Source organism: Nicotiana sylvestris, chromosome 5, assembly GCF_000393655.2.
Source record: "Nicotiana sylvestris chromosome 5, ASM39365v2, whole genome shotgun sequence".
Classification (NCBI taxonomy): domain Eukaryota; kingdom Viridiplantae; phylum Streptophyta; class Magnoliopsida; order Solanales; family Solanaceae; genus Nicotiana; species Nicotiana sylvestris.
The window spans coordinates 175,959,011-176,031,099 of NC_091061.1; the positions used below are offsets into that span (position 1 = coordinate 175,959,011).

At 39.9% G+C, this 72,089-nt stretch overlaps 4 protein-coding genes across 4 annotated transcripts; 2 read left to right on the forward strand and 2 right to left on the reverse strand.

Moving 5' to 3' along the window:
- Window positions 1–12,180: 12,180 nt before the first annotated feature.
- LOC138869695 (uncharacterized mitochondrial protein AtMg00860-like) lies at window positions 12,181–12,546 on the forward strand. Its single transcript, XM_070147336.1, has one exon. It carries the CDS (start codon window positions 12,181–12,183, stop codon window positions 12,544–12,546), a length of 366 nt encoding a protein of 121 aa, XP_070003437.1.
- A 10,997-nt stretch (window positions 12,547–23,543) lies between these two features.
- Window positions 23,544–26,429, forward strand: LOC138869696 (protein PXR1-like). The gene is made up of 4 exons (XM_070147337.1): window positions 23,544–23,643; window positions 24,811–24,861; window positions 25,327–25,525; window positions 25,877–26,429. Exons 1-4 carry the CDS (start codon window positions 23,544–23,546, stop codon window positions 26,427–26,429), a joined length of 903 nt encoding a protein of 300 aa, XP_070003438.1.
- Window positions 26,430–31,758: 5,329 nt separating this feature from the next.
- LOC104214617 (8-hydroxygeraniol dehydrogenase-like) lies at window positions 31,759–33,722 on the reverse strand. Its single transcript, XM_009764315.2, has 3 exons — window positions 33,540–33,722; window positions 33,278–33,394; window positions 31,759–32,406 (listed from the first exon to the last, which is right to left on the reverse strand). The coding sequence occupies exons 1-3, from the start codon at window positions 33,635–33,637 to the stop codon at window positions 32,175–32,177; spliced, it is 447 nt and encodes a 148-aa protein (XP_009762617.1). The 5' UTR covers window positions 33,638–33,722; the 3' UTR covers window positions 31,759–32,174.
- Window positions 33,723–41,652: 7,930 nt separating this feature from the next.
- Window positions 41,653–43,313, reverse strand: LOC138869697 (uncharacterized). Its single transcript, XM_070147338.1, has 2 exons — window positions 42,863–43,313; window positions 41,653–42,281 (listed from the first exon to the last, which is right to left on the reverse strand). Exons 1-2 carry the CDS (start codon window positions 43,311–43,313, stop codon window positions 41,653–41,655), a joined length of 1,080 nt encoding a protein of 359 aa, XP_070003439.1.
- Window positions 43,314–72,089: the final 28,776 nt, after the last annotated feature.

The following is a 72,089-nucleotide window of genomic DNA, read 5'->3' on the forward strand; positions in this document are numbered from 1 at the left end:
GAAATTCCTGTCGTGCGAACTTGTTGATCGAGTACTAAACTTCTGTTATTCTATTCTCTCACAGATGGTGAGGACACGCGCTACCAGACTGGGTGGACTACCACCAGTGCCACCAGCTATGGCCACCAGAGGTCGAGGACGCGACCGTGGTTGTAGTAGGGGCAGAACAGCTAGAGTAGCACCTGCTGATCCACCAGTTGCCCTAGTTCAGGATCAGGTCCCAGTTACTGACACTTCTGCAGCACCAGCTCAGGCACCAGTTGTGCCCATCGTGATTCCAGGTCTTCAGGAGGCCTTGGCTTAGATATTATTAGTTTGCACTGGCCAAACTCAGGCGGTTTCAGCCACTATAGCCGAAACTACTTCTCAGGCCAGGGGAGGCAATCAGACTCCCGCCGCTTGGCGCACCTGAGCAGGTCGTGCAGGGACTTCAAATGCTGGGGGCGCATCTAGCTCAGCCGGTTACAGCTGATCAAGACTATGTAGTTCCTGCCATGCCGGAGGATGAGTAGCGTAGGTTGGAGAGATTTGGTAGGCTTCAGCCTCCAACCTTCAGTGGTGCAGAGGGCAAGGATGCCCAGGGCTTTTTGGAAAAGTGTTAGAGGATGCTTTGTACAACAGGTATTCTAGAGACCAGCGTGGTCACTTTCGCCACTTATCAGTTTTCAGGAGCTGCTTTCACCTAGTGGGAGGATTTCGAGAGGCGTAGGCCTGTTGGTGCAACACCCCTTACCTGGCAGCAGTTTTCTGTTCTTTTTCTGGAGAAGTATGTGCCACAGTCTTGCAAAGAGGAGCTACGTAGGCAGTTTGAGTGGTTGCATCAAGGGGAGATGACCGTGTCGCAGTATGAGATAAGGTTCTTTGAGTTGGCTCATCATGCCATCTGGTTGGTCCCGACAGATAGAGTGAAGATTAGGAGGTTTGTTGATGGTCTTACTTATCAGCTCTATATTCTCATGACCAGGGAGAGGGTGACTGGTGCTACTTTCGAGGAAGTTGTGGATATCGCCCGTGAGATTGAGTTTGTTGGTCGCCAGGAGCGAGAGGATAGAGAGGCCAAGAGGCCTCGAGGATCTGGCAGTTATAGTGGTGCTCCTTCGAGGGGTTAGTTTCAGCACGACAGAGGCCGTTCATTTAGGTCTGCGCAGCCAGCTCGCCCAGGTTATCGTGGGGCGTCTTCAGGTCATGGTTATCATGGTTCTCAGCAGGGCCAGTCATCACTTAGTGCCCTTCCAGCTCAAAGTTTGACCTGTGCTCCATTAGTTCAAGGCTCTTCTATGCCGAGTGCATCTGCTAGTCACTCCGGTGCGAGGGGTTCCCTTTAGTCCCCTTCTCCAGCACCTGGGAGTTGTTATGAGTGTGGTGAGATGGGCCACATGTGGAGGCAGTGTCCTCGTCATGTTGCTAGTTCGTCCCAGCAGAGGGGTCACTCATCGGCTTCAGCGCCAGTTTCTTCACCACTACCCATTCAGCCAGCTAGGGGTGGAGCTCAGTCAGCTAGGGGTCGCCCTAGAGGGGAAGGTTGATCAAGGGGCGGTCAGGCCCGTTTCTATGCACTTCCAAGTAGACCCGATGCTATTGCTTCAGATGCTGTTATTACAGGTATTGTTTTAGTCTGCCACAGAGATGCCTCTATATTATTTCATCCCGATTCCACCTTTTCTTATGTGTCATCATACTTTGCTCATTATTTGGGTACGCCTTGTGAGTTTCTTGCTTTGCCTGTTCATGTATCTACCCCGGTGGGCGATACTGTTGTTGTAAACCGTGTGTACCAGTTGTGTGTGGTGACTATTAGGGGTCTGGAGACCTGAGTGGATCTATTACTATTGAGAATGGTGGATTTTGATGTCATTTAGGGCATAAATTGGTTATCTCCATGTCATGCTATTCTGGACTATCACGCTAAGACAATCACATTGGCTATACCGAGAGTGCCACGGTGGCGAGGTGTGACTGATTATGTTCCTAGTAGAGTGATCTCATTCTTGAAAGCCCATCGTATGGTTGGGAAGGGTTATCTTTCAAATCTAGAATTTGTGAGGGATGTCAGAGCTGAGAATCCCAATATTGATTCTGTTCCAGTTGTGAGTGATTTTCCCGATGTGTTTCCTGCAGACCTAACGAGCATGCCACCGGACAAGGATATTGATTTTGGTATTGATCTAGTGTCGGGAACTCAGCCCATTTCTATTTCGCATTATCGTATGGCACCAACAGAGTTGAAGGAATTAAAAGAATAGCTTTAGAACTCCTAGATAAGGGGTTCATTCGGCCTAGTGTGTCACCTTGGGGTGCGTCGGTTATATTTGTGAAAAAGAAGGATGGCACTATGAGAATGTGCATTAATTATAGGCAATTGAACAAAGTAACAATTAAGAACAAGTATAATTTGCCTTGCATTGATGATTTATTCGACCAACTTTAGGGAGCGAGGGTGTTCTCCAAGATTGATCTCTGTTCAGGTTATCATCAGTTGAAGAACAGGGATTCGAATATTCTTAAAACAGCTTTCAGGATCCGATATGGTCACTATGAGTTCTTGGTGATGTGTTTTGGGTTGACCAATGCCCCAGAAGCATTCATTATTTGATGAACAGCGTGTCCCAGCCTTACCTCGATTCGTTTGTCATAGTCTTCATTGATGATATTCTGGTATATTCGCGTAGTCAGGAGGAGCACGCGGAGCATTTAAAAGTTGTGTTGCAGAGATTGAGGGAGGAGAAACTTTATGCAAAATTCTCCAAGTGTGAGTTTTGGCTCAGTTCAGTGGCTTTCTAGGGGCACATGGTGTCCAGGGAGGGTATTCAGGTTGATCCGAAGAAGATTGAGGCGGTTCATAGTTGGCCCAAACCGTCCTCAACCCCAGAGATTCGCAGCTTTCTTGGTTTGGCAGGTTATTATCGCCGTTTTGTTCAGGGATTCTTATCTATCGCATCGCCCTTGACCAAGTTGACTCAGAAGGGTGCTTCATTTGTATGGCCAGGCGAGTGTGAGGAGAGCTTTCAAAAGCTCAAGACAACTTTGACCACAGCTCTAGTGTTAGTTTTGCCATCAACTTCAGGTTCATATACCGTGTATTGTGATGATTCAAGAGTTGGTATTGGTTGTGTATTGATATAGGAGGGTAGAGTTATTGCTTATGCTTTTCGTCAGTTGAAACCCCATGAGAAGAACTACCCCGTTCATGATCTGGAGTTGGCTGCCATAGTTCACGCCTTGAAGATTTGGAGGCATTACTTGTATGGCGTATCTTGTGAGGTGTTCACTGATCATCGCAGTCTTCAGCATTTGTTCAAGTAAAAGAATCTTAATTTGAGGTAGCGGAGATGGTTGGAGTTGCTTAAGGATTATGATATCACTATATTGTACCATCCGGAAAAGGCCAATGTGGTGGCTGATGCCTTGAGCCGAAAGGTAGCGAGTATGGGGAGTTTGACATATATTCCAGTTGGGGAGAGACCTCTTGCGGTTGATGTTCAGGCTTTGGCCAATCGGTTCGTGAGGTTGGATATTTCGAAGCCCAGTTGGGTGTTGGCTTGTGTGGTTTCTCGGTCTTCTTTATATGATCGTATCAGAGAGCGCCAGTTTGATGATCCACATTTGCTTGTCCTTAGGGATAGAGTTTAGCACGATGATGCCAGAGATGTGACCATTGGTGATGATAGGGGTGTTGAGGATGCAGGGCCAGATTTGTGTGCCCAATGTGGATGGGCTTCGAGAGTTGATTCTGGAAGAGGCCCATAGCTCGCGGTATTCCATTCATCCGGGTGCCGCGAAGATGTATCAGCATCTTAGACAATATTATTGGTGGAGAAGAATGAAGAAAGACATTGTGTTATTTGTAGCTCAGTGTCTCAATTGTCAGCAAGTGAAATATGTACATCAGAGACCGGGTGGCTTGCTTTAGCATATGGATATTCCCGAGTGGAAGTGGGAGAGGATCACTATGGACTTTGTTGTTGGACTTCCACGAACTTTGAGGAAGTTCGATGCTATTTGGGTGATTGTGGATCGGCTGACCAAGTCCACACACTTTATTCCAGTGTGTATTACCTATTCTTCAGAGTGGTTGACAGAGATCTATATCCGGGAGATTGTTCGGTTGTATGGTGTCCTAGTTTCCATCATTTCAGATAGGGGAACTCAGTTTACATCGCAGTTCTGGAGGTCTGTGCAGTGAGAGTTGGGTACTCAGGTTGAGTTGAGCACAACTTTTCACCCTCAGACAGATGTGCAGTCCGAGCGCACTATTCAGATATTGGAGGACATGTTGCGCGCTTGCATCATTGTTTTCGGAGGTTCATGGTATCAATTTCTACCGCTTGTGGATTTTGCTTATAACAACAGTTACCAGTCGAGTATTCAGATGACTCCATATGAGGCTTTGCATGGGAGGCGGTGTAGATCTCTAGTTGGTTGGTTCGAGCCCGGTGAGGCTAGGCTATTGGGGACAGATTTGGTGTAGGATGCTTTAGAGAAGGTGAAGGTAATTCAGGAGAGGCTTCGTACAACATAATCGAGGCAAAAGAGTTATGCTGACAGGAAGGTTCGAGATATGTCCTACATGGTTGGCGAGAAGGTTCTATTGAAGGTTTCACCCATGAAAGGTGTTATGAGATTTGGGAAGAAAGGGAAATTGAGTCCTCGGTTCATTGGGCCTTTTGAGGTGTTTCGGAGGATTAGGGAGGTGGCTTATGAGCTTGATTTGCCACCCAGCTTGCCGAGTGTGCATCTGGTATTTCATGTTTCTATGTTCCGGAAGTATATTAGGGATCCGTCTCATATTTTGTATTTCAGCACGGTTCAGTTGGATGATGATTTGACTTATGATGTGACGACCCGGCCAGTCGTCTCATGAGTTACCACTCTGTTTTCCCTATTTCTGCTTCTTTATGCTTCGTCATCCGCATTTTATGGTATCGGGTTGGTCGGATCGAATCCGGAATGATTTTGGTAAGGTTTGAGACACTTAGTCTCTTTTAAGGAAGTTTAAGTTGCAAAAGTCAACTGGATGTTGACTTATGTGTTATAGGGCTCGGATGCGAGTTCCGATGGTTCGATTAGCTTCGGGAGGTGATTTGTTGCTTAGGAGCGCGATCAGAATGAATTTTGGAGGTCCATAGTAGATTTAGGCTTAAATTGGCGAAGTTGATATTTTGGCGATTTCCGGTTGATAGGCGAGCTTTTGATATAGGGGTTGGAATGGAACTCCGAGAGTTACAGTAGTTCGTTGTGTCATTTGGGATGTGTGTACAAAATTTCAGGTCATTAGGACGTGGTTTGGTTGGGTTTTTTATCAAAAGTGTAATTTAGAAGATTTTGGAAATTTTGGCTTGAATTCGATGTGTTTTGGGTGATTTAATGTTGTTGAGGTGTTTTGATGATTGGAACAAGTTTGAATAAGGTGTTGGGATATGTTTGTACTTTTTTTTGAGGTCCCGGGCGCCTCGGGGTGGTTTCGGATGGTACGAGGAGTTTGAAACCTTGTTGCAGTTGCTGAACTATGCTGCTTCTTGTATTTCCGCACCTGCGGATTGGGGACCGCATGTGCGACGCCACACGTGCGGGAGATAGCTCACAAAAGTGGAAAAGGGTTTGAAGAGCTGGAACCGCAGAAGCAGCTAAGAGGACCGCATCTGCGAAACCGCAGATGCGGATAATGAATCGCAGATGCAGAAATATGAGTTTAAGTGAGGAACCACAGAAGCGGTTATTTGGCTGCATATGCGGTACCGCAGAAGTGTTAATTTGGCCGCAGATGCGGAAAGGTCTGGACAGAACATATAAATTGTCTTCTTCGCGAATTTGAGTTATTTCACCATTTTTGACTTTGGCTTGGGAGCTTTTTGGGCAAATTGAAAGAGGGATTTCAAGAGAACTTCATTGAGGTAAGGAATTTGGACCTAAATCTCGTTCCTATGCTATTATTTCATGGATTAGAGCTAGAAATTATGGAAATTAATGGTGAAAATTGGGGAAACTAAGGCTTGAGAACTTAGGCCTTTAATTGTGGATTTGAAGGAACATTTAAGGTCGGATTTGAGAACTTTTGATATGTATGAACTCGTGGGAGGATAAGGATTCCGTTGATGCAAAAAATTATTGAATTCTGATTCGTGGGCCCGGGGGTCGGGTTTTGGTACTTTCGGGATTTGTGCCCTTTATTGATTGTTTTCACTTGAGCTTTGTTCCTTTGGCATATTTTGGCGTCTTCGTTCTAATTTTGGATAGATTCGACGCGCGTGGAGGCCGATTCGAGGGGCAAGGGCATCGTGAGCTAGAGTTTTAGCCGGTTCGAGGTGAGTAATGATTGTAAAGGATGTTTTGAGGGTTTGAAACCCCGAATTTGCGCATCCTAGTGCTATATTGAGGTGAGGCACACGCTCGATGACGAGCGTGGGGTCGTGCACTATTGGGGATTGTGACTTGGTCCGTCCCGATTGATGATTTTACCGAGTATTTGATTGAAAACTATTTGCAATCATCATTATTTGGGCTGAATGTCATATTTGGGCCTAGTACCAACTATTTGAACCCTTCGGGGATTTTATTTATATTTCCTCACTGTTTTGACTTTATACTTGAACTCAATCATGTTATTTTTCACTGTTTTACTACTCGGCCTTGTTTACTCAGTTTTAAGACTTAAATAATATTTTAAATGATGTTTGGGATGAGAAACACTGTTTTACTATTGCCCGAGGGGCTTGTGAGGGTTTTTGACTGAGTAAGGCCAAGGGCCTATATTGTGAGGAAACACTGATACTAATTTGAGGCCGAGGGCCTAAGATATGTACGCCACGAGGTGGCTTGATTGATATGAGGCCGAGGGCCCAATTTTGATGCCACGAGATAGCTAGTTATTGCGCTTGGGCTGTAAGGGGCCCCTCAAGGAGTCTACACAACCCCAGTGAGCGCAGATACTCATTGTGATGTGAGATTGAGCCTGAGGGGCTAGTATTGTTCTAAAATGTTGCCCGAGGGGCGGATTTGTTGATACTCTGCCCAAGGGGCGAACTTCTATTTGTTTACTTTACCTTAACTACCTGTCAATTACTTGTTTACTTGTGGAAAGAGGATTTTACTTGACGTTTACTGGTTTTACTATTGTTAAATGATTTTACTGCTTCATTATAGAATGCCTTGTGCTTTACGTGTTTTCTTACTTTCAGTTGTTATTTACATTTGTTACTCACTGAGTTGGAGTACTCAGTTTACTCCATGCACCCTGTGTGCAGATTCAGGCGTAGCTGGTCCCGCCTCCGAGTGTTGATTCATTCCAGCTTCAAGCGGATCTTCGAGGAGTCTTTAGGTAGCTATTGGCATTCGCAGCCTGGAGCTCCTCCCTATCTCTTTCCTTTATGTTCTTAGTTCAATATTTAAAACTCTGTAGTTACATTTGAGGATTCAGTATTGTTAGATGCTCGTGACTTGTGACACCCCAGTTAGGGCTATGTTGGGTTGTACTTCCGCACCTTATTGATATTATCCGCTACTTATTATCATTAAATCATGTTTTAGACTACTTTTGTGTTGATTAACTATTTTAAAAGTGAATTGGGTTTAATTGGCTGGCCTTGTCTTCATAAGAGGCGCCATCACGACCGGGTTCGGGTTTAGGGTCGTGACACTCCTAGGTGGTTAATTGACAGATTCTTGAGTCTAAGGCTAGATTGTCACATTTGGGGAGGATGATATAGCCATTGCACGATTCTACTCACTCTACACCACTCGGTGGTTTGAGTGATTTTGCCCGAATTGACTTTCTCAAGACCAATTGGGTATGAAAATTTGTGCAAGCAATTGAGGTTCAAGTCGGGTATTACTATCTCTAAGTTTAACCCTTTAATTGGGGCTATCAATCTCTTGAGTACGCCTCAATTCCTTATTGGACCAATTTCAGAGACTTAGGCTCTCTTTCTCAAGAAGATCCAAAGTCAACTAAACATAAACTAATGTTTGCAACCACCAATTCAACAATTAAACATGAAATTAGTCAAAATATCAAACATCCATAGTCAATCAAGCCCTAAAATACAAGACCCATCAATTACCCACAATAGGGTTGAGCCACAACCCTAGCTTATGGGTCTAGCTACTCATAATTATAGAAGAAAACAAAGAAATAGATGAAGAAAAGCTCATAATAATTAATTGCTAAATAAAAGTTGAAGATTCAATGTTTAATCTAAGCTAAAATGACTCAAAATGGTAAAACACTACTATTCACGAGAACATCTTTCGTCCAAAATCTATCTGATGACCTAAAAATGGGAAAAGAATCTATTTATGCTAGGCTGAAAATTCTGGACAAAAATACCCCAACGGGGCTAGTACGGACTGCATAAAATCGAGTGCGGCCGTACTAAGCTCTTGGCTTGAATATTCAGCTCTCTGAAGTTTGGCTTTGCGGACCGCACAAAGTCGAGTGCGGCTGCGGTGGCTTCTATTGCGGTCCGCAGAAAAAGGACCGCGGACCGCATTCACCAGTTCCTCCAAAATGCCATCTCTCTGAACCTTGGCTCTGCGGACTGCACGAAATTGAGTGCGGCCGCAATGAACCCAACGCGGACCGCTCAAAACCCTTTGCGACCGCATTGCCTTGTGTCCTGAAAAGCAACCTCTCTAAACTTCATCTTTGCGGACTGCACAAAATGGTGTGCGGCCGCACTAGCCCTATTTGACTGAGCTTGATCGTGTCTTGGTACTTGTGCAAGTTTCACTCCTTTTTGAGCTGGTTTTTGACACCTTGTCACCTTGTTGATCAAACCTGCAATCAAGCACAACTTGTGAGCTTTGGGACTATTTTGTACACATTTCTAATCAAAACTTCAGCAAGAAGGAGTTTAAAATGCATCATAATCCCTAGTTATCAGCGCTCCCCATCAGAATGCATATAAACATCTTAAAGGCTTTGTGGATACCTACTGGGGAAGCAAACAAACTAATGTGTCGGAGGATGTATCGAGATTGAGATTGTTCCCTTTCTCACTTAGAGGGAAATCTTTGGACTGGCTCATAAGACTCCCTAATCATTCCATCACTACGTAGGATGAGTTGGCTGATAAGTTCATAGCCAAGTTTTTCTCACTGGGACATATAGCTGCATTGAGGGATGAAATCTTAGCATTCAAATAGGAACTAAATGAGGCCCTTCATGAAATTTGGGATCGATATGGAACTATGGTCAAGGAATTCCCCAACAATGATATGACTGAAGAAATGATTCAACAGACATTTTATCGGGGTGTACACACGACCAATCAATGTGTGGTAAACTAGCTATCAGGGGGTAATTTCATGAAACTACCTTATGTTGAGGCTTGTGATATTCTTAATGAGAAGGCTGATACTTTCTCAGCTTGGAAAAGTCGAGCTAATGTGCCACAGGTGATCCCACTGTCATTCACCTGCACTAAGAGCTCCATGACCATGGCCAGGCAATAGCATAGTTGACTTCAACAGTGAACCAGTTGGCTAAAGCTCAATTGCAGCAAGTTCATGCGCCGAGACAAGTCAATACTATGTAAGGTGTAAACATGTTGGTCAACAAGAGGCGACAAATCAACAAAGTCAAGGAAATCCGGATCAATATGAACAAGGTAGCAGTGGTTTCAATCAGGATGATGGGTATGATGAGCAAAGTGAAGAAGTCTAGTACGTGAACAATTACCAAAGACAAAGGGGCAATGCTCCTAACCAACAATAACAGTAGAGATCCTAAGGAAACTGGGGGAATCAAAACCAACAGGGAAATAGCAAGTGGGGGAACAACAATCAGAATTGGGGCAGCAAGAACAACCAGGGCAACTGGAGTGGCAACAACAACAATTGGGGAGGAAACAACAACCAAGGGGGTTGGAATAATGGCAATCAAGGGAATCAGGGGCAAGGCTTTCAAAGACCTATGATGTATCAATAACCAAACAATCCGCCTCCATTTCCATCCCAAGGTCCTAGCTCGTCAAACTATGAGATGGGAATGATCGAGATGATGTTTGAACAAATGATGAAAAAGAATGCCGACTCTAATGCTTAGTTGGCATCCCATAATACTTCAATCCGAAACTTGGAGGTTCAACTTGGCCAGATTTCGCAATCTTTGAATACTCGCCCTAAAGGAGCTCTACCTAGTGATACGGTAGTAAACCCGAAGGGTGGGAACAATACTGGGCATGCAATGGTGGTGATCACAAGAAGCGGTAGAGGTGGTGAAGTGAAACAAAAGGAAGTTGTGAGTGATGAGGTTCAAGTAAAAGATGATGATGTTTCTATAGTTGATGAGCAAGTGAGCGAAGAGAATGTAAATGTAGAAGTGAGAATTGATATTCATGATAATGAGGTGGAGACCCAAAATGACATGAACCCGTCTAGGGAACACATTATAGACATGCCGGAAATGGTAGTCCCCAAGGTTAAGGCTCCCTTGCCAAGGCCTCCTCCACCTTACCCTTAAAGGCTTGCGAATCAAAAGAATGAAAACCAATTTAAGAAGTTTATTGAGATAATGAAAAGCTTGTCGATCAATGTTCCTTTGGTGTAAGCTCCTGAGAAAATGCCGGGTTACGCCAAGTTTATGAATGAATGGTGACTAAAAAGAGATCTATGGATTGTGAGGCCATCAAAATAACTCATCAAGTAAGTGCAATTGTGTACTCAATGGCTCCAAAGCTTGAAGGTCCTGGCGCTTTCACCATTCTATGTACCATTGGGAGTGCGGATTTTGCAAAGGTATTATGTGATTTGGGAGCAAGCATCAATTTGATGCCTTAATCCGTGTTCAAAACTTTGGGTATTGGTCAATCGAGACCTACTTCAATGAGGTTGCAAATGGCGAATGAAGAGGCCACTTGGTATTATCGATGATGTTCTTGTCTGGGTGGACAAGTTTATTTTGCCAATTGATTTTGTGATTCTTGATTACGAAGTCGACTATGAGGTGCCTATAATATTGGGAAGGCCTTTCCTAGCAACTGGGAAGGCATTGGTTGATGTGGAAGAAGGGGAACTCACCTTCCGGGTGGGTGACAAAAAAGTTGTCTTTCACGTGAGCAAATCAATGAGGCAGCCGAATAATATTGAAGTTTTCTCTTTTGTGGATCTTGTTACATGATAGTTGATGATACTAGTGCCATGGTCAATGTGGAGGATCCTTTAGAAGGGTATTGTTGAACCTTGATGTCGATGACGATGAAGGTCGGGTGGAGTGTGTCAATGCTTTGCACGAAATGGGTTCTTATTCTTATAAGCCCCGTAAGCTTTCTTTGGATCTTGAGAACAGAAAGTCTCTGCCAACAATGCCCTCAATCTAGGAACCTCCCATTTTGGAGTTTAAGTCTTTGCCTTCATACCTCAGGTATGAATTATTAGGCCCTAGTTCAACTTTAGCTGTTATTCGTACTTCTTGTTTTACTAACGTGCAGGTAGATGCCACACTGGAGGTGCTACAAAGAAGAAAGAAGGCAATTGGATGGACTCTAGCTGATATTCGGGGAATAGGCCCTGCATTTTGCATGCACAAGATTATACTTGAGGATGATGCCAAGCCCTCCATGGAACATCAAAAGAGGTTGAACGAGGCTGTGCAAGAGGTTGTCAAAAAGGAGGTGATCAAGTGGCTTGATGCAGGGGTTGTGTACCCCATCTAGGATAGTTCTTGGACTTCACCGGTGCAATGTGTGCCGAAGAAGGGTGGTATGACTGTGGTCACCAATGAGCAAAATGAGTTTATTCCCATCAGGACTGTCATCGGATGGAGGGTGTGTATGGACTACTGAAAGCTGAATAAAGTGACCCGCAAGGATCATTTTCCATTGCCATTTCTTGACCAAATGCTAGATAGACTTGCTGGGTGTGCCTTCTATTACGTTTTGGATGGGTACTTAGGTTACAACCAGATTTTGATTGCTCCCGAAGATCAAGAGAAAACCACCTTCACATGTCCGTATGGCACCTTTGCATTATCTAGGATGCCATTTGTTTTGTGTAATACACCGACTACCTTTCAGCGGTGTATAATGGCTATATTTACCGATATGGTGGAGGACTTCTTGGAAGTGTTCATGGTTGATTTCAGTGTTGTAGGTGATTCCTTTGATGAATATTTGAAGAATCGTGACAGTGTTGGCCCAATGTGAGGAGACTAATCTAGTGCTTAACTGGGAAAAATGTAACTTTATGGTCAAGGAGGGCATTGTCCTCGGCCATAAGATTTCAAAGAATGGTATTGAGGTGGACAAGGCAAAAATTGAAGTGATTTTAAAACTTCCTCCTCCTACTTCAACCAAGGGGGTTAGGAGTTTTCTTGGGCATATGGGGTTCTACAGAAGATTCATCAAAGACTTTTCTAAAATAGTGAATCCTTTATGTAAATTATTGGAAAAGGATGCAAAGTTCGTGTTTAATGATGAATGCATGAAAGCCTTTGAACTTCTCAAGTACAAATTGACAACCACTCCCATTATTACCACACCCAATTGGAGCTTACCGTTTGAGCTCATGTGTAATGCAAGTGATGTTATGGTAGGAGCGGTCTTGGGTTAAAGAGTAAACATGATGTTTCACCCGGTGTATTATGCAAGCAAGACAATGAATGATGCTCAAGTGAATTACACGGTGACGGAAAAAGAGTTGCTAGCAATTGTGTTTGCAATGGAGAAGTTTAGGCCTTATCTCATGGGTGCCAAGGTGATAGTTCATACTGACCATGCAACACTCCACTACTTGATGACAAAGAAGGATTCCAAGGCTAGGTTGATGAGATGGGTTTTATTGCTTCAAGAGTTTGAACTTCAGATTGTTGATCGAAAAGTAAGTGAAAACCAAGTGGCGGACCACTTGTTTTGCTTGGAGGGGGAGGGGAGGCCCCGTGATGGCCTCAAAATTAATGATTCATTCCCTGATGAGCAACTCCCCTCTGTATCTGTGAATAATATGCCTTGGTTTGCGGATGTGGCCAACTTTCTTGTGACTGGTATTATTCCGTGTGAGCTCTCTTCTAACCAAAGGAAGAAGCTCAAACAGGATAGCTTGGACTACTACTGGGATGCACCTTATTTGTTCAAAATTTGTAATGATGGTGTGAACCGTAGATGTGTTCCGGAAGAGGAGCAAATGAGTATTCTTGATGCTTGTCATTCCTCTCCCTATAGTGGTTACCATGGTGGGGTGAGGACAGCTTCAAAGGTGCTTAACTATTGATTTTATTGGCCTACAATGTACAAGGATGCGGGTGAGCTTGTGAAGAGAAGTGATGAGTGTCAAAGAGCTGGTGTAATTTCAAAGAAGGATGAAATGCCTCTCACCACTATTCTTGAGGTTGACATATTTGATGTGTGGGTCATCGACTTCATGGGACCTTTTGTGAGTTCATGTGGTAACACGTGCATTTTGGTGGCCGTTGATTATGTTTCCAAGTGGATTGAGGTCGTGGATTTACCCAACAATGAGGCCCGGAGTGTGATGGCTTTTCTCAAGAAGAATATCTTTACTCGGTTTGGCACTCCAAGAGCAATCATCAATGATGAGGGTTCTCATTTCTGCAATAAGGCATTTGACACTTTACTTGCAAGGTATGATGTCAATCACAAGGTTTCAACTCCTTACCATCCTCAGGCCAGTGGGCAAGTTGAGGTATCCAACAGGGAGATAAGAGAATATTGTCAAAGACTGTCAATGCAAATAGGACTGACTGGTCAAAAAACTAGATGATGCTTTGTGGGCTTACAGGACTGGTTACAAGACTCCAATTGGTATGTCTCCGTACCGGTTGGTGTTTGGGAAAGCTTGTCATCTACCTGTTGAGTTAGAGCACAAGGCCATGTGGTCTTTGAAGAAGATAAATCTTGGATGGGATGTTGCAGCCAATCTCCGGGTAGAGCAACTCAATGAGCTTGATGAGTTCTGGTTTCATGCCTATTCCAGCTCGTCCTTATACAAGGACAAGATGAAGTACATACATGACAAGTATGCCCGTAGCAAGGAATTCAAGGAAGGTGACTTGGTTCTATTATTCAACTCCCAGTTACGATTGTTCCCGGGAAAACTCAAGTCAAAATGGAGTGGTCCTTTTGAGGTGGTGCTTGTAACTCCGTTTGGTGCTCTTGATTTGAAAAACAAAAATGGTGAAATCTTTAGAGTTAATGGGCACAAAGTGATGCATTATCTTGGAAAGTTTGATGACAGCCACGCGGTGGAAATGATCCATCTCAAATTATTGATGGTAACCTGCGTCGTGTCGCGACGTTAAATCAGGCGCTTCTTGGGAGACAACCCATGTGTTTTTTTTTATTTTCTTGTTAGTGTAGGCTATGTTTTGAACTAACTGGTTGTGAGATATGTGTAGGAATGTTTGATGCAATGCAAGACTAAGCTGGAAAAATTGTGCAACAGTCTAAAGTTGGACCGCTGACAGCGCTCCATTTTTCACTGTCAGCGGTGGCCTTATCGTGAAGGCATAAATTGGCGGCGGACGCGGGACAGGAAAGTCCAAAATGAGACCTCTCTAAAGTTTCAACCGCGTCCATGGTGCTTTTATCGCGGTCAGCGGTGCCTTACAGCGACCGCGTACCATTTTTCTCTCTCAGTGGAGGTTTCAAACATGCAGCCTGTCTGTTCGTCTTCAGCACGGACCGCGGTAATTTTTCGCGGCCGCGCCAGGTGATTTGTGTGGGTCCCAAGTTATTTCTTTAAATATGAGATCTTTAAGCCTTTTACCCTTTTCGATCTTTTCTCTCTCAAAGCAAAAACTCACTGTTCATCTGAGCCCTAATCTGCAAAAACACAAAATTAGAGTCCATTTTCATCACACTACAAATCTGGTAATTTCACTCCTTTATTATTATTTAATTTTGTGCTTATTTCTCCTTTAATTGTTAGATTTTACTTCTTCTTCCTCTTTTTCTTTTAATTTTAACTTAGGGTTCATTAGCATTAATTAAATTAGGCTTAGAGAGTTAGGATTGGTTAATGAATACCTAATGGGGTTAACAATGTAGGTGATATTGATAAATGCATGAAAAATTTGAAACCCTAGGTTAACTCAGGTCGTTTTTTAATTCTGTGGCAGCGGAGCTTTTTCCATTGTTAGCGGTGCTTAGGTTCAGAGAAGCATATCATGGGTCCATGGTTGTGGTTGATTTTTCGGGGACAGCGGTGCACTTCCGCGACCTCACCCAATTTTCCGCGCCCAACAGTACCATAGAATCAGAGGGTGGGTTGTCTAATCCCCACACCTTCGCAGTTCGCGCTGCATTTTTTGTGGTCAGCAGCGCTCATGCCGCGGCTGTGCTCCTTTTTCCACTGTCTGCGGTCTGTAACTTTTTCAAGCACTATCAACTGTTGTTCTGCTTTTCTTCACTGCTTCTTCTAATACCAATACTAATTATTTTCCACTGATTATATTTGTAGACAATTGTTAAATCTAGAGGTGGCGGTGAGAAACAAAAGGGGAAAGCAGAGTCTTCCTGGGGAAGGGGACGAGGACAAATTAAGTTAACCCCAGCAGTACAGAAATCAATTGGGCAAATGAGCAAAAATATCAAAGTTGCATCCCACTCCGAGGGGAGAGAGTATGTTCCCTCCTGGGAGGCCTCAGAGAATAGCTCTGTACCCACACATATACCAGACTTCCGGGGGAGACTTAGATTGACAGACGAGCCTACACCACCAGCCTCTCTTACTACTCATGTTTCTTCTGAGTCGTCTGATGGCTTAGTAGAGAGTACTGATGGCTCAACTTCAACCTCACCTACAACTTCGTCACCTGGACAGGATCCCATAAATGTAGATGCTGAGGTATCGGATGACGTGAAAGGGGTGATACCCAGACTGGAAGTGTGGAAAGGACAAGAAACCCGGAGGTGTGGCAACAAAGGTTTGTCGGTGAGTTGGCATATCTCAAATTCACGGAGTAGTGGCTTCAAAAGTCACTCATACATGAGCGTCAGTTCATAAAGCAGGATCTACTGCCCCACAACTCCAATGTGAAGCAGCACTTCAATAAAAGAGTGGGATGGGAATACTTCACTAGCAATGTGCCGGATGCCAATGAGCACCTAGTCAAGGAGTTCTACGCCAATGCCTCCCACATCAAAAAGGGCTCATTTGTGACTAATATGCAGAATCTGAAGGTCAAATTTGACGAAAAGACTCTAAATGATTATCTTGGTTTCAATGATGAAAATGAGTCGATGTACTTAGAGAAGGTGGCAATGGATGAGGCAGCTCGCCCGTGGTTGGCATCACTACTTGCCCTCCCAGATACTACTCCAGTATGGTTGGCAGCAGGGGTTCCTATCTTGAGGAACACCCTAAATTTTGAGGCAATGGGTTGGAGACCTTTGTACGTAGTAGACCAGACCCCACTACTCATGACAGTGACATGCCGATTTCCCGGGAGATTATAGTGGCGGCTATAATGGCGGGGTTCCCGATCAATGCCAGGAATATCATGTCTAGGGTGATCACCAGAGTGGTTAACGAGGGAGTTTTCTTTACTCTCTAACCCTCTTTTTGATCTTATTTTTGGTTATTTAGCATTGAGTGCAATGCTAGTTTTTATTTGAGGGGGTGGTCCTATTTTGATTTGATGATTTGATAATGATGATTTTATTTTTCTTTATGCTTATTTTATACTTTTGGTATGTATATAACTTTACTATTTATGTTTTTCTACTTTTCATTATTTTTTCAATATCGGTATGTATATAAAGCTACTTTTCCATGTATATATTCATTCCCTCTAATTTATATTCGTCTAAATCCCCTATTGTACATATTTAGTTTACTTTCCGCATTTTACTTCATAACTTCTTTAGCAAGTTTCCTTAGTAGCATAGCTTCTTATTTCATTTAGTAGTTTCTTTTTCGGTTCGTAGCTTCTTAATTTACAAGTTTTTGTGATCAATAAGCCTTTGATTTTCTTAATGCCACGGTTCTTTCCAAAGGTGGAGTTTGTGTGGATCGGGTGGCTCTTCCCTAAGGGTTTGAGTCTGTTTTCTTTTCATTTTTGTGTAAATAGTAGTTAGTGAGTAATAGTGCTTCAAGCAAAGCTTCACTTGGGCCTAACACATTTACCTTTGACCTTATGATTAAAAACAAATTGGTTTGTATAGGATGGTGATAGTTGTGACCTTGAGACTCTTGTGTTGACTAAACAACCATCGAGTGGTTTCTCAAAACCATTTGTGTTGCTTAAAACTTAGCTAAGGTTGTTGTGGGACCTTGAGTCTGTCTCTTTAGCAATCCTATGGCTTGTGTGGTGAGGTATTAATTTGCAAGTCCAAGTCTTGTGCCAATAGGTCTAGAACTTTCCCTGAATGTTTGTCTAGGCGAAATCCTGAGTGTCGCCCGACTTGAGAAGTGATTATAGGATCACATTGATCCAAATTGAGACTTGAAAACATCCATAGCCTACCAAGAATGATATCCCTAGTCAACCTCGTTGAGCCATAGCCCTTATTCTTTCAATAACCATGATACAAGCCTTTATCCGTTCTAAATTGATCTTCTCTTGGCACCCGATCTTTCCTTAGCACAAGGCAAAAACATAAGTTTGGGGGGAGAGAGGAGGAATGCAAAAGTGATATAAGATAAAAAATGAAGAAAAGTAAAGGCAAAAAGAAAACGAAAGAAAAGCCAAAAAGTCAAAAAAAAAAGTGAACAATGTAGAAGAAATGAAGGGATTCAATAAAAGCAAAAGATAAAAGGCTAGGAAAGATTAGAAAGGAGAAAAAGGATTGATATGAATAAGAAAGAGTGATAGTGTGTCTCTCTAACCCCCAAGGAAGAAGTAAATGACTCAAAGAGTTAAGAAAATATGAGCCAAAATGAAGCAAATGAAGTGCTTAAGGAAAGATGAAACCTTCATAGACCAATATATCCTACCCTCAACCAAAAGCCTACATTACATTGCCGCAAAAGCCCTATGTGATCTTGAGTTGAGTGAGCTTACATTAGTGGAGACTCACATGAGGGACAAGCTTATGATACTTAGAGCCGGACTTGTGACCTTCATTTGAGAGAGATGAGTGTGTTTTTCACAATCCTCATTCTGAGTGCTGCAATCTAAAAGTAAGGTTTGCATATGGAGAGTCGAGGAGTATGAGTTTAGGATCCACAATGACCAATGTTATAGAAAGAGTTTCTTTGATGAGTTGAGTCAACTCTTGATGCTTTTATGTCGCACTATAGCCATGGTGCTAAAAAGGTTGTGTATTATTAATAATGCATTTGAGTTGAGTGTAATTGTTAGTCCCAATTGATTCTTGATGAGGTTACTTTAGCACAACTGAAATTTTCCTTTCTTTTATCTTGTGCAAGTGGGAATTACTTTGTTTGCTTGAGGACAAGCAAAAGCTTAAGTTTGGGGGAGTTGATAACTAGGGAATCTAACTTATTTTATGCTCATTTTTACTTATGTTTTGGATTAAAAGTGTGTACAAGTATTCCCGAAAGCTAACTAATTGTGCTTGTTTGCAGTGTTTGGTCAAAAAGTGACAAAGAAATCAAAACCAGCTCATAAAGGAGTGGAACCTGCACAAGTTCAAAGCTGAGTCAAAGGAGCACTGACAAAGAAGAAACTAACGCGGACACAGAGGGTCCACCGCTGAGGCAGTCTTGTTTACGCTCTCAGCGGTCGCAAAGTTCAGACAGTGATGTTTTGGGACTAACAAGTTACCGCTGCCCGTGGTGAAATTGCGTAGCAGCGGTCAAGTTAACCGCCCTCAGCGGAAGCGAGAATCAAAGAAACAAAAGTGGAGCTAAGAATTGAAGACCGCGTTCCGTGCTTGCTTTTGCATGGCCGCGGTAGCCTTATCACTGTAGCGGTCCTTTTTCCACTGTCAACGAAACCTTTGTAGGGGCATTTTTGTCCGAAAAATTTAGCTGTGTATAAATAGTTTTTTTTTTTGGATTTTTAGGTCATTAGTTTTTTTGTAGAGCACGTGAACTGCCTCTTTTTACCTTTTTAGTATAGTGGTACGTATTCCCACCTGTCATGCGGGTGACCCGGGTTCGATCCCCGGCAGCAGCGCCAAAAATTGATCGGAGCCAACCCTATACCACTATAGAATGGCAAGAGCGGTCGATGCAGCTTTTACCCGAAAGGTCGGGATCGAATCCACAGAGAGCTAATGTTTGTTTGGAGTTGGGTTTCTATCTAATCTAGCAGTGTGCGATGTTCTTAATTGCACTTCTAATCATGCTTTGTTTGGTTACTATTCTACTTTTAACACTAATGAACAATGAAAATAAGCTAACTATGATATTTTTGTTAGGTTTTATCAATTTGTAAAAAGGCACTAGGGAAGTGACTTACACCTAGGTGGGTATATAACGGATCTAAAACTTAGGGCACACTTGTTATAATTAGAATCATGATTTAACCATTGCACGTAATTACTCACTCTATACCTCTCAGTAGTTTGAGTGACTTTCCTTAATTGGCTTTCTCAAGCCTAATTGGGTGTTTACCAAGCAAGATTGGTTCAAGTCGGGTATTACTATATCTAGGTTTAACCCTTTAATTTGGGCAATCAATCTCTTGAATGCACCCCAATTCCTTGTTAGCTTGAATTTCGTAGACTTAGTCTCTCTTTCTCAAAAAGAGCCTAAGTCAAAAACGCACAAATCAGTGTTTGCAACCACCAATTCAACAATTAAAGCATGAATCAAGCTAAATATCATTAACCCATAAACATTTAAGCCCTAAAATTGAAGACCCATTAAATACGCACATTTGAGTTGGGCCACAACCCTAGCTAATCGGTTTAGCTACTCATAATCAAAGAAGAAATCAAAAATGGAGATGAAATATAAGCCATAAAAAGTAATTACAAGATTAAAATCTAAGATTAATTGCTAAAGAAGTTCTAAAATTACTCAAAAAGGTAAAAAGAGGCAGTTCACGTGCTCTACAAAACAACTGATGATCTAAAAATATGAAAGAGAACTATTATACACTGCTAAATTTTTCGGACAAAAATGCCCCAACGGACGTTCTGCTGACAGCGGAAAAAGGACCGCTACAGCGCTATGGCTACCGGAGCCGCGCAAAAGCAAGCGCGGACCGCGATTTTCAATTTTTAGCTCCACTTTTGGTTCTCTGATTCTCGCTTTTGCTGAGGGCGATAACTTGACCGCTGCCGTATTAGAAATACCACTGCCACGCAATTTCACCGCTGGCAGCGGTAACTTGTTAGGCCCAAAACATCACTCTCTGAACTTTGCCACCGCTGAAAGCGTAAACAAGACCGCCTCAGCAGTGGACCCTCGTGTCCGCGTAAGTTTCTTCGTTGTCAGTGCTCCTTTGACTCAGCTTTGAACTTGCGCAGGTTTCACTCCTTTATGAGCTGGTTTTGACTTCCTTGTCTCTTTTTGACCAAACACTGCAAACAAGCACGATAAGTTAGCTTTCGCGAATAGTTGTACACACTTTTAATCCAAAACCTAAGCAAAAAAGAGCATAAAATAGGCTAGAATCCCTAGTTATTAGTACTCAGCCTTCACATGACACAATTAGCACAAAAGACTCGAATCCTAAGGGGTAGTTCCCCTACACAAAGTTAGGCAAGATACTTACCTCAAAGAAGCTATATCGTTAATCTAAAATGACCTTCTCGAGTGAAACACACTTTGGACGACTCAAATCTAACCAAAATAATTTCAATTCATAAATAAAACTCATAGAAAACAATTCTGGATAATAAAGCTTCAACCGTTAACAAGAACTAAAAGTCAACCCAAAAGTAAATCCCTGGGACCGCTCCTCGGAACCTATTAAAATTCAGAAAACTCGAATATTTATTCCGTTATGAGTTCAACCATACGAAAATTATCAATTCCCGATATCAATTCGTCCTTCAAATTATTATTTTATATTTTAAAAGATTTCTAAAAAATTTCCCAATTTTCCAACTTAATTCACTAATTAAATGATTGAATAACAATGGATTGATGAAATATAACAAGATTCGTGTAGAGAATACTTACCCCAATGAGTTGCTTGAAAAACCCACGGAAAATCTCCCAAAATCGAGGCCTACAACTCAAAATATGTTGAAAATATCAAACCCTCGATATATGTGTTTTCTGCCCAGCGCTCTTCGCATTTGTGCACAAAAATGCCGCGTCTGCTGCCTCGATTTTGTGAGAAAAACACCGCACTTGCGGCCTTCAATTGAGAACCCAGTGCTCATATACGATCCAATAATCACATTTGGGACTGCGTAGAAGCGTGACGAATACCACAAAAGCAGACGACCACCTAGAACACATATCGCGCATCTGCGATCGACCTTCCGCAGATGCGAGCTCGCACCTGTGCGCCCCTCTCTGCGGAAGCGATGCAACAGGACCTATACCAACATCCCAGAAGCGACCAAGAATCTTGCAGAAGTGGTCACGCACCTGCGCACCAAAACTCACAATCTAAGCAAATATCAGCAAAGTTAACTCCTGGTCAAACCTCTTAACCGTCCAAAGCTTCAACTTTCGCCAAAATGCATCAAATTATCCTACGAACCTCCAAATCCAAATCCGGATGCACGCCTAAGTCCAAAATCACCATACAAAGCTATTAAAATTATCAAAACACCATTTCGAAGTAGTCTATATAAAAGTCAAATTCCGGTGAACGTTTTTCATTTAAGCTTCAAAAATAAGAATTGTTCTTTTAATTAAATCTCAAATCATTTGAAAGCCAATCTAAAGTATAGACGCAAGTCATAATACACATTATGAAGCTTCTCGAGACCTTAAGCCGCCGAACGGGGTGCAAATTCCGAAAACGACCGATCGAGTCGTTACATGTATGTTGTGGATCTGTCCACACTTTCAGATAATGGACTCACTTGCTTAAGTGTATTGGATAATGATCCCCTACTTTGGAACAAGAGACTTGGACATGCCAGTCTAAGTCAACTCAACAAACTAGTCTCCAAGAACTTGGTGATAGGGCTGCCTAACATTAAATTCAAGGAAGATAAAGTTTGTAAGGCTTGTGCAAGGGGAAAGCAGATAAGATCCTCTTTCAAAAGCAAGAAAATGGTAAGCACCAGCAGGACGATGGAACTGGTCCATGTGGATCTTTGTGGACCAATGAGAACATTGAGCAGAGGTGGTAAGAAATATGTTATGGTGCTTGCTGATGATTACTCTATGTTTACTTGTGCATTATTTTTAACATCTAAATATTAAGCATTTGACATGTTCATTTATTTTGTTAGAAAAACTCAAAAACAACTAGGTAATCAACTTGCATCAATTAGGTTTGATAATGGTACTAAATTCGAGAATGCTAAATTTTGTGATGAGCATGACATAGATCATAATTCTTCTGCTCCTATTACGCCACAACAAAATGGAGTAGTTGAAAGAAAGAACAGAACATTGGAAAAAATGACTAGGACTATGTTTCTTTCTAGTAAACTGCCCCATAGTTTTTGCGCAGAAGCCGTGAATACTGCATACTACATCATAAATAGGTGCATGACTAGACCTCTTGTTGAGAACACTTCCTATGAGTTACTTAAAGGAATAAAGCCAACTATATCCCATCTTAGGGTATTTGGATGCAAATGCTTTATGCACAATAATGGTAAAGACTCCCTAGGTAAGTTTGATCTCAGAAGTGATGAGAGAGTATTCTTGGAATATTCTTCACATAGTAAAACTTATAAGATTTATAACAAAAGAACTATGTGTGTAGAAGAAAGTGTACATGTGATTTTTGACAAAACTAACATTCTTTCAGAGAAGTATGAACATGATGATGAAACAATTGGGCTAGTAAGAAACTCAAATGAAACCATAGCCCAGACTGAAGCTTCACCAGAGGAAGGAACAGGTGATGGAACATGTCCTTTCACCCAGGGCAACTTGATAGGGGGAACTGAACAAAGAGGAACTGATCCTCAAACCTCGAGGGAACTGTCCATGAACTTGTTCTTTAGCAACAAAACATTGAAGGAACATCTAGGGGAAACCGGCTGGTTGTGAAACCTTACAAGTATCAAAGTTCTCATCCCATTGGGAACATAATTACTAATCCAACCTCTGGAATCAAAACCAAATCTTTCTTGAAGAATCTTTGTGCTTTTGATGCTTTTCTATCTCTTATTGAATCTAAAAATGTTGCTGAGGCTTTGTAGGATGCAGACCGAGTGAATGCAATGCAAGATGAACTCAACCAATTTAAAAGAAGTCATGTTTGGCATCTGGCACCCAAACCCAAGGACAAATCAGTAACTGGTACAAAATGGTTCTTCAGAAACAAACTTGATGAAGATTGAACAGTTACAATAAACAAGGAAAGATTGGTGGTTCAAGGATATAGTCAAGAGCAGGGCACAGACTATGATGAGACTTTTGCTCCAATTGCAAGATTGTAAGCAATTAGACTCCTTATAACCTTTGTTGCTTATATTGAATTCACTCTTCATCAGATGGATGTCAAGAGTAACCTCCTCAATGGCTATCTAAAGGAGGAAGTGTTTGTTAAGCAACCTCCGAGCTTTTAAAGCAATGAATGTCCTGATCATATGTACAAGCTTGACAAGGCACTTTATGGGCTCAAGCAGGCTCCAAGAGCATGGTATGAAAGTTCATCAAAATATTTGCTTGAACATGGCTACAAGAGAGGTAAAAATTACAATACATTATTCTTGAAAGAAAGAGTAAAAATCTCTTGGTAGTTCAGATATATGTTGATGATATAATCTTTGGAGCAACTATTGATAAGTTAAATAAAGAATTTGCTAAACTAACGGGGAGTGAATTTGAAATGAGTATGATGAGTGAGCTTAATTTCTTTTTAGGCCTACAAATTAAAGAAAATTCAAATAGAACTATGATCCATCAGCAAAAATATGTAAAAATATTTCTTAAAAGGTTTAAAATGGAAGATTCAAAAGAAATTGACACTCCTATAGAAACAACCACAAAATTGGATGTACATGAACCCCGTTCATCTGTTGATCATAAGTTGTATAAGGGAATGATTAGCTTTATTATATTTCATTGCTAGCAGACCTGACATTGTTTTCAGTGTAGGCCTTTGTACTAGATTTCAGACAAATCCAAAGGAGTCTCAGTTGACTGCTGTCAAGAGGATATTGAGATAAAGGCTCCACTGGCCTTTGTTTATGGTATCCAAAAAATAGTAATTTCAACTTAGTGGGATATGTGGATGCAGATTATGCAGGTTTTCTTGTGGATAGAAAGAGCACCTCAGATATGACACACTTTCTTGGCTCATGTCTTGTGTCTTAGGCTACCAAAAAGCAAACTTCTGCGACCTTATCTACTGCTAAAGTTGAGTATATTTCCACTGTCTCATGTTGTGCTCAATTTTTGGGGACCAAACAGCAATTAATGGACTTTGGAATTGATGTAGGATGTATCCCTATCTTTTGTGATAACACTAGTGCAATTAGTATGACTAAGAACCTGGTTCATAACAAAAGAACTAAGCACATAGATGTTAGACATCACTTTTTGAGGAACAACTATGAAAAAGGTTTAATCACTGTGGAATTTTGTGCTACTGACAAGTAAATAGCTGACATCTTCATAAAAGCTCTAAGTAGAGATCACTTTGAAAGGAACATGCTAGAATTAAGGATGATTAAGATCACCTAAAAGGAACCAGTTCTAACTCAAAAGTTGGTTAGAAAATCTGTGAATTTTTTACATAATTAGATTAGATTTTACTCAGTCTCATACTTTCATTAGTATACTCTTGTTCCATGTGCTAAAATGTCTCATTAATATCTAATGATATTATCTTCCTTTTTTTGGAAAATTCAGACTTACACAAGAGATTTCTCAGTGAAGACCCTGGTTCATCAAGATTACATGGTACGTACTCTCCACTCTGCGTATTTTGGAATAATTATATTTGGATAATAAGCAAAAGGATATTCCCATTTAATCCTAACCTCCTTGATCTTATCCGTTACAAAATGAACCAGTTTCACCCAAAGAGAGTCCCAAAATGCAATAAGTACTTAGATTCTAGGGAGAGTCCTTAACGTCTTTTTAAACTGACTCCCAGTTTGATTAGACTCCTGAGCTTTTGAAAAATCTGCCATTACCCAATCAAATTATCCCTCTTTAAATTTATTTGACCTTAGTTGTCGCTTCACTTCTAATTTACAACCGCGAAACAATTCTCTCTTCTCTCATCTTCTAAACACACATAATCATTTTAAGAGGCTAACACCTCTTAAAATCTTTCATCACCACCCAAAGAATCCACACCCACTCCTTCAACCACACCTATCACTAAGAAAGGAAGATTCAAGATGCTTGCTCGCAAAATAGTCGCTGAAGGGGAACAAATCAAGAAAATCAATAAGCAACTAAAGGCAAATCAGGCAGATGAAGCCCAAAAATTTGAAGATTATTTCAAGTTTGCAAATGAGAGGGAAGAAATTGTTTCATCTGAAACGGAGCAAGTAATATCTGGTCCAAATATTACATCTGAGACTATCTCTGAGGTTGCTGAAAATATAGAAAATAGGTTTGTTTTGGTAGGAACTATGTCTAGGGTTAAAACAAATGAGTCTAGGAAATCGGGTGGTAAAAAAAAAGAAAAAGAAAAAGGGAGTGAGGGTGCTCAAGGCGATGTGAGAGGAATAGGAAAAGGAGTGGCTGAATCTTCACCCGCTCCTGTTGGTTTGATAGAAAAAACATGAGCTGTGGTAGTATGGAGTGAGGAATCTACTAGAGAAGAAGAAAGAATGAGATAAAAAGGGGGAAGTGGGTCTGGAGAAGCTGTTGAGGGGTTGGTTAGATTGGGGAAGTATGTTCAAGAACTTGTTCCATTCGGACTGAAACCCCTCGAAGATCTACTGAAATGCGTGTCTGACAGCTATAATCCAAAAAGGAAGAAAAGTTTAGGAGTTAAAATCCCTGGAACTGCCTGGGAAAACAAGAAGAGAAGGCTGAATCTTCTATCCCTAAAAAGACTCCTACCACAAGATGAAGAGCTAAAAGGATTCAGAAGAAGCAGAGTGAGGCTGAAATTGAAAGCCTTGAAAGAAAGTAAAAGAAAAGTTATTGCAAAGGGAAAGAAGAAGGTGGTTGAGCCTGTTGAGGCAGTTGAAATTGAGGAGATGGACCTAGTCCTTCATGATGAAGAGGTGGAGGTTGTGACTCCAAAAGCAAAGAAAATCAAGAATTCCAAAAATAAGTCTCCGTCGAAAACAAAGTCAGCAGAACCTTCTACCTTGGCTAGAAGAACCAAGTCTACCATAAAATCTAGAAAAGTGAAACTTGAGGAGGAAGAAGACAGTGAAGAAAAAGAAGAACCTAATGCAGAGAAGGACAAGATAGTTAAGTTTGGGAAAAGAACCATCTTGAAAGGTAGACTCCTCAGGGAGTTGGAGGAGGAAGGCATGATGATGCTGTTGGAAAAACTATAACTGCAGGGTTGGAAGGACAAGGTCCTTCATATGGATGGAAGCTTTCCAGAACTGAGTTATGGAGTTCATAGTAAATTGTGAGATAAAAAATAGTAGAGTCACTAGTATGGTAGAGGGGGTGACTGTGAGCTTTGATGACAAGGAGTTGGGAGAAATTCTAGGAGTGCCTGCTGAAGGGTACAATGACTACAAAAAGTTAAAATGGCCAAGCCTAGAAAACCTCCCCACCTCATTTTCCATTACAAGGAAGTTTGGTGACAATGAAGAAGAGCTTCAGCCTAAGGCTGTATACAAAAGTGAGATGAAACTACCCCACAAAGTGTTGTTTGAATTTGTTAACAAAATTTGGTTACCCATGTAGGAAATAAGGCACCTTGCCACATTCATGGAATTAGTCCTTATGGAATGTCTAGACAGTAGGAGGCAAATCAACTGGCTTGAGTTTATCATCCAACTTCTTGATAGGGTTATAACTGGCACCAAAACTCATGTCATAACCTATGGTCTTATTCTCACGGCTGTACTTACTCACTTCAAGGTAACTCTCAAGAAATGGGAAGTTGGTACTAGCAAGGCTCACTTTAGGGAAAACACTTTGATTGTATGTGACTATGAAGTCCACACTACTCCCAAAGAATCTGGTTCATCCAAGAAGGTACCTATAACAACGAAGTGCAAGCCTTGGTGCAAGAGAGTGGGGCTAACAATGTTGAGATTGAGAGGCTGAAAAAGAGGTTGGCTGAAGTAGAAACTGGGAGGGATGCTCTCAGGGCTGAGCTTGTGACGGAGAAAGAGAAGAATGATGGCATTCTTCATGATATGCTGAAGCTACTTCAGGCAGAAACCAAGAACCTGGTCCTTCCTAGCCTTGAAACCTTTCTAGTCTAGTTAGAAAAACTAGTGACCTGGATAGGATTTTGTTCTTTTTGCTCATGATCTAGTATTTTTATTATTCTTTATGCTTTGTGGATGGATAGTATCAATGTTAATCAACTATTTTTGTGATCTAATTATTTGTTGATGCTTCTTAGATAGCTAATATCATTAGGTTTATATATGATGCTTGACTCCATAATTGCATTTTAAGTAGCCTCAGTGGCCATGAGTAATATCTAGTAAAATATGATTATCTAACATAATTATACAACTTTTCGGTAATGCCAAAAGCGGGAAGATAGGTTGTGTTTTTTACATTGGACTGTGATGTTTATAACCTAATGAACCTGGTCCTTGACGATTAATGACTTTAAAATGGAAAGTGTTCTAGCATTGTGTTGATGTTGAGTTGAGTTGTAATAGGGCTTATGCTTATCAAAAGCATAGAGTTTGTCATCATCAAAAAGGGGGAATGTATTGGCCCGAGTAAACTTTGTTTTGATGATTGACAAAGAAACTCAAGCATGAACTAGGTCCATACACAATGCACACAGACACAAGTAGAATTCGGGCACATGGCATGCACGTAAAAAAGATAAGCTTAAGTGGTTATATCTGATATCTCCTGAATAAAAAGGTTGCATAATTGATAAGAAGAAGGACCCCTTAGTCGAGAGAACTCTAACCGAGATAAGGGAAGAGTTAGAAGTTGAAGATAACTAGAACTCTTCCATTATGGAAGAGTATAACCTTAAAACTCTAGTTATTTCCTATTCAACTAACTCTATAAATTGCAGGATGTTCTCATTTTACAGGTACGTACAAACACTGAAGTTAAGTTGACAGTAAAATAGCAGGGCATTTTGCAAACAATTCTTGTGTGATTCAAGTGTGCGAACCTGAAGCTACATGAACCAGATAGAAGAACTAGTTCCAATTATCTGTCTTTTACTCTAGTTTCATTGTAGTAGGTGTTTTAAATTGTACCTTTTAGCTTTATCTAGAAGTAATTGTACTAGGTACTTTGAGTGAAATATTCAAGTTAGAGTTAACTTGAAGTTGTCGCAACAGCTAGAGGCTGGTTGCCATAAAGGGATTAGAGGTAATCCTTAGGTTTACAAAGAGTTTTGTAAATGCTGTTTTGAGCGAGGTATTTTTCATGTAAAATACTTGTGTTCTTTACTTTACGCATTTATTATTCTGCAAAAGTAGTAAAAGGAACACATAGAAGAATCATATCCCTCTATAATCTATGCACGCAAAAAATTGAATACCACACAAATCATCCCCGCCTTGTGCGGTATTGAAGTATAAAATATCAAAAACAAAAAAGAAAACCAAATTTTTTGAAATGGAATTGTATGGGCCAAAAGATATCTTTGATATGGGTAAGCCACTTTAGCATTATTATAGCCTTTGTCGACCGCCACGTGCTTTCAGTAAGGTCCCCACAAAGATCGTCCTCGAGGCGAAATAGCCTCAAAGCAATGAAGGATGTGGTCGAAGAGTCAGATCAAGTCGCGAAGTTACCGTGGATCAAGGTCGAGGTCGAGGTCGAGCATCTTAGACAGAATTATAATGGCTAGTTCTAAAATAAGACATAAAGGAGAATATTCTAGTCGATATTCTCTGCACATGTACTATTAGGATTTTCTAGAAACATCTTCCTTATAAATAGAAAGAGACACAATGATAAGGGACATGGGATATTCATTGTTTAAAAACACATTGACTTTATAGAGAGAGTATGGTCCTATTGCAAACATACAAAAATAATATTTTTGCTAAGATTTTTGTCTAGCATTTTCCGCTGGATCCAAGAAGAGCCTAAGTGTTGAAAGGCCCATCAATCATTCATCATTGTCAGAAAGAATATCTACAGATCTCATCCCTTTTCGGGTGACTCACATGTTTTATTTATTTAAATGTCATTTATTGAGATTTATTACTATTTAATGCCATATTTCGCCTTTTTGGATCATTGAATGTTATTATTTATTATACTCACTATCGTCGAGACAAATATACTAGTTATTTGTTACAGCCCGATAACGTTATCTTTAGGATATTATTTTTAACTAAGATTAAATCTCTTTCATTTAAATTTAATTGGTTAAACTAAGATGATATTTTTGGTCAAATAATTTAACGCCGTCTGTGGGGATTTTTTAGTTAATTTTTTAATTTCCTTTAGATCTACTGATTCTGCAGATTTGTGGCTCAAAAGAATCTTGAGCGTCAAAACTTCTGACTCCTTTCTTTGATACACAAAACATAAGAAATAAATACCAATAGGTGCATGCTAAACAAAATCATAAGCCTATATATGGAAAAATACATTATGCAATCCGGTTCTTAATAGAATAACAAACACACATGGCCGGCCAAATTCTAGTTTTCTTGCCCCAAAATACAGAGATATGTGACAACAAGAAGTCCAGTGGCTTAACTCTTGTTCAATGTATTCCCAATGTCAAGCACAAAACGGTACTTAACATCCGATTTCGCAAGACGCTCCATAGCTGTATTCACATAGTCCATTGGCACGACTTCAACATCTGGCGTGATGTTAGGATTTGCCGCGAAATATACCATCTCTTGAGTCTCTTTCATCCCTCCTATGCAACTTCAAGCCACTAGCTTCCTTCCTGTTTATCAAATTATATAACTTCTGTATAAATGCATTAATATATATAGAAACAGTCGATTCAAGAAACGTACCTAAAAGCAAGGGAAATACAGGCAACTCTAGTGGTTTTTCTGGTGTGCCAACTATTACAAGCTTCCCATTAGTTTTTAACAAATTAATCAATGGAAGAAGAGGGTGAACTGCATAGACAGTGTCAATGATGCCAACAAGTGAGCCCGCTGCAGCCTGCTTACATGTATAACTGAAAATTACTATTCTTATATCAAACTCCCGTTTAAGATTGAAGCATAGTTTATTGATTGATCGAGGTATGAAGTCATGAGTTATAATATTCACCTGCATTTGGTCAGGGTCGCAACTAACCAAAAATGAGTCTGCACCTAAACGCTCAAGTGCTTCTTGTTTCTTACTAGCAGATGTACTAATAATAGTCACTTTAGATCCAAATGCCTTGGCAAATTTCACAGCAATATGGCCAAGGCCACCAAGACCAACAACACCAATATGCATTCCAGGTTTGTCAAGTCCAAAATATTTCAAAGGACTATAAGTTGTGATTCCAGCATTTAGCAATGGAGCAGCTTCCATTGGCAAGTTCTCCGGCCAATGAACCACGTAGTGCTCGTCCGTTACCATGATATCGGAGTAACCTCCATACGTGGTGGTTCCATCAATGTAAATACCATTATATGTTATTGTTAGGGATATGTAGATATGCCCTAGATCCAATATCATATTTGATGATTTGAACATAATTTTGTGAACGTCATTTGATATAAAATATATGGAATTTAATATTCTTTATAATTATTATTAATTGTTTGATTAATTTGATAAGGTCTTTGATTAAATTTTGAGATTTGTCATCGTGATAGAGATCATGATAATGAGAGCAATGTCTCTTACAATTTAATTTAAATTTGTTCTTGATCGTAGGATTATTAATTTGGACATTAGTAATCCGGTTAGATCAATATTTATGTGTTCGTCTTTACCGGATAAAGATTAGTTTATCTCATTAACAAAATCACATAGATAGATGATGTATATAGAGATATGATCATTGAACTGACTCATTGAATAATTCCTAATGGTTAGAATTACCATAAACTATCAATAGGATATTCTCTTGAAGAATGTGATGTAAGAATTTCCTTTGACCTGAGATCGTCATAGTAATTGACAAGTTATTTGTTGTGTTTTAATACTAGACACCTATGGCCCTAGGGCGATAGTTGAAAGGATATTGAGTGCGATTTAATACTTGTAGAATTAGTGATTGATCAAGATAAAATCTGTCAACTCTCGGTAATGAGTTTAAGCTCCATGTTGTCATAAATTATAAACGACCAAATTAAGACCTTGGTCAGGGCAATTGAATGAAAGAAGAAATGAGTTTCTTAGGTCATTCGATTATTCTGGTCTTTGCTAAAGGATTAATTATTTTATTGCTTGGTAATTAAATTATAGAATTTAATTACTCAAATAAATTTAATTACTCAAATAAATTTAATTACTAGTCCAAATGAAATATTATTATATTCTTTGCTAGCAGAGGATATATTAATATTTTTAACAAATTGAAGGTTTTCTATTTGGAATAGAAAAATTAAATTATGTCTCTTGGTTAAAAATATAAATATATATATATATATATGTATATATATATATATAATACTCATAATTAATATTTATTTATAAATATTAATGAAGAGTTATGTGTTAAATCCAATTTAACATTGGAATGACATAAAGTGACTACGGCAACTTCAATCCCATGTGGCATGGGATTCTATTTTGCAATGTAAAGGATTTATAAAGTCCTAATTTGAAATAGAGTTACACGTAAGTCACCGCCTTAACATGTCCCTAACCTATTGGGGAAAAGGATATTAAGGTGATGTATGTCAGTATATATACGAAGGTTTCGTATGTAGAAACACTGATGATCGAAAAGGGTCATAAACAAGAGAGGCGTTTTTAGACAAGAAATTTGTCGTTCTTGTCTTGTTATTACTACGTTAAAGGGTTTTGAGAAAATTTTTGCATAGTAATTTCTCGTTCATTTTGTCCGCGGGTTTCATTGATCAAAGAGTTGATAGCAAGGATCGGTCTTGATGTGGATACGCATAGAGTCTTTGCACTATCGAAGAAATTTTGAAACGAGACTCTCTCCACCAGGTACGTCTTAGATCCGACCTTTGACATGTAAATAAATTTTAAACACGAAAAGATCTGTCTAGGATTGTTATTGTCTTCCGCTGCGTGTTACGAACACCTGTATGCAATCCTTCAATTATTATATGATCGGGACAGTAAATCTCTAGATTGTTGTCACAGTTTTCACATTTGCGACATGATCCTACCAAACATCCAACACCTGCTTTGTCACCAACCTTAAATTTCTCCACCTTGCTACCAATCTCAGTTACCACACCAATAGCTCCATATCTGGAACAATTGACAATTTCAAAATATCAGTCGCATTAGATATGAACTGTATTGATAATATCCAAAGGGTAACATATGATTAAATTGCACTTTCGAATTTGCAAGATGAAAATAGATAGTTTAGTAGTTACCATGTCTTCCTTAATTGACATAAATCCGCTATTGATCTTGCAGTAAAAGAAAATATATCTATCTTGCAATTTGATAAATTTAATTACGATTCAATCTTTCCTATTCCATTAAAGAACTCTTAAAATGGAATTAGCGTAACCATTTGCCAAGACAGACACTTTAATTTTCTCCTATAAACCTTGATTTGGCTTAAGTAGAAACCTTCACGTCAATTATAAGAAGATGCAACAAAAGGAAAAGTACATGTTTTGCAAGAGTTTAATTTCAATGCATTGACGATGTCAAAAATATCTGCACGATAAATCAATTATAATGTAACTATACACTATAGGAAAATAAGCTTTTTAGTGACTAAAAATGTCGCCCGATATGACGACCTATCTTAAATCTATATTGTGACGCACTTGTTTACCTTTGCGGCGGGCTTAGTCGCCGCCAAAAAGCTAATAATAAGAAAATCAGATTTTGTGGCGGCTTAGTTCACCAAAAGGTAAATAATGTGACACAGGACGCCCCTCCAACCGGCGATATAGACTTTGGTGGCGAGTAGACGTCGCAGAAGCTCGTCACTAAAAGCTATGTGTCCTATAGTAATAGATAAATCTATACGATAAATATTAATAATCTGATAAAAATGTTAATTACCATGTTATCACAAGTTAGATTACACATCTTTTACACGTACAACTTAAATTCAAATGCAAATAAATAGTTAAAAAGTAAGAAAATGGAAACTAACCCAGGTACCATTGGATATATGCTAGTGCTCCATTCAATATTCTTGAGCTGCTGAAGATCAGAATGACAAATTCCACAATACATAACTTTGAACTGCACATCCTTCTCACCCGTGGCTCTGCACCCATAATTAATCCAAACCAAATTACCCCCATTTTAGAGTTTTCTATAGCCATAACACCACTCATAAAACAGAGAAGCTGAATAAATTTAACTAAAAAAAAAGGCTAACTAAAATTTGGGATAAAAGAATCAAATAATACCTTCTTGTAAAGTTGAAAGGAGAAAGAACACCAGAAGCATCTCTAGCTGCCCATCCAAGGGCCTTTACTGGGTGTTCATTCTCATATAGTTTTGCCATTTTCTTAACTTTTGTTTTTTTAGAGAGATGACAACAAATTGAGTAGTAATTAATTACAGTAGGAAATAGATAGATAGTGGAGTGGTTGGCTGTGGATATCACCTAAGGGACAAACTTCCTTCGATCTGTGTGCTGTGTGGCGTAATATACTCGGGACAAATGTGCTACGTGTATATATAACAGTTTTAGTGTACGTGTGTTGCACGTGAACTTTGCGTGTATTAATAAAATAATATATATATATAATAATATGACTACTTTAGTGTTTAGATATTTTTTCAAACGTAAATCCTCTTTTAACACAAAGCATTAACCAACATAATCTTTTATCTTAAAAAATTGAATTAAATGGTAAAAAGAAAAAGACTTAGGCAAAAAATAATTCTTCCAAAATCCTATAAAAGCACCAAAAACAAAAGTAACAACAAACTAAACCAAGAAAAACTGCCAAATGTTACAATAATATTATGTAAAATGAAAAATATTAAGGGGCTCACATGCTAAGGCGTAATTCATATCTCGTTTGGTGAGGAAAAAAACACAAGTTACTTCAATATACTCGATATACTTTGTTGTGTTCGTTAAAAAGATCCAAAAGCTTATGAGATTTAGAATCGACAACCTAAAACTTGGAGGAAGAAAACACAAATATTAGACAATACCAAGTTAAGAACATAAAAGAAGACGGTAAATAAAAGCAAAAGCACTAATAGGCAATAAAGGAGTTTGAATCACAATCAATCGGTTAAGACTTTAGCAACCCTAATGAAAATATCAAACTTGTCATATGGCAAAATAAAAAGGACATAAAAGAGAATTCAAAGCAAGAGTCTTTTCAAGTTAAAACAGAAATCAATAACGAAAGACAACAAGGTAAAAGGCAAAAAAAATTGACTCTTAGAGTAATAATGAAATCTTTAACTGAGAGAAACTAAACCCTAGTGTCATTGAAAATTGGTAACGTTTCTAATGCTTGTTAATAGGGATATTCATTTATAGTAAATCTCCTACTTATTCTCTTAATTTTTTCCTTTTGAACCCACCAAATTTTTGATTTTCTTTAGTAGAGATATTAAATGTTTCCTACTTATCCTCCTTATTTCTTCTTTTCTTTTTTTAACCTACGAAAATCACCTTTTGTTATGGATATTAATTGAAGAAGTCGTATTTCACTTATTCTCTTCTTCTTTTTCCTTTTTTTTTGGTCATAAACAGTTTCATTTTTTCTTCCACAAAAATACATTATTAATATTTACAGTTTCATCCAGCTTAAAATGCACTTACAGAGGAAAAAAATAGCGAACGACATTTCGCTAAGGGCCTTCGTACTTTTAATATAGTATAGTATATAAATTACGTCCTATGAGATGGTATTCAAGTCTCACTATATGGGATCAGGAGAGCATGTGAAAGGTGAACCATTAATCTTATTCTTTATGTTGATATTCACTGCTTCATATGCATATATAAAATATTTGATGTGCCTACAAAATTGTTAGAAGAAAAAGAAATAAGAAAAACATCTTAATTATTTATTTGCGGAGAGCTTTGCTTTAATAAGTGAAGGACAATGATTCATTATCAATTTAGATACATCACAATAAAATAAAAGTAACTACTAATAATATCAACTTGTAAAACAAATTGAACTAAATTATAAAACTAAAGAAGAAATATTAACTTCTTGGGAAGAATAACGTGGATTTTACAAACTGCTTTTCTTTTACTTTTTTTTTAAAAAAAAATTCTTTAAGTTTTTTTTTGTACGGTAGTATTCTATTTCTTTTGTGATAAATATTGATCATGTAATCTGACCACATGAATACTGCTTCCTGGATTTAGTCTTATTCCAGTATAAAGGTAACAACGTATATTGAGTTAAACATGAAGAAGTTATACATCAATGGCTCAATGTGGTTGACAAATTTTTCGAAATTAAATTCAACATATTATATTATGATGTTTGTGCAAACAAATCAAAAGATATGGCAGATGCCAGACAATCTGCATTATTTTATCTTTCTGTTCTCCCTAATTTCCAAGATAGCTTAGTTGTATCCTATAAGAAGAAGAAAAAACCAACTCCGAATTAGCGACTTGAAAAGCTGGTCTCACCATCATTCTTTTGGGTGATGTCGACAATTTAGTAGCAAATACAAATAATGGTAATTATATAGAAAAAAATTTAACCTGTTTCAGTTTAAGGAAAAATCACAAAATCAAACAACGTACAAAGAACATATCACACAAAGCAGGTTACGGACAAAATAAGAAAACACTTGAAGCAATGAACTTACGGTGACGGTAAACATATGACCACAATAGATAAAAGAGATTCAAAAGTGCAAAAAGGATACAAATTAAATAGAAAAGAAAAATACAGATGGATTTTAAGCAAAAAAAAAAGATGCTAGAGGTGAATAAATTCATCTACTGGGCGCTTGATGTATGACTGTATGACTTGAAATTTTAATATCCTCTAAACGATCATATTTGAGTTCCACCACGTGTTTATATATTTGAGATAAAAACTCGTAGAATTACTTGGATGTGGGTTGTTTCAGAATTTTCTTAGAATCCTTTTGAATCTTGGCATTAAAGAGTCTGTGTTAGTTAAAAATCTTTTTCTATTTTCAGTATATTTCATACTAATATAGCCTACCTATTTTTGTAAATTACCGGGCAAAAAGGTAGAATGCACTAAGTAGCAAGGAATTAATCACTGGTATGCGAATCATTAATTATGGTATCAATTCAATAAGGTACCGGATTGTAACCGAAGACTAAACCAATTGATAGTTTACTTGGTTAATATGCTAAATATAAATGGCAAGTAAATAAGTGCCCAATATATTTAAACTTCAAATACCAAAAATTCGAGGACTTCTTTCATACTTTAACTAACAAAAAAATAAATAAACATATTTTTAGTTGATTAGTTTACTTGGTTAACATGCTAAATATAAATGGCAAGTAAATAAGTGCTATATAAACTTAAACTTCAAATGCCAAAAATTCGAGAACTTCTTTCATTACTTTAACTAACAAAATAAATAAACAAACATAATTTTAGTTGATTCTAAGGCCTTAAAAATTATGAAAATAATTAAATGACTATTTTGTCTAATGTAAACTCTATTTTTAAAGGGTAAAAAAGGCGAACGACATTTCGCTAAGGGCCTTCGTGCTTTTAATATATATATATATATGCATGGGGTCCGTGTATGATCGCGTTTGACGAAACACAGAATAAGAGAAAAGTGAGAAGTTTTATAAAATATATTATAAATTCTTATGATACACGCGCTTTTGGGCTTAAAGCTGGCGTAGTCGGAAAATAAGTCCGTGAAATTTATTGGATCAAATCGAATAATACGTGTCATGAGCTTGGATTGTGACACAAATAATCATATGACCTATTTTTTTTAATAGGATTCGAATATATATATATATATATATATATATATATATATATATCAAAAAGGGAAAAAAATAAAAGGTAATTATATTCCTCTATAAGTTAATTAGGACAAGGACGGATCTATATGGAAGGCGATGGGTTCACGTGAGCCTATGCTCCTCTTCCTAAATTATATATAACACATATATATTTTTATTATGTTTTTGAATAAGCATGTGTGAACTCGTGCACAAGTGGGCACATTAGCTTAGTAGTCAACGCGTGCACCTTTAACCGAAAGGCCCGTGTTCAATTCCTGCTTGCTCCTTCATATAGTTTTTTCTTCCTCCCAAATTAGGAGGATCTATAGTGTTTCCACACTTCCCCTCCATGGTGACTCGAACCCAGAACCTAACGATCGTAGGTGGAGGTACTTTTACCAACTGAGCAAGCCTCACTTGTCCTTCATAGAGTTTTTAGTTAAGCATGCATGCTTCTTTTCTTTATTGTTTCATTTTCTTCTCTGCCTAAAATTATTCTTTAAAAAGAAAGTTTTCAGTAATCTATATACTATATTAAAAGCGCGAAGGCTCTTAACAAAATATCGTTCCCTTTTTTTACTCTTTTAAAATAGAATTCACACTGGCAAAATAATCACACAATTATTTCCTAATATTTAACACTTTGAAATCAACTAAAACATTGTTGATCAGAATTTTCCTTATTTGATTTGTCACATTAGAAGTCCAAATAATTAGGACCAAAAATTGTGTACATCAAATAAAATTAATTTAAAATATTGAATCGACTAAATGTGCACCCTAATTCAATCTCTTTCGTTAGTGGTTAGTTCCCATTAAAGACAGTGACACCCGAAGTCACTAAATTTTGAATCTGCTTCTAGTAAATATAAAAAAGAAGTGAGAGAAACATACCAAGAGAATTCCATCAACATTGCCCTCATCTCCTCCTTCATGTAGCTGCACACAATATTGTTAAGGCAATTTACCAAATGGAACACAATAAATATTGAAAAATTAATATAACCACCCCGACTTGTTAGGGATTGAAGTAATAAAGCCCAAGAGGGTTTTAAACGATTTGGTACAAAGACTAGAAAGAATATTCAAGGAAAAAAGGAACGTACTTGAGTTTCATGCGAGCAAGGCGATCGGCAACGGAAGTGTCCTTCTCCATTTTAAATATTCTTAAAATTTTAATAGGTTAGTTTTCATCTACCAACTAAATATATCTATTTTATTTGGTTTAAATGATAAAATTTCAATTTAAACGTTGACAAATATATCTGAAAAAGAAGAAATATACAATTAAAATAAATAGTTGGTGCATCTAAAAGATATATAAAAAGAAATATTCCGTAGTTTGTATTGCATTATATTGCTTAAAACTTTTTCTTTGACAAAAAATAATGGAGCTTTAAGCAAGTATATTTACATATTTTTTCTCCCAAAAAAATACACAGTTGAAATAAATAATTATTACATGTAAAGGAAAAATAAAAATAAAGTATACAATTACAACTTCATTATTTTAGTTGTACATATTTTATTAGGCAAAAAATAATGGAGCGCCAACCAACTTCTTTTTACTAATTTGACTCGAAAATAAGAATATACAATTAAAATAAATAGTCATTTGTCTAAGAAAAAATAACAAGAAATACACTGTCGGTACTCCATTATTTTGGATAAAACTTTTTTTATTTGGCTCAAATGATGGAGTTTCAGTTAAGATTTATTACAAATTTAACCCCAAAAAAGCAATACACAGTTGAATCATAGTCATTGTTTTCAAATAAAAAAAATTTAAAAATGTAAAATTAAATGGGGATAAGATATTGTCACGACCCGGAATTTTCACCATTGGGACTGTGATGACGCCTAACATCGCACTCGCTAGGCAAGCTAATGTTAGAGTTTTATTCACCTTTTTCCTTTACATTTCACAAACTAAAATTAACAAAGTTAAATCAAGCTGAAATAAATACGGAAGTACATAATTAACCAGTTGTCTATAAACTATTAACAATACCGAAACTGTTACCACTCAAAAACTGGTGTCAAAATCCACGAACATACTATGAATATCTACAAACATTAGTCTGAAAGAAATTACATATGTTTCAAAAGAAAAGGAAACAGGAATGTAGAACATAGGAGGTGACGCAAGGGCCTGCGAAACTCAAATATCTTATCAGTACCCAGCTATATCTGATCCTTAAGAGGGTTACAAACCACAAAATAAATTCATAGCAGAAAAAGAATACATAAACAACAAACTTATGTGGCGCGCATCACGATCCCACCATATAATCAGTACAATATGAACATTCACCCTTATTACTCCGTATCAATCCACCCTTATTACTCCTGTTGCGTCGCGCAACCCGATCCCACCGTACAACAATAATACACCTTTATTACTCCTCAATATATCACTCTTATTCCTCCTGTTGCAGTGCGCAACCCAAACCCACCAGACAATCACATTTCACCATTATTCCTCCTTAATATATATCACATTTATTCCTCATGTTGCTGCGTGCAACCCGATCCCACCATATCAGTTTCAATCATACAATAAGAACATGAATTTCATAATTTAACTCAAAACCCTCCACAATATGTCTTAAACCAAAGCAAACTGAAGACTATACAATTATGAAACTTCACTCAATTAATACTAAACAACGAGACCAACCAAAATATACCATGAACCACCGATAAACCATCTTAAGCCAATAATGTAATACGATAAATCTACAGAATACTTAATACATTCAATAAAGAAAACAACATCTAACAGGAAGCAATTAAACATGAAAACACCAATAAACATGTAGCACTTAAGGCAAAAAGACAATATATTAGGAACGGGGAAGGGAACAGGCTAAACAGATAATTTGGCGGCACATAGGTACTCGTCACTTCACCTATACGCCACACACATGGATTTTCACATAGCAAATAAGTCAGGGATCCCTAATCCCTCAAGTCAAAGTTAGATACAACACTTACCTCGATCCAACGGCCAGCTCAACGCTCAATTACCGCTATTCCTCTAGATTCCACCTCCAATCTATTCGTATCTAGTCATAATTAACTTAATAACATCAATTATTGCTAAAGAAATCAATTCCAATATATAATTATAATTTTTCCAACATTTCCCCCGAAAGTCAAAAAGCGATCCCGGGCCAGATTAATCAAAACCCGAAATTCGAACCAAAACTCAATTACCCATTTTTACCTCGAGCCCGGATATACAATTGGTTTTGGAATCCGACCTCAATTTAAGGTCTTAATTCCCAAATTTTGAAATTCCTAAGTTTTACCCAAAAATCCCCAATTCCACCATGAAAAACCCTAGATTCTAGGATGAAATCTTGTAAAAAGAAGTAAAAGATTAAAAGAAATGAGCTAGGATTCATTATCCTATGATTTGGGGAAGAAATGATCTTTGGCAAATCGCCTCTTGAGGTTTAGGTTTTGAAAAATGGGAGAATGAATAAAAAATCCCGTCCAAAATTGTTGTTGAACAGTTGCAGGTATCACACCCCGCAAATTCGAACATCTCTTCGCAAATGCGAAAAATGTCTAGGACCTGCTACCATTGCAAATGCGAACAGTTGTTTGCAAATGCGGCCTCTGCTTATCGCAATTACGATCTTAAGATTTGCAATTGCAAAGGTCCCCTCCCAGCTCTTCAACTCGCAAATGAGAAACTTCTTCCTCGCATTTGCGAGCCAGACTTTGCAAATGCGAAGTCTGCAGACCTGAAGCATACCAGCAAAATTTCTTAAGTCAAAATCATTTTGTAGCCTATCCGAAACTCACCCTAGCCCTCGGGGTTCCAAACCAAGCATGCACAGAAGTATTAAAATATCATACGAACTTGCTCGCGCGATCAAATCGCTAAAATAACACCTAGAACTTTGAATTTAGCACCAATTTGCATGAAATTCTCAAGAAAGTTTCAAAACTTCTATTTCCTCAACCAAAGGTCCGAATCACATTAAATCAGTTCCGTTTCCCACAAAATTTCACAGATAAGGTATAACTATCATAACAGACCTATACCGGGATCCGGAACCAAAATACGGACACGATACCATGAGATCAAATATTAACCAATTTCTTAAAACCATTATAATTTCAGTCTTACAAATTTCATCAAAAAATTTATTTCTCGGGCTAGGGACCTCGGAATTCGATTCCGGGCATACGCCCAGGTACCATATTTTACTACAGACCCACCGAGACCGTCAAAACGCAGGTCCAAATCCGTTTACTTAAAATATTGACCGAAGTTAACTAAAATCAACAATTTAGGTCAATAATTATTATTTCATCAATTTTTTCACATAAAGGCTTTCCCCGAATAGCGCATGCAAATCGAGGAGAGATAAATGAGGTTTCTACAGCCTCGGAACACGGAATCAAGTTCTAAAACATAAGATGACCTTTTCGGTCATCACATTCTCCACCTCTAAAATAATTGTTCATCCTCGAACAGACATAGAAAAGTACCTGAGCCGGTGAAAAGATAGGGATATCTGCTCCATATATCGGACTCGGACTACTAGGTCGCTGCCTCAACAGGCTGACCTCTCCACTGGATACGAACTGAAGGATAAATCTTTCGATCTCAACTGGCGAACCTGCAGATCTAAAATGGCTACCAGCTCCCCCTCGTAGGTCAGATCATTGTCCAACTGGACAGTGCTGAAATCCAACACGTGGGATGGATCGCTGTGATACTTCTGAAGCATGGATACATGAAACACTACATGTACCGCTGATAAGCCTAGTGGCAATGCAAGTCTGTAGGCCACTTCTCCCACTTGATCAAGAATCTCAAAAGGCCCGATGAACCTAGGGCTCAACTTTCCCTTCTTCCCAAACCGCATCACACACTTCATGGGTGATGTCCGAAGCAGAACTCTCTCTCCGACCATGAATGCCACATCACGAACCATACGGTCGGCATAACTCTTTTGCCTGGACTGAGCTATACGAAGTCTATTATGAATGGTCTTAACCTTATACAAGGCATCCTGCACTAAATATGTACCCAATAACGGAGCCTCCCCGGGCTCAAACCACCTAACATGTAATCGATACCATCTACCATATAATGCCTCATAGGGAGCCATCTGGATGCTCGACTGATAACTGTTGTTGTAGGCAAACTCTGCTAATGGAAAAAACTGATCCCAAGAACCTCAAAAGTCAATAACACAGGCGCAAAACATATTCTCTAAGATCTGAATAGTACGCTCGGACTTCCCATCCGTTTCAGAGTGAAATGATGTGCTCAACTCGAGCCGCTTACCCAACTCACGCTGTATGGCCCTCCATAAATATGAGGTAAACTTTTTACCTCAATCAGAAATGATAGACACGGGCACACCATGAAGACGAACGATCTCACAGATGCAAATCTTTGCCAACCGCTTCAAAGAATAGGAAACTGCCACAGGAATGAAATGCGCTGACTTGGTCAGCCTATCCACAATGACCCAAATCGCATTGAACTTCCTCTGAGTCCGTGGGAGTCCAATAATGAAATCCATGGTAATATGTTCCCACTTCCACTCAGGAATCTCTATCTTCTGAAGCAAACCACCGGGCCTCTGATGCTCGCACTTTACTTGCTGACAATTTAAACACCAAGCTATATATGCAGCAATATCCTTCTTCATCCTCCTCCAACAATAATTCTTCCACAAGTCCTAAACATCTTAGCGGCACCTAGATGAATAGAATATCGGGAACTGTGGGCCTCCTCTAGAATCAACTCACGTAGCACATCCACATTACGCACACAAACACGACCATGTATCCTCAAAACTCCATCATCTCCAGCAGTAACTTGTTTGGCATCACCGTGCTGCACTATGTCCCTAAGGACAAGCAAATGAGGGTCATCATACTGCCGCTCCCTGATACGCTCAAACAAGAAAGACCGAGCGACTATACAAGCTAAAACACGATTGGGCTCAGAAACATCCAACCTCATGTACTGATTGGCCAAAGCCTGAACATTTAATGCAAACGGTCTCTCACCAACCGAAATACATGCAAGGCTACCCATACTAGCTGACTTCTTACTCAAAGCATCGACCACCATATTGGCCTTCCCAGGATGATACATGATGGTGATAGCATAGTCTTTCAATAGATGCAACCACCTTCTCTGCCTCAAATTGAGCTCCTTGTGCTTGAACAAATACTGCAAACTCTTATGATCCATGAACTCCTCACATGACACGCCATATAGATAGTGCCTCCAAATCTTCAGCGCGTGTACAATGGCTGCTAGCTCCAAGTCATGAACTAGATGATTCTTCTCGTAAATATTCAATTGCCATGAAGCATATGCAATAACCTTGCCACCCTGCATCAATACTGCACTAAGTCCAATGCAAGATGCTTCACAATATACCGTATAGGCCCCTGAACTTATGGGCAACACCAACACTGACGCCGTAGTCAAAGCTGTCTTGAGCTTCTGAAAGCTCGCCTCACACTCGTCTGACCATCTAAATGGGGCACCCTTATGGTACAACCTGGTCATTGAGGCTACTATAGATTAAAACCCCTCCACAAACCGACGGTAATAACCTACCAATCCCAAGAAACTCCGGATCTCTATAGCTGATGTAGGTCTGGGCCAGTCCTTGAATGCCTCAATCTTCTTAGGATACACATGAATACCTTCTGCTGATATGATGTGACCCAAGAAAGCAACTAAACTTAACCAAAACTCATATTTTAAAAAATTAGCATATAACTGGTTGTCCCTCAGAGTATGAAGAATGATCCGAAGATGCTGCTCATGCTCCTCTCGGTTGCAGGAGTAAATCAAGACATCATCAATAAAAACAATCATGAAGGAATCCAGATAGGGCTTGAACACCCAATTCATCAAATCTATAAATGTTGTTGGGGCATTTGTCAACCCAAATGACATCACCAGAAACTCATAATGCCCGTACCGGGTCCGAAAAGCTGTCTTAGGGACATCGGATGCCCTAATCCTCAATTGATGGTAGCCAGACATCAAATCAATCTTTGAAAACACCTTGGCACCTTGAAGCTAATCAAATAAGTCATCAATCCTCAGTAATGGATACTTATTCTTGATGGTGACTTTGTTCAACTGCCGATAGTTTACACATCCTCATCGACCCATCTTTCTTCTTTACAAACAACACAGGTGCACCCTAGGGCAAGGTAATAGGTCCAATAAAGCCCTTATCAAGCAAATCCTGCAACTTCTCCTTCAATTCTGGCGGAGCCATGCAGTACGGCGGGATAAAAATAGGATGCGTGCCCGGATCCAAATCAATGCAAAAGTCAATATCCTTGTTGGGTGGCCTCGGCAGCTTTGTAGGAAATATCTCTAGGAACTCCCGAACAACTGGTACAGAATCCATGGACGAAACCTCCGCACTAGAATCACGAACATAAGCCAAGTAAGCCAAACACCCCTTATCGACCATATGTCAAGCCTTCATATAAGAAATAATACTGCTGGTAGAATGACCAGGAGTCCCTCTCCACTCTAATAGTGGCAACCTCGGCAATGCTAAGGTCACGATCTTGGCATGACAGTCCAATATAGCGTGATAAGGTGACAGTCAATCCATCCCCAAAATGACATCAAAATCAACCATATTGAGAAGTAGGAGATCTATGCTAGTCTCAGGACCCCCAATAATTACCACACATGAGCGATAGACACGATCTACAACAATAGAATCCCCCACTTGTATGGACATATACACAGGAGCACTCAAAGAATCATAAGGCACAAACAAATGTGAAGCAAAATAAGAAGACACATAGGAGTGTGTAGACCCTGGATCAAATAAAACTGATACATCTCTACTGCAAACCGAAACAATACCTCTGATAACAACATCAGATGACTCAGCCTCAGGCCTGGCTGGGAAAGCATAACATCAGGGATAGCCCCCACCACTTTGAACCATATCCCTGGGATGGCCTCCTGCTGGCTGGCCTCCACCTCTATTGGCCTGGCATCTACCTCTAACGGCCTGATCTCCACCTATAGCGGGCTAACCCCTACCTCTGGCTCCCTGACCCCTACCTCTAGCTAGCTGAGCAGGCAGTGACGGGATCATGGCATGAGAAACCTACTACTATGACTGAACACCCACTAATCTTGGACAAGTCCTCCGGATATGCCCATACTGACCACACTCGAAACATCCATCCTGATACTGCGGCTAAGAAAACTGAGACTGACCCTAATAAGTCAACTGACTGCGATAATAACTCTAAAGAGGAGGTGCTCTGATAGGAGCTGGTGGTGCACTATAAGCTGCCTGCCCTGAAGGAGGTACATAAGGACCACGACTCCCTGAAGCTCCATGGGATGTCTGAAGTTCTGAATGAAATGTCCTAGGAGGATGGCCTCTACCAAAAGTACCCCGCCCTCCATATGAAGCCCCACTGAATCCACCGGAGTGACGAGGCCTCTTGTTAGACCCCTGACTACTCCTTTGAGCTAAAACATCGCAACTTGTTTGGCCACATTGGCTACATCCTGGAAAGAAATCTCACTCCCTGTCTCCGTAGCCATCTGCAATCTGATAGGCTGAGCGAGTCCCTCAATAAACCTCCTCACCCTCTCACTCTCTCTCTCTCTCTCTATCTGTAGAAAGTATAAGAAGAGCATGACGGTCTAAATCAACAAATCTAGTCTTGTATTGAGTGACGGTCATAGAACCCTGCTAAAGGCGCTCGAACTGCCTCTGATAGTCCTCTCTCTGAGTGATAGGAAGATACTTTTCCAGAAATAGCTGAGAGAACTAGTCCCGAGTAAGAGCTATCGACCCAGTTGGTCTGGCGAAACAAAAATCCTTCCACCATTTCTTGGCAGAACCTGACAGATGAAAGGCAGCAAAGTCGACCTCATTGGTCTCCACTATCGCCATGTTCCATAATACCTTGTGACAACTGTCCAGATAGTCCTTCAGATCCTCTAAAGATGTACCACCATAGGTAGTGATGAAAAGCTTGGTAAACTTATCCAATCTCCACAAAGCCTCGGAAGACATAGTTGATCCATCGCCGGTCTGTGCTACAACACCCGACGGAACTACCCCAACGGGCTGAGCTGCTGGAGTTTGAAACTGGGGAGCCATCTTCCTCGGAGTGTAGGGCTGTGCATTTGGATCGAATATCCGAAATCCGAACTGATCCGCTCAATTTTGGATTTCAGATTTTGGATATTTGGATAGGATTCAGAATTGATTTATTAAAATTTCGGATTTTCGGATTGGATTCATATTTGTATAGTTTGAACTCGATCCGATTCAAAATCCGAATTTATTAGGGGAAGTATAAATACTAATTGTATTTTTAGGGTTAGGTCTTATTTCATTCTCGTTCTTTTCTCACAAGTCACAGCCTTATCTGAGACTCAGACTCCACCTACACCCAGAGACTACTGCTCACTTCACGCCTCAAACTGCTCCTGCTCGTCGCTTCCTCTATATCTTCTTTGTGTTCCGGAGACTGGTGACCGCACTGGTAAGACACTAAGACTCACTCCTTCTCTCTCGTTCTCTCTCTCTTTCTCCCCCTTTCTTAGAGCTTAAAGGAAGTGTTTGTTCTCTTTTATTTCTTGGATAAAATTGATGAAATAAATTGGGGGTTTCACTCTTGACTTTCTTAAATAGAAATAGACCATACTATACTAATATTTTGAATCTGATTTTGCTTTTATTTTTTTGTTTTGTTTCGTAGATGGAAGATGAGGTAGAGATGGTGAATAAAGTTCAAGCTCTTGTAAAATGTGGTGAAAGTGGTGCTTTTGTAAACTTTTGGTGGCAGATTACTAACCATTTATGTTTACTTGAAGGAATTACTTTGATTTGTTTCATTTGCAAAATCTTTGTATGGTAATATGAGAATGTTATCCAAAAAATGTATATGCTACTTTCCTATTTGTATGGTAATATGTGGACTTTACTGAATACATATGAGAAAATATATAAAGGGCTTGTGCCCGTTTCACCATATACCACACCAAGTGTTTGAAATGCTAGAGCAAGAGTAGCCAAAAAAGGCATTTGCTAATATGTCATTTGCTAAGGTATTTCTTCCAGATTGATACTTTGTTCTGTTGGAAAGGATATTGCAACATGCTTGCATTCTTTGTTCTGTTGTACAATTGTAGTGTGTTTGAAGTTTGAGAAATGTTTTGTCCAGTATTAGGCTAATGCATTAGGCTGTTGCGTGGAAATTGCTTGTACCACTGTTTCTCTCATTTACTTAGGGCTGTGATTTACTAATCCTCTCTTTTTGACAAGTGCAGTGTTGCAGAACTTGAAAGCATGGCAGGAATCAGGATTGATGCGATGGCCATAGAAGTTGGAATTTGGAACTCTTTTGTGTAGTCTATTAAGGAATTTTGGTTGAGGATTTCAGTTCATTAGACATCTATTTGAGATTTCAGTTAATTTGTTTTGTTATGAAGATTATGTTTTGTTTATGTAATGGATTCTATCACAAGAATTAGGATTTGTAGCTTTCCTTTTCTTGTTGAATTATAATTATTAACTATGTGTATGTCGATTAGGACTGATGTTTGAGAACTATGTTCACAAGAATTAGAACTATAGAGATGACCAAGAACTATGTAGATTTAGGACTGATGTTCACAAGAATTAGAACTATGTTGAATTAAACTGTTGTTTATGTTAATTTTGTTCTGTTATGAACTGTTGAATCCGATCCAAAAATCCGATCACCAAACTGATCCAAAATTATGCAATCCAATCCAATCCGATATAATTCGGATCGGATTCAGATTTCATTTTGTGGAATCCGAAATCCGAAATTTCAATCCGAAATGTGCTAAATCTGATCCGATCCGATTCATGCACAGCCCTATCGGAGTGTGAGTGGCGGGAGTCTGTGCTCCTCCCCCTGTTCGAGAGATGGCTGGTGCTACAGGAAATGTGCCAGCCTGAGTAACACTCTCTATAAGGCCCACTAGATGGACCAAAGCATTCTGAAGTATCGGGGTAGCGATGAACCCTTATGGAACCTGAGATGGCCCTGCTGGAACGGTATGGGTTGGAGCCTCTTCATCGAACTCTACCTAAGACTCCGCCATTGGTGCTGCTGCTCGAGATCTAGGCCAAGCCATGCCCCTACCTCGGCCTCTAGCACGGCCTCAGCCTCATCCTCTGCCCCTCGTAGGAGCTGCCACAGGGGCTCGGGCTACTGATCAGCTGATGAAGCGGTATGTGTTCTCGCCATTTGCGAAGGAACAAGAGTAAAGAGTTCAATTCGCATTGGGAGATCAAATCGCATGACAGAGAATAATAGAAGTGAAATTGTTCCTAAACTCTGTAGCCTCTGGGGATAAGCACAAACGTCTCCATACCGATCCCTTAAACTCTACTAAGCTTGTTCATTAATTGTGAGACCTAAGCAACCTAATGCTCTGATACCAACTTGTCACGACCCGCAATTCCCACCATCGGGACAATGATGGCGCCTAACATCGCACAATCTAGGCAAGCCAATGTTAGAGTTTTATTTACCTTTTTCCTTTACATTTCATAGATTAAAATTAACAAAGTTAAATCAAGTTGAAATAAATGCGGAAGTACATAATTAACCGGATATCAATAAACTATTAACAATACCGAAACTATTACCACCCAGAAACTGGTGTCACAATCCACGAACATACTATGAATATCAACAAACATTAGTCTGAAAGAAATTACATCTGTTTCAAAAGAAAATGAAACAAGAACGTAGAACATAGGAGGGGATGCCAAGGCCTACGAACGCCAGCAGGACTACCTTGGGTCTCATAGATGAAATGTATGCAATTGACCTCTCGATCAGCCACTACCAACTCCAAAATATTCTCTCCAGGTCTCCCATGGCACTTCAGGTGGTCGTGGTTCTCAGACGCATTATTCTAATCAGCAGCCTTACAGTGCACCACCAGTTCCCATCAGTGCACCACTGTTTTAGAGTTTCCGAGGTGGTCATTCAGGTCGACAAGGCCAGCAGTCTCAGTGGTCGAGGGCTTGTTACACTGGTGGTGATCCGGGTCACATTGCCAGGTTTTGCCCTCGAGCAGCGGGTAGCTCTCCGCATCAGGGTTCTCGTGTTATGGTACAGGCACTAGGTGTTCCACAGCCCGCCCAACCAGTTAGAGGTGGGGGTAAAGGTTCTAGAGGTAGAGGTAGAGGTCCTGGAGGTGGAGCTCAGGCCGCTAGAGGTGGAGGCCAGCTAGCAGTAGGCCGTCCTAGAGAGGTAGTTCAGGGTGGTGGGGCCCAGCCCCGATGTTATGCCCTTCCAGCTAGGCCCGGGGCTGAGGCTTCAGATTCAGTTATTACAGGTACTATTCTGGTTTGTGATAGAGATGCTTCAGTGTTATCTGATCCGGGGTCTACGTATTGGTATGTGTCATCTTATTTTGCACCGTACTTGGTCATGCCTAGTGATTCATTGAGTATTCCTGTTTATGTGTCTATACCGGTGGGTGATTCTATTGTGGTCGATCAAGTTCATCGTTCTTGTATTGTGGTGATTAGGGGTCTTGAGACTCGTGTAGATTTGTTTCTTTTAGACATGGTTGATTTCAATGTTATATTGGGGATGGACTGGTTATCACCTTACCATGCTATCTTGGACTGTCATGCTAAGACTGTGACCTTAGCCTTACCGGATTTGCCTCGTTTAGAGTGGAGGGGGACTCCTGGTCATTCTACCCGCAATGTTATCTTGTATGTGAAGGCTCGGCGTATGGTCGAGAAGGGGTGTTTGGCCTATTTGGTGTATGTTCATGATTCTAGTGCTGAGGTTCCCTCTATTTATTCTGTGCCTATTGTTCGCAAGTTTCCTGAGGTATTCCCTTCAGACCTGCCGGGGATGCCACCCGACAGGGATATTGATTTCTGCATCGATTTGGCTCTGAGCACTCCGCCCATTTCTATTTCTCCATATAGCATGGCCCCACAAGAGTTGAAAGAGTTGAAGGGGAAGTTGCAGGACTTGCTTGAGAAGGGTTTCATTAGACCCAACATTTCGCCTTGGGGTGCGCCGGTTTTGTTTGTTAAGAAAAAGGATGGTTTGATGAGAATGTGCATTGATTATCGGCAGTTTAACAAGGTCACCATCAAGAATAAGTATCCACTGCCGAGGATTGATGATTTGTTCGATCAGCTTCAGGGTGCCAAGGTATTTTCAAAGATTGACTTGAGATCTGGCTACCATCAGTTGAGGATTAGGGCATCCGATGTCCCTAAGACAACTTTTCGCACTTGGTACGGGTATTATAAGTTCTTGGTTATGTCGTTCGGGTTAACAAATGCCCCATCAGCCTTTATGGATTTGATGAACCGAGTGTTCAGGACTTATTTGGACTTGTTCGTGATCGTCTTCATTGATGATAATTTGATATATTCCCGTAGCCAGGAGGAGCACGAGCAGCATCTCAGAGTGATTCTTCAGACTCTGAAGGATAGTCAATTATATGCTAAGTTCTCAAAGTGTGAGTTCTGGTTGACTTCAGCTGCATTCCTGGGTCATGTTGTGTTAGCAGAGGGTACTCAGGTTGATCCGAAGAAGATTGAGGCAATCAAGAACTGGCCTAGACCAACATCAACTACAGAGATTCGGAGTTTCTTGGGATTGGCTGGCTACTATCGTCAGTTAGTGGAGGGTTTCTCATCTATCGTAGCCCTGATGACTAGGTTGACCCAGAAGGGTGCCCAGTTCAGATGGTCGAACGAGTGTGAGGCAAGCTTTCAAAGTCTCAAGAAAGCTCTGACTACAGCACCGGTGTTAGTTTTGCCCACAGGTTCAGGGCCTTACACAGTCTATTGTGATGCTTCCCGTATTGGGCTTGGTGCAGCATTGATACAGGATGGCAAGGTCATTGCCTATGCTTCGAGGCAGTTGGAGATTCATGAGAAGAACTATCCAGTGCATGATTTGGAGCTGGCAGCCATTGTTCATGCATTGAAGATTTGGAGGCACTATTTGTATGGCGTGGCATGTGAGGTGTTCACTAACCACAAGAGTCTTCAGTACTTGTTCAAGCAAAAGGAGTTGAATTTAAGGCAGAGAAGGTGGTTGGAGTTGTTGAAGGATTATGACATCACTATCTTATATCACCTAGGAAAGGCCAATGTGGTGGCCGATTCTTTGAGTAGAAAGTCAGCCAGTATGGACAGTCTTGTTTATATTCCAGTCGGTGAGAGGCCGCTTGATTTGGATGTTCAGGATTTGGCCAATCGATTTGTGAGGTTGGATATTTCTGAGCCTAGTTGAGTATTGGCTTGCACGGTCGCTCGTTCTTTATTATTGGAGCATATTCGTGATTGGCAGTTTGATGATCCCCATTTGTGTGTCCTTAGAGACACGGTGCAGCGTGGAGGTGCCAAGCAGGTTACCTTAGATATTGATGGAGTTTTGAGATTGCAGGGTCGAGTTTGTGTGCCTAATATGGATGGGCTTTGGGAGTTGATTTTAGAGAAGGCCCATAATTCCCGGTACTCTATTCATCCGAGCGCCACGAAAGTGTATTAGGATTTGCGGCAACATTATAGGTGGTGTAGAATGAAGAAGGATATTGTGGTATATGTGGCACGGTGTTTGAATTGTCAGTAGGTTAAGTACGAGCATCAGAGGCCTGATGGTTTATTTTAGAGGATTGAGCTTCCCGAGTGGAAGTGGGAGCGGATCACTATGGACTTTGTTACTGGACTTTCGCTGACTCGGAAGAAGTTCGACGCAGTTTGGGTCATTGTTGATAGGCTAACCAAGTCAGCGCATTTCATTCCTATGGTAGTCTCCTATTCATCTGAGAGGTTAGCTGAGATCTATATCCGGGAGATTATTCGCCTTCATGGTATGCCGGTATCTATCATTTGGGACCGAGGTACACAGTTCACTGCGTTTTTGGAGAGCAGTTCACCGAGAGTTGGGCACCTAGGTTGAGTTGAGTGCAGCATTTCATCCTCAGACGGACGGGCAGTCCGGGCGAACTATTCAGATATTGGAGGATATGATCCGATCTTGTGTTATTGACTTTGGAGGTTCGTGGGATCAGTTCTTACCTTTAGCAGAGTTTGCCTACAACAACAGCTACCAGTCGAGTATCCAGATGGCTCCTTATGAGGCTTTATATGGTAGGCGGTATCGATCTCCGGTTGGATGGTTTGAGCCGAGAGAGGCTCGGTTGTTGGGTACGGATCTGGTTCAGGAGGCCTTGGACAAGGTCAGGATCATTCAGGATAGGCTTCGTATAGCTCAGTCGAGGAAAAAGAGCTATGCAGATCGCAAGGTTCGAGATGTGGCTTTTATGGTTGGTGAGCGGGTATTGCTCCGAGTGTCTCCTCTGAAGGGCGTGATGAGATCTGGAAGAAGGGCAAGCTTAGCCCTAGGTTCATTGGTCCGTTTGAGATTCTTGATCGAGTGGGAAAGGTGGCTTATAGACTTGCATTTCCACCAAGCTTATCAGCCGTGCATCCAGTTTTTCATGTTTCCATGCTTTGGAGGTATCACGGCGATCCATCCCACGTGTTAGATTTCAGCACTATCCAGTTGGACAAGGACTTGTCCTATGAGGAAGAGCCGGAAGCTATTCTAGACCGGCAGGTTCGTCAGTTGAGATCCAAGAGTTTTCCTTCTGTTCGTGTTTAGTGGAGAGGTCAGCCTCCTGAGGTACCGACCTAGGAGTCCGAGTCCGATATGCGGAGCCATTATCCTCATCTATTCCCCGACTAAGGTACTTCCTTCTTCTGTCCGTTCGATGACGAACGATTGTTTTAGAGGTGGAGAATGTGACGACCCAAAGGGTCATCACCTGTTTTCTTATCCATTCTGTACTTCTGAGGCCTTGAAAACCTCATTTAGAGTTGCCTCAATTTGCGTTAGCCGAAAAGCTTAAATATGAAATTCTGTGAAAAATGCTAAGTTTTGAGTTTAAAATGAATAAATTTGACTTCGGGCAATATTTTGGGTAAACGGACCCAGACCTGTAATTTGATGGTCCTGGAGGGTTCGTCGGAAAATATGGAACTTGGGTGTATGCCCGGAATCGAATTCCCAGGTCCCGAGCCCAAGAAATGAATTTTTAAAGGAAATTGTTTTTCTGAAATTGTTAAGGAAAATTGAAATGAAATTTGATTAGAACGTGTTGGTATCGAGCCCATACTTTGGTTACAGTGCCCGGTACAAGTCTTATATATGATTTAAGATGTTTCTGTAAAGTTTGGTTAAAATCGGACGTCATTTGACGTGTTTCGGACTTGAAATCTTAAATTTGAACTTGATGAAGTTTCTGGAAAAAACTCTTGATTTTGAGGTTTGATTCATTGTTTTTGAGGTTAGTTTGGCGATTTGATCGCATGGATAAGTTCGTATGATGTTGTTGAGTTAGTACGTGTTGTTGGTTAGGAGCCCCGAGGGCTCGGGAGTGTTTCGGAGGTGTTTCAGAATGGTTTTTGGCCTTAGAAGTGTTGCAGATTTTCTGCTGTTGTGCACAGGGAATTTGTTCTTCGCGTTCGCGTGGACTCACTCGCGAACGCGTAAGGCAAAATTCCCAGGAGTTCATTTTCTTCTTCGCGAATGCGAAGTTGGTGATGCGAACGCGAAGCTGAGGGGGGTAGATCCTTCGCGAACGCGTCCCTTCTCTCGCGAACGTGTAGGGTACAGGGGGAAGGGCCACCAAATTTGTTCAAAGCGAACGCGGCTCATGGCACGCGAATGCAAGGCTCGAGGAGATTAATCTCCGCGAACGCGAGCCCCTATGTCGCGAACGCGAAGGTCTTCAGACCTGGACCATCGCGAATGCGAGTTGCCCATCGCGAACGCGAAGGGCAATTTTGCCAGTTATTTTAAAACCCCAAAACAGAACTATTACGGGATTTTCACAAAACTTCACAAACTCCTTCTTCTCCAAAGTTCTAGGGCGACTTTTGAAGCATTGTTTCACCATTAACTCGTGGGTTAGTAATCTTTAACTCGTTTCCTTTATTTTTCATCAACATCTATTGAAATTCTAGGTCTAAAACATGTAATTAAGGGCAGAAATTAGGGAATTGGGTAGAGTTAGGGCTTTTTGATTTTTCTTGATTTAGACCTTGTTCTAGTTCGAATTTGAAAACAAATTATATATTCGGGCTCGTGGGTAAATGGTTGATTTGATTTTGATCCGAACCTCTTATTTTGATCAACTGGGCCTGGGGTCGATTTTGGGATTTGGGAAGAATGCTTGGAAAGCTATAATTAGGCATTGGGTTCGCATTGTTTAGCATTTATTGATGTATTGAAGTCATTATTGTATAGATACAATCGATTTGGAGCGAAATTCGAGAGGAAAAGAGGTAATTGAGGATTGATTTGGCCGTGGAAGTTTGAGGTAAGTGTTTGGTCTAACCTTAGCTTGAGAGATTAGGAGTTGAGTCTTATTTTCTACGTGCTAATTGTCGAGTACGACGTATAGGCATGGTGACGAGTATCTATACGTTGGTGTCTAGCATGACCGTGAGTCTTTATATTGCGGATATTTTGATTTTTGTTGTATCTTTCATGCCTTAATGATGATTTCTATATGTTGTAAAAAGCATGTGAAAGAAATTGTGATCTTTGAACTTCGAGGAGTGTTGGCTCGAGTTATAATATGAATTGTGAAAGAGAAATTGAACCCTTTGGAGCATTAACTCAAGTGGTAAAGTGAGTTATAAAATAAGAAAAAGAAAGAGAAAAAGTTATTGAATTGTTCCCTTGCCGGGATGTTTGTTGCTTTGTTGATTATCTCCCTTGCCGGGATGTTGAGATTTATTGATATTGTTCCCTTGCCAGGATTTAGCTGTTTAATTGTATTCCCTTGCCGGGATTTCTACCATTATTTATCTACTCCCTTGCCCCTTTGTTTGTGATTGTTGTTTGGGTGAGGACGAGTGTTAAAGCACAAAGGGTGATGTCGTGCATTGTTTGCTATTGTGAGGAAAGAATGTAAAGCACGAAGGGTGATGTCATGCCGTACGATGTACCATTCCGTACCGATATTCATTGACTATGTGGTAAGGAAAGAGAGTAACAACACGAAGGGTAATGTCGTGCACATTATTATGATACGATTGATTTGGTGAGAACGAGAGTAAAATCATGAAGGGTGATGCCGTGCATATTTTTATTATAAATATTGTTTGGGTGAGGACGAGAGTAAAAGCACGAAGGGTGATGCCATGCAAATCGTTGAATTCTGATTCTTGTTCATATTCTGGCTTTGTTGTTTCTTTCTTTTATTGAGGTTTCTATTTGGAACTGTTACCTCCCCACAGCATGTTTCCCCTTCCCACATCGACTAATTATTTCCTGTATTTATTTTCTGCTGTATATATAGATATTTGAACTGCACAGGTTATTTGGTAGTCTGGTCCTAGCCTCGTCACTACTTCATCGAGGTTAGGCTAGGCACTTGCCAGCACATGGGGTCGGTTGTGCTGATACTACACTCTGTGCTCTTTTGCATAGATCCAGGTATTGGACAGCAGCAGTAGCGCAGGAGCTAGCCTTCAGTCCACCGAGACACCGAGGTAGCCTTGCAGGCATCCGCAGGCCCGACGTCTCCTCTATCTTATATTTTATTCTGTTATCTCATGTATTCGAGACCAACAATATTATATTTCTTTCAAACGGTTGTATTTAGTACTCTTAGTAGTTCGTGAGTGATGTGACACCAGTTCTTGGATAGAGGCATATGTTGACTTTCGCATTATTGTTCAGCTTATTTAATTTAGGTCTTCCGCTTATTTATTTAATTCCACTGTTTTCATGTTATCACTGATACTTGTTAAAAGAAGTAATTTCTTAATGAAAAAGGTAGTTAATGGTTGGCTTGCCTAACTCTCATTAGTAGGCGCCATCACGACTCCCGAGGGTGGGAAAATCTAGGTCGTGACACTTTATTCCTCCTGTTGCGGCACACATCTCGATCACACCAGACAATCACATTTCACCCTTATTCCTCCTTAATATATATCACCCTTATTCCTCCTGTTACTGCGCGCAACCCGATCCCACCATATCAGTATCAATCACACAATAAGAACAAGAATTTCACAATTTAACTCAAAACCCTCCACAATATTTAAGTCTCAAAACAAAGCAAACCGAAGACTATACAATTATGAAACTTCACTAAATTAATACTAAACAACGAGACCAACCAAAATATACCATGAACCGCCGATAAACCATCTTAAGCAAATAATGTAATACGATAAAACTACGGAATAATTAATACCTTCAATAAAGAAAACAACATCTAACAGGAAGCAATTAAACATGGAAACACCAATAAGTATGTAGCAATTAAGGCAGGAAGACAATATATTAGGAACAGGGAAGGGAACAGGCTAAACAGATAATTTGGCGGCGCATAGGTACTCGTCACCGCACCTATACGCCACACACATGGATTGTCACATAGCAAATAAGTCGGGAATCCCTAATCCCTCAAGTCAAAGTTAGACACAATACTTACCTCGATTCAACGGCCAACTCAATGCTTAATTACCGTTTTTCCTCTAGATTCCACCTCCAATCTACTCGTATCTAGTCATAATTAACTTAATAACATCAATTATCGCTAAAGAAATCAATTCCAATACATAATTATAAGTTTCCCAATATTTCCCCCAAAAAGTCAAAACCCGACCCCTGGCCCGATTGGTCAAAACCCGAAATTAGGACCAAAATCCGATTACCCATTCACCCCAAGCCCGGATATATAATTGGTTTTGCAATCCGACCTCAATTTGAGTTCTAAATCCCCAAATATTGAAATTCCTAAGTTCTACCCAAAAATCCCCAATCCACCATGAAAACCCCTAGATTCTAGGATGAAAACTTGTAAAAAGAAGTAAAAGATTGAAAAAAATGAGTTAAGATTCATTTATCTATGATTTGGGGAAGAAATGATCTTTGGAAAATCGCCTATTGAGGTTTCGGTTATGAAAAATGGGATAATGAATGAAAAATCCTATCCAAAATTGTTTTTAAACAGTTGCAGGTATCGTATTTGCGATCAGGGGTTTGCAAATGCGAACATCCCTTCGCAAATGCGAAAAATGTCCAGGACCTGCTACCATCGCAAATGCGAACAATTGTTTGTAAATGCAGCATGTGCTTATCGCAATTGCGATCTTGAGCTTCGCAATTGTGAAGGTCCCCTCCCAGCCCTTCTGCTCGCAAATACGAGGCTCGCATTGGCGAGCCAGACTTTGCAAATGCGAAGTCTGCAGACCTGAAGCATATCAACAAAATTTCTTAAATCCAAATCACTTCGTAGCCTATCCGAAACTCACCCGAGCCCTCGAGGCTCCAAACCAAACATGCACACAAGTCTTAAAACATCATACGAACTTGCTCGCACGATCAAATCGCCAAAATAACACCTAGAACTACGAATTTAGCACCAATTTGCATGAAATTTTCAAGAAAGTTTCAAAACATCTATTTCCTCAACCAAAGGTCCGAATCACGTCAAATCAATTCCGTTTCTCACCAAATTTCATAGATAAGGTTTAAATATCATAACAGACCTGTACCGGGCTCCGGAACTAGAATACTAACCTGATACCCACGAGATCAAATATTATCCAATTTCTTAAAATCATTATAATTTAACTATTACAATTTTCATCAAAAATTTATTTCTTGGGCTAGGGACCTCGGAATTCAATTCAGGGCATACACCTAGGTCCCATATTTTACTACGGACCCACCGGTATTGTCGAAATACGGGTCTGGGTCCGTTTACTCAAAACATTGATCGAAGTCAACTAAAATAAACTTTTTAGGTTAAAAATTATTATTTCATCAATTTTTCCATATAAAGGCTTTCTGGAAATACGCCCGGACTGCGCACGCAAATGGAAGAGAGGTAAAATGAGGTTTTTAAGGCCTCAGAATATGGAATCGAATTCTAAAACATAAGATGACCTTTTGGATTGTCACAAATATGCATTGTATATTAAGAAGAAGCAAGACGAAATACACAATTCATGCCAATAAGTATTGTATATGACTATGTGATAATTGAAGAAAAATACCCTATCTGAAAATTATTTTTTCCACTCTCACACACCTATATGAGAGTGTCAATGCGCTTTGTCATGTCAGTGACCATGGGAAATCAACTATCAAATAATAAAGATCGGGTGAGTAACTATGACTACGAACAAGTTAGGTGTGTAACTAATAATATGTGCCAAAATTAAAATTTTCTTAATATAAACTCCATGTTTTTGCTCATAATTAATATGTTCTTTTAGAATCTATTAACATTAAGAAATTCCATGACAATCTTAGGCTCTTAGGGGTCGTTTGGTACACTGGATAAGGTGGAATAAAGTAGGGTACTAAATTTATGCTATGTTTGGTTGGTGGTATAAATTTATTCCTGGATAAATTTATACCAACAACCAAACATAGTATAAACTTTTTCCCAAACTTAATCCTTGATATCCCATCTTATCTTACCTTATCATATCAACTCTGGTATTGTTTTATCCCACCTCACATCTGGGATAAATGTCACGACCCAAAATTTACCAGTCGTGATGGCACCTAACCCAACCCGCTAGGTAAGCCAACCACTACTATTCAATTTCAATAATATTAATTAAACAAAGGAATCTTCTAAATCTTTTATATTTCCCAAGAACTGGTAGACAAATTATGAGCTTCTAAGAGTAGAATTTACAAAGCTGATATGAAGAAAGTAAATCATCTGTTTAACAAATACATAAACAGAATTTAAAATTCTCAGGCTACCATGAACAAGAGGCAGCTACAACAGGGACACAGGTACAGCTTCCAATTCAGCTCCTAGCAAACACAACAACATCGGCATCCGAAGTCTGCACGCAATGTGCAGAAAGTGTAGTATGAGTACAACTGACCTCATGTACTCAATAAGTAACAAACCTAAACTTAGATTGAAAGCAGTGATGAGCTGGAACATAGGTCGGGTCTAGCACCAATAACCAAGAGTAGTGTATAACAGTGTAAGGCAAGTAAACAAAGAAGTAGATCAGAGATAAAATGCTTAGCCTTTTTATAGTTTTTCCGAAAATAGTTCCACTTTTCAAGTATATCAGTGAAAACCCAAATTCTTTATCGAAATCGTCAAATATGAGTAAGTATGAAACTTGTAACTTTTTCCAAAAGCTTTTCATTAGGTAATGTTTCATTTTCAAATAGCACAAGGAAAGTACATCTCCATGCCTACATGTCAAGATATAGGTAAAGATCATGAATGTCACCAAAACAGTCAGCAAAAGGAAATGCGTCTCTATGCATGTATCTCAAGTATGCATGTCATATGCAATGCCTTTCAGAGATGAATCATGTACTCACACTCTCGGAGTACTCAACCTCACTGTATCACACTTTCCACTCATCATACTCAACCACTCGGTACTATATATGACCTATACGGCCCCGGGAATATCTAACCCGGAATATATATGTATATGTATATATATACATCACTGACTATAAGTCACCCAGTACCGAGGAAATAGGCCAATCCATCCTCATAGGGAAGATCCATCTCCGAGTATCAAGTACTTCGGGCAAATCCATGTCCAGGGAAATCCATGCCTCAATGATATTGATATTGATATATATATATATATATATACATAGTCGACTGCGCTCACCGGGGGTGTGTGCAAACTCCGGAGAGCCTCCTATAGCCCAAGCGCTAAAATCTGCACGGACAACTTACATGTTGCATAGACAACTCACGTGCTATCATATACCTGCGCTCACTGGGGTGTGCAAACTCCTGGAGGGGCTCCTTCAGCCCAAGAGCTATAATCCGCACGGACCACTCACGTGCTGTACGGACAACTCACGTGCTATAACATCAATATCAGAATCCGCAGGGACAACTCACGTGCCATAGTATCAAGATCTCACAATCAGACCCTCGGCCTCACTCAGTCATCAATATCTCTAGTCTCACTCACGGGCTTATAATGTCATGAAAACAAGCTCGACCACGATGAAATGATGTATCAATAAACAACAACTGAGACTGAGATATGATATGAATGCATGAATATGACTGAGTATGAAATATCAATGAAATCAGTGAGATGACAGCAAGAAACAACCTCTATATGTCCCAACAATATTAGCATAAAGCCTAAATAGGATATCTAGCATGATGTACAACATAGTTCACTTATCAGATGGTGAAAACACAAATATCAACAAAGTAGGACTACTATACAGTGTCATGGAAATAATAGAGCCACCATTCATAGGGTGCACGCCCACACGCCCGTCACCTAGCATGTGCATCATCTCAACATCAATCACATAGCACGTAATTCGGGGTTTTATACCCTCAACACAAAGTTTAAAAGAGTTAATTATCTTGAACAAGCCGATTCCACAACCGAGCAAGCTAATCGATGCTCCAAAAATGCCATCACGCACGTTCTGACCTTCGAACGACTCTAAACCCAATCCATATGGTGAAAATCGCCTCCAAAAATTGTCTAAATCCGAGCTCCCCAACTCAAAATATGACCAAATAAACAAACCTTCCATATTAAGTAATTTTGCCCAGCTGTTCTGCCTCATTTTGTGTGCTAAACAATCGCAAAACTTGCTTTTCATGCCTCCAATGGATTCCTTGTGACATTTCAGTCAAGGTAAGCTTTTGAATCACTCCATTTGACCTTATAATAAAGGAGATATGTTGGTTTCAATATTTGAAAATAGTAAAGATTTTGAAATACGAAGCAGTCACAATTTTGTAATTAATCTGGAAAAAAATCAGGCAACCCAATTCTTAGTAAAATGGCCATAAAATCCTTATAAGATGTCCAAATTCGATGATTCTTTTTTCTATACCTCCGTAATTACAAACGGATCTAATGCTTCAATCAAAAAAGAAATTGGAGCTCATTTGCTTAATGTGGTACTATTTATGCTTGAAGAAACGACGTCGAAACATAAGAAAAACGACCGCAACACGGCCCAAACCTATCCGAAACTCACCCAAGCCCCTCGGCACTCTGTACGAATATACCAACAAGTCTCATAATATAATACAGACCTAATCGAGTGTCACGCCCCGAGCCTGGGGCGAGACCGGCACCTGGTACCTCATATATCCTTGTGTACCAACTTGTGACTCAGGAATTCTGGACATATAATGTCATACCCTTGCTAAGGGCCACATTGCAAGACAATTTGCGAAGTAAAATATAAAATTGAATAGGGACTAACGTTGACTAAGTATCAACATAAAGCTGGGCCGGCAAGACCGTCATAACTACTATAATTGACAAGCCAACAAAATATAAGTACAGGGCTTAAAAGTCCAACATACTGCACTAACTGACAGAATATGTCTACAAGCCTCTACTGATAGATGTACTATAATCAGAACAAGGATCTAACCTTCCCTCAACCTATATACATATCCACATAAGATGTACACAAAACCTCTAGACCCGGCAACTCCAAAGGACAAGGGGATTACCGAGAAAGTTGAACTCGGGCAACACCTATTGAGGAGATTTACCCGTCTATCTGTCTGAACTTGTACGCATGAAATGCAACGCCCCCAAAAAGGGACGTCAGTATGAAATAATGTACCAAGTATGTAAGGTAGTATACAGAAAGCTGAAACTGAGCTGATAATCTAAACATACAATTACCTGCTGATACTGACTCAATTCTCTCTATATAATAAGTAAAATAGTTGTCCGACCCTATAAGACTCGGTATATATATAACTGTTCTACCGTAGTAGGCTCGCTCATAGGCACTCGGCCATACTAGGCTCTATATCTCGGTCAACTGGTCTCACTCATAGGAGCTCGGCCATAGTAGGCTCGGTATATAACTTACCATCTGATCAGAGGTTGCCCAACAGGGGCTTGCTCATCGATTATAGCTTGATGGTATTGAAAATACTTTAATACTGTATATATAAACCCTATGCTCTCTTAACTGGAATAATGAAATATTCAAATGAATATGAAGTCCTGATAAAGAGAATATTGTAACTTGCGAGACTAGCAAAATATACGTAAATTCCGGGGATATGAATTTTTCTTTATGCCTCGTTATCAATATCGTATAATTACGAGATCATGCAAATGAAGGAAGAGCTTAACCTTAACATACTTGGAGTAGGACAAAATTCTGTATGATATTCTTAGAAAAGGTTGCACCGTACTCCATTAGAATTGCAAAATTTTACGTTACTAAAGTTCCAATAATTCTTTGAGAATGAAATTTGAATGGCTAACATTTAGGATCTCACTTAAGTGTCTTGAGAATTGAGTTTGAAAGAGTTATAAGAATGCTAATGTATTTCTTGGTATTGAAACATTGGAAATGAAATTTGCAAGAATTGTAATATGGTTTGTTTTGAATGTTTTAAAGTTAGAGATGTCTTATAACTAAGGCATTAATATGCCACCTAATATAAAATGGCTAAGAGTAATTGTCATAATAAGGGGATTTTCTGCCATGTTTTGGGGTGGGAATTAATAATCTTTATCCACTTATTAGTTAATTAGGTAATGTCTCGTTATTCGGTAATTAACCAATTACCCGCATAATTAAGAATTGACTCAAATTACTTAAAATTTTACTCATTTTTAATACACATTATACATCATACTATCATGATCATATGGTACCTTGCATGGTATTAGTCCATAAGTATCAGGTATTATAGCTCGGACCGTATTTTATGTAAATTTGATAACCTTCAACAAAACTCATTTTCTTTAATTCGTGTACTCTTTCCTTTATGGCACTTACTTATTGCTTGGTATAAATAGCATAAATATGCTAACTCCAAGATAATCTCATCCCCGAGTTTATGTTAATTAACTAAAGACGGAACTTTAATGTACGAAAAACGCGAGATGTAACATTCTTCCCCCCTTAGAAATATTCGTCCTCGAATGTCTACTCTTAGATACTTTGGGAAAATTTTGGCTGGAGTCTCTTTCGTATACTAGACTAAAACCAACCTGTACATAGCCAGAAAACATACTATGTATGCCACACATGGCAACTATCTATAAATAGCAACACCTGGCTTCACACAACTGCCCATTATAAATTCTGAGAGTCAAGATGAGAACTTACCTGATGACCTAATCGCTTGAATAGAGCTGTGCTGAGGTATCCCACCTCGAGCCATATTTTCGGTTTAAAATAGGTGGGTATATTTACAATTTATTTCTTCCTCCGCTTACCACGTCATCTCTTCCACATTTTTGCTCCTCCATAAAACCTTCACGGAGGCTATTTCCTTATTCTGTAGCTTGCGGATTTGTTGGTCTAGGATGGAAACTGTAATTTTCTCGTACGATAAGTCCCTTGTGATCTGTACATCATCCGTGGGAACCACTTGGGTAGGATCTCCAATGTAGTGAAAAACTGGATGGACAGACTCCAACTCCGAGGGCAATTCTAACTCATAAGCTACTTGGCCCACTCTTCGAATGATCCCAATATATCATGGGTTAAGTTTGCCTTTCTTTCCAAACCTCATGACACCCTTCATATATGACACCTTTAAGAATACCCAATCATTAACCCTGAACTCTAAATCTCGTCACCGCATGTTAGAATAAGACTTCTAACGACTCTGAGCTGTCAACAATTGCCCCCAATAAGCTTTACTTTTTCTATGGCCTACTGAACCAGGTCTGGTCTATGTAATCCAGATTCTCCAATATCAAACCACCCTATAGGAGATCTGCACTTGCGCCCATACAAAGCCTTGCACGGAGCCATCTGGATTATGGAGTGGTAACTGTTATTATATGCAAACTCGATAAGAGGCAGATGTTCATCCCAACTTCTTTTAAATCCAACACATATGCTCGTAACATATCCTCGAGCGTCTGAATTGTGCGCTCGACTTGTCCATCAGTTTGTGGATGAAAAGTTGTGCTGAGACTCACCTGAGTCCCTAGACCTTTCTGAAATGACCTCCAAAAATGTGTTGGGCCCCACGGTAAGATATAATAGATATTGGCACTCCGAGTGATCGCACTATCTCCTTAATATATATTTTTACATAATCTTCTGTTGTATATGTAGATCTGGCCTGTAGGAAATGAGCTGATTTCGTGAGCCTATTGACTATCACCCATATGGAATCGAACTTACAATGAGAACGAGGTAAACCCGTGATAAAGTCCATGTTTATCGCCTCCCATTTTCGTGTCGGGATCTTCGTTGACTTAGGGTGAATGGAGTACCATGAATAATGTGCCTCTAGTATAATCCTGTCTCGTAGCCCTGCTATATTTGGAACACACAAATGACCCATGTATCTAAGAACCCCATCTCCCTTGAGCTCTAACAACGCCTTCTTCTAATGCGAAACTCGCTCTCTTAACTCAACCAACTCTGTGTCCTCGTACTGCCTCTCCTTTACTTCAGCTATGAGAAATGATTTTGCAGTATTTTGGAGTACAACTCCTCCATTGCTAGAGTCTACTAACCGAACCCCCAAACAAGCCAATTGATGAATCTCTCTAGTTAATTGTCTTTTCTCGACCTCTACATGTGCTAAGCTACCCATAGATCGGTGACTTAAGATATCTGTTACAACATTAGCTTTCCCTGGATGGTAGAGAATGTTAACATCATAATCTTTCAATAATTCAAGTCATCGCCTCTATCGCAAATTCAACTCTTTTTTCTTGAAGATATATTGCAAGCTTTTATGATCTGTGAACACATCAACATAAACACCACATAACTAATGCCGCCATATCTTAAGTGCATGGACAACCGCAGCTAACTCGAGGTCGTGGGTTGGATAATTCTGTCCGTGCTTCCTTAATACCTTGAAGCATACACAATTACCTTCGCATGTTGCATCAGGACACATCCTAATCCAACATATAAGGCATCGCAATACATGGCATAACCATTTGGACCCTCTGGAAGTGCTAGAACTGGCGCTGAAGTCAACCTATTTTTAAGCTCTTGGAAACTCCGCTCACAAGTCTCTGTCCACTGAAACTTAGTTTCTTTCTACGTTAACCTCGTCAACGGTGCTGAAAGAGAAGAAAAACTCTTTACAAACCTCCGATAGTATCCTGCTAAGACTAGAAAGCTATGAATCTCTGTCGGAGTGGTAGGTCTAGGCCAGGATTTAACAGCCTCAATCTTCTGAGTGTCTACCCTTATACCTCTGTCGGATAGAATGTGCCCCAAGAATGCTATAGACTTCAACCAGAACTCACACTTAGAAAACTTAGTATACAATTTATTATCAATGAGGGTTTAGAGTACCGCTCGTAGGTGGTCCACATTCTCATTCTCTGAACATGAATAAACCAGAATATCATCAATAAAGACTATCATGAACAGATCTAAATATGGCCGGAATAGGCTATTCATCAAGTCCATAAATATGGTAGGCACATTCGTCAAATCGAAGGACATGACAAGGAACTCGAAGTGGCCATATGGGGTCTTGAAGGCTGTCTTGGGAATATCTTTCTCCCAAACTTTGACCTGGTGGTACCCCGACCTCAAATCTATTTTTGAAAAGCATCTAGCTCACTGCAACTGATCAAATAAGTCGTCTATCCTTGGAAGTGGATACTTATTCTTAATAATTACCTTGTTCAGTTGCCTATAATTGATACACATCCTCAGCGAGTCATCTTTCTTCCGTACAAACAGTACCGGTGCACCCCAAGGTGAGGTACTGGGTCTGATGAAACCTTTCTCCAGTAAATCATTTAACTACTCATTCAACTCTTTCAATTCGGCAGGTGACATTCTATATGGAGGGATGGATATTGGTTGAGTTCTTGGAAGCAAATCGATGCCAAAATCAATTTCTCGCTCTAGGTTAATACCTGGAAGTTCATCTGGAAATACATTTGCGTACTCTTTTACTACTAGAATAGACTAAAGTGTAGGTATCTTAGTATCTATATCTCTAACTCGCACAATATGATAAATGCACCCTTTTGCGATCATTTTCCTCGCCTTCAGAAAGGAAATAAACCTACCTCTAGGTGTCGCTATATTACCTACCCACTGAAGGACTGGCTCACCCAGAAAATGAAATCTAGCTATATTTGCTTGACAATCAACTATGGCATAGCAAGCTGCCAACTAGTCCATGCCCGTGATAGTATCAAAATCCAACATCTCTAGCTCAACTAGGTCAGTTGAGGTCATACGACCACAAGCTGACACCGTACAACCTCGATAAACTCGTCTAGTGATAATCGATTCTCCAACCGGTGTAGATATCACAAAAGGATTACTTAGTATTTCAGGCACTATACCAAATTTCCCCGCGACAAATGGGGTAATACATGATAAAGTAGATCATGGGTCTATCAAGGCATAAACATCATAAGAGCAAATGGTCAACATACCTGTCACAACATTTGGTGGGGCTCTTGGTCCTGTCGCCCCACTAGCGCATAGCTACGATTCTGGTTACCACCTGAACTGGAATGTCTACCTCTTCCTCGACCTCTACCAGCCAAAGACTGAGACTCGCGCCCTGAAGGATGCACGGACATAGATGATCCTATTGCTGAATTCACAACATATGCCCCGAACGTCCACATGTATAGCAAGCATCGGAACCAACTCAGCATTGCCCAAGTGTCCTCTACCATAGATGGTACACCATGGTAGAAATGGCCATGTCTGTCTCGAACCTTGTTGTCTCTTCAAACTTAACGCTTGGGAGCTGTCACCTAGTCCTGATTGAGTATAACGGTCATACCTGTAACCCTTTGACTGAGGTGGCAGAGGTCTAGGTAGTCATTCGAAGTACTGGGGCCTATAACTGCCATGAGACTGCTCCTGAGACCTGGCAAATCTCATTCTCTTATGCTTCCATGACTCAATCCTCTCCGTACCCTAGTGCCGATGCCTACCCCTTTCTATATTCTAGGCAAATGCCTGAATTTTGGAGATATCCATACTATCTTGCAATGCAGCGGTGGCACATGCCTCATTCAACTCTGGGGCCAACCCTGCTATAAACATGTGGATTATGTCCTGCATAGTAGCAATTATAAATGGTGCATATCTGGCCAATGAGTCAAAATGGAGATTATACTCTCGAACACTCATATTGCCCTGTTTGAGGGCTAGAAACTGATCAACTCGGGCCTGTCGGATCTCTCGCGATAAGTACTGGTCAAAGAAGGTATCTGAAAAATTCTCCCAAATAGTAGGAGGTGCATCACGTCCCCTAGACCTTTCTATTCCTCATACCAAAGGATGGCTATATCTCGGAGTCGAAAAGCTGCTAACTCAACTACCTCTTTCTCCGTGGCATGCATAACCCGAAAGATCCTATGAAGCTGATCTATAATATCATGCGGGTCCTCCCTCTGATCTGTCCCTATGAACTCTGGGGGACTCAAAGCAATAAATTCTCGGACCCTTGAACTCCCATATGCCTCAGAAGGTCCTACACTAGTGGATGCCCTAGCCTGTTGCTAGGTAGCTACTAATTGTGCCAACAAATGTACCACACTCCTTAAGTCCTGATCTGATGGAAGCGGAGGGGGAGCTGGATGTGCGGTCTCCCTAGGAATCTTCTCAAGTGGCAGAGGAGTCGGTAATTGCTGGGTAGGGGTCTCTCCCTTGGCCTCTAATTGGTCCCCATCTACTGGGGTACACTGCTAGTCCCCCCACCTACTGATGTTTCTCTCCTCTGGCTATCCGTAGTCTTCCTAGTTACCATCATCTGTGCATACAAATGCCAACACGTGAGTTTAACTCAAATTTCCTATAACTCAGTGCTACGACACGATTTAGATTTGAAAGAAGGGCAACCAACTCCTAAATGCCCTGTAGTCCCTGCTTATATAATGTGGTGCACCACACATCTATAAACAAGACCCTACTAGACACGGCATGTAGACTCCCTAGGACAGAATTGCTCTGATACCACTTTTGTCATGCCCCGAGCTTGGGGCGAGACCGACACCTGGTGCCTCATCTATCTTGCGTACCAACTTGCAACTCAGGAATTCTGGACATATAATGTCATACTTTGGCAAGGGACCACATTGCAAGACAATTTGCGAAGTAAAATATAAAACTGAATAGAGACTAACGCTGACTAAATATCAACATAAAGTTGGGCCGGCAAGGCCTTCATAACTACTATAACTGACAAGCCGACAAAATATACGTACATGGCCTACAAGCCCAACATACTGCACTAACTGACAGGATATGCCAACAAGCCTCTACTTATAGATGTACTGTGATCGGAACAGGGCCCCGACCTACCCATAACCTATCTACATATATACAAAAGATGTACACAAAACTTCTAAACCCGGCAACTCTGAAGGACGAGGAGCTTACCAATAAAACTAAACTCGGTCAACACCTACGGAGGAGGTCTACCCGTCTGTTTGTCTAAACCTGCACGCATGAAATGCAGCACCCCCAGAAAGGAACGTTAGTACGAAATAATGTATCGAGTATGTAAGGCAGTATATAGAAAGCTGAAACTAACACTGATAATCTGAACATATAGTTACATGCTGATACTGACTCAATTCTCTCAATATAATAAGTAAAATAGTTGTCTGGCCCTATAAGGCTCGGTATATATATATATATAACCGCTCTGCCGTAATAGACTCGCTCATAGGTGCTCGGTCATACTATGCTCTGTATCTCGGCCAACTAGGCTTGCTAGGAAGCAAGTAGGCTCGATATATAACTTACCATCTAATCAGAGGTTGCCCAATAGGGGCCTGCCCATCAATTATAGCTCGGTGGTAATGAAAATACTTTAATACTGTATATATAAACCCTCTGCTATTTTAACTGGAAGAATGAAATACTCAAATGAATATGAAGTCCGGATAAAGAGAAATTGTAACTTGCGAGACTAGCAAAATATATGTAAATTCCGGGATATGAATTTTTCTTTATGCCTCGTTATCAATCTCGTGTAACTACGAGAACATGTAAAATGAAGGAAGAGCTTAACCTTAACATACCTAAAGTAGGGAAAAAATCCGTATGATATTCTTGGAAAATGTTGCACCGTACTCCGTTAGAATCGCAAAATTTTACGTTGCTAATGTTCCAATAATTCTTTGAAAATGAAATTTGAATGGCTAACGTTTAGGATCTGACTTAAGTGTCTTGAGAATGGAGTTTGAAATAGTTATAAGAATGCTAACGTACTGCCTTGGTATTGAAACATTGGAAATGAAATTTGCAACAATTGTAATATGGTTTGTTTTGAAAGTTTTAAAGTTGGAGATGTCTTGTAACCGAGACATTAAGATGCCACCTAATATAAAATGACAGAGTCATTTTCTTAATAAGGGGGCTTGCTGCCATGTTTTGGGGGTGGAAATTATTAATCTTTATCGACTTATTAGTTAATTAGGTAATGTTCCGTTATCTGGTAATTAACCAATTGCCCGCATAATTAAGAATTGACTCAAATTAGTTAAAATTCTACTCATTTTTAAAACACCTTATACATCATACTATCGTGGTCTTTTGGTACCTTGCATGGTACTAGTCCATAAGTATCAGGTATTATAGCTCGGACCATATTTTATCTAAATTTGACAACCTTCAACGAAACTCATTTTCTTTAATTCCTGTACCCTTTCCTTTGTGGCACTCACTTATTGCTTGGTATAAATAGTATAAATATACTAACCTCAAGATAAGCTCATCCCCGAGTTTATGTCAATTAACTGAAGATGAAACTTTAACGTACAAAAAATGCGAGATGTAACATCGGGGCCTCAAATCACGTATAACAACATCGAAATGACGAAATGCATCTCAAATCAAACTAAATGAACTTTCGACTTCCAAAACTTGCTGAGGGTCTCCTGGAAACAGTCTCTCTACCCTTCGGGGTAGGGGTAAGGTCTGCGTACATATTACCCTCCCCAGACCCCACTTGTTGGATTATACTGGGTCGTTGTTGTTGTTGTTGTTGACTTCCAAAACTCACGCCAGAACATATCAAATCAACTCGGAATGAAATCAAATTTTGCACACAAGTCCTAATACTTTATACGGAGCTACTCGTGCCCCCAAACCACCGAGCAAAGTGCAAAATCTCAAAATGACCGGTCGGGTCTTTACATTCTCCCCCACTTAAACATATGTTCGTCCTCAAACGTACCAAGAGTTGTTCCTAAGCCGTCAAACCGCCGTGTAACCATACCATGCACATACCTGGGGGTGATCCCACGTCACCCTATACAAATAGGCTTGACAACACAACATAATTGAAGATCATTACTTCAACCTTAGTCCGTAAACCAGAAAATCCAATTTCCAACATCACAAGACCCGAACTTCGCATCTACATGATATACAAGTTTGAACAAGCTATATCAAGCCATAACCACAACCCAAGATGTAATCACCCGACATACCACACGACTAGCTTACTCCTAGCAAATTTTCTGATCACAGTAGCTCCTCAAAATAACCCAATACCGATAATAAACCTCATGTCAAATAAAACCTCGTTCTAAAGCCTTTGTGTACTGCAGATGATGGAAGAAACATGCAAAAACTCATAACCATTCATCAGATCAACAAGTCATGGAGCTCCCCCACCTTCAATTAGAACTATAGACAATTTCTAAGCCGATCAGTCACATTATCCTTACAAATATACCACAATCAAATCCGATAGCACACATTCTAGGTCCGACGACCTCATCTTATCAAATACAAGCTACTCTTCTAACATGCCTCACCAATACTACCCGGAGCTATAAACCATGCAATCTTTGCACCAATATGCAACAATTCAAACATACTCAAACATAGAAAATGACTCCAATGCGACAACCGTCCCGCAAGCTCTACAAGTACCACCACAACACAATGCTAAGAACCCATCACACATCATAGAATTAAAACACACGAATCTAACACAAAGGATCATATCCCAACATAACTTTGCTACAATGCGCAACCCCATACAGACACTGGTCCACATGAAATACCTCAAGTCACAATGCTCAAAATCAACAAACACGCGCAATTTGACTTCTAGTACCAAAAGTGCACGACCATAACCACTGAAGCAAATAAATCAATACCATAGTCCAGAATGAACATAATAAATGTGCAATCAATCATCCAATACCCAAATACCCATCTCGCTCAAATTCTTCTATAAATCCCGAATAAACTGCACAGTTTGTGTATATAACCAATGAGTCACAACTCCTCGCAGAATAGAAGAGTAACTCACAGATCATTTCAGAACAAAAATAAGCTCAACAACAACTGAATGGCACATCCTTCAACAATAGCAGTATGGAGCCATCCAATCCGACCTGGTATAGAACACAAATCCTCATTGGGCCTACTAATGGACCCTAAACCAACTCTGGTCACCCAAAAATAAATATATAACACTCCAAAATTCCACAATGACTGAACCATAAAGCATACTATCATCTGTCTAGCTTTGGCCACATCTTCACAGTCCACAACCACGAAACAATATGTTTCTGAGAACTCCTGATTGCTCAAATATCTAACACATCTCTCATATACGATCATCCCACAAGGAATACTTATATAATTCTTCTGTGCCACATAGAAAAACTTAAATATCAGCAATCGATCAACCAAGCGAGTGTCGCAATACCAATGAAGTATCCATAAATCAAAACCCAGTGACCCTTCTAAAATTTACACTCTCATCAAGCCCATATCTAATAGTAATATCATTTATCTAGTCCTCTGAAACCATCCATGCTACTTAAGGATTCATGACATTCCCTTTAAACTGTACTATGACATTGCACATGCAAATCTCGATCCACACAACACATTGCACATGTCATGCCATCTTATGATAAATACAAGAACTTCATAATACACTCAGAGTCGCAAGCAACCGCATGATCAATAGTCAAGAACCTTC

Excerpts from the sequence above, each read along its gene's own strand:
- LOC104214617 (XM_009764315.2), bottom strand. The coding sequence starts at position 33,637 with ATGGCAAAACTATATGAGAATGAACACCCAGTAAAGGCCCTTGGATGG. Across the intron at positions 33,395-33,539 it reads CCTTTCAACTTTACAAGAAG|AGCCACGGGTGAGAAGGATG; the intron begins GTATTATTTGAT and ends TTATGGGTGCAG. Across the intron at positions 32,407-33,277 it reads ATATATCCAATGGTACCTGG|ATATGGAGCTATTGGTGTGG; the intron begins GTTAGTTTCCAT and ends CAATTGTTCCAG.
- LOC138869696 (XM_070147337.1), top strand. The coding sequence starts at position 23,544 with ATGTACAAGCTTGACAAGGCACTTTATGGGCTCAAGCAGGCTCCAAGA. Across the intron at positions 23,644-24,810 it reads TGAACATGGCTACAAGAGAG|ACTTACACAAGAGATTTCTC; the intron begins GTAAAAATTACA and ends TGGAAAATTCAG. Across the intron at positions 24,862-25,326 it reads TGGTTCATCAAGATTACATG|TCGCTGAAGGGGAACAAATC; the intron begins GTACGTACTCTC and ends CTCGCAAAATAG.
- LOC138869695 (XM_070147336.1), top strand. The coding sequence starts at position 12,181 with ATGGTCAAGGAGGGCATTGTCCTCGGCCATAAGATTTCAAAGAATGGT.
- LOC138869697 (XM_070147338.1), bottom strand. The coding sequence starts at position 43,313 with ATGGATCATAAGAGTTTGCAGTATTTGTTCAAGCACAAGGAGCTCAAT. Across the intron at positions 42,282-42,862 it reads GCGTAATGTGGATGTGCTAC|GTTCTTGGGATCAGTTTTTT; the intron begins GTGAGTTGATTC and ends TTGACTTTTGAG.